General features: G+C 45.2%; 1 protein-coding gene and 1 pseudogene across 2 annotated transcripts; one reads left to right on the top strand and one right to left on the bottom strand.

Moving 5' to 3' along the window:
* Window positions 1-7,367: 7,367 nt before the first annotated feature.
* On the top strand, window positions 7,368-9,150 carry LOC310776322 (uncharacterized protein; the record flags this gene model as incomplete). Its single annotated transcript, XM_083636523.1, has 4 exons — window positions 7,368-8,024; window positions 8,222-8,301; window positions 8,635-8,865; window positions 8,970-9,150. 4 exons carry the CDS (start codon window positions 7,368-7,370, stop codon window positions 9,148-9,150), a joined length of 1,149 nt encoding a protein of 382 aa, XP_083492649.1.
* A 113-nt stretch (window positions 9,151-9,263) lies between these two features.
* On the bottom strand, window positions 9,264-46,492 carry LOC310776321 (nucleolar complex protein 4 homolog; annotated as a pseudogene). The gene is made up of 10 exons: window positions 46,435-46,492; window positions 45,951-46,006; window positions 45,635-45,716; window positions 31,137-31,201; window positions 29,462-29,570; window positions 28,309-28,463; window positions 25,956-26,038; window positions 25,502-25,615; window positions 10,630-10,770; window positions 9,264-9,278 (listed from the first exon to the last, which is right to left on the bottom strand). The product of its transcript is annotated as a nucleolar complex protein 4 homolog (transcript).
* Window positions 46,493-64,863: the final 18,371 nt, after the last annotated feature.

The raw sequence follows: 64,863 nt of genomic DNA, 5'->3' as shown, positions 1-64,863 counted from the left end.
GAATTCACTGCAGCGGTAACCGGAGTGCCACAGAAAGTTAACACTTTGGCCTTAGTATGCCCTGACCCAGTGAACAATGACAAAGTTGCTGTGCTGGTGGGGACAAACACTCAACTGGTGAGAAAATTAGTTGAGACCTGCAAAGAACAGGCAGGAGAACGATTCTTGGGAAGTTTGACCATACACCCCATCTTCCGAGAAGCGTATGAGACAATCACCCAGTTTGACACAGCTGAAGATGTAGACAAGCACGGGACCGTGTGGTTTACCCAACCAAAACCAATCACCTTGCAACCCGGACAAGTGGTTAAAGTCACTGGCCGCCCAAAGTTTCCTGGTGATTTCACAGACAAACTAGCACTGATAGATCAGTCAACTGACACTTTTACCCCTGACGAGTTGAGAGTGAGGCCTGAAATTCATCCAGCTTCAGTCGTTTCTAGCAGGCGTGTTACTGTCACTGTGACAAACCTGTCATCCAGAGAAGTCTGCTTGAAACGTGGAACTCCCCTAGCCCACATTTTTCCAGTAGCCCCTGTTTCTCTGCCGAGAGCACCGCGTGCTGCTGAAGCTGTAACCAATCTGACCCCTTCATCTTTTGACTTTGGAAGCTCGCCCATGCCAGAAGAAGCAAAAAGGCGTCTCAGTGAGAAAATGATGGAAAGGAAAGAGGTTTTCTCTCAACATGAATGGGATGTAGGCTGTTCTAAAAGCACCAGCCACGAAATAAGACTGAAAGATGCAAGGCCCTTCCGAGAAAGGTCACGTCGCTTGCCGCCTGCTGACTTTGAGGATGTGCGCCAGCACTTACAAGAACTACAACACCATGGCATCATCTCTGAATCGCGTAGTCCCTACGCATCGCCAATAGTAGTCGTACGCAAGAAATCAGGGAAGGTACGAATGTGCGTGGACTACCGAACCCTTAACCTTCGAACAGTACCAGACCAGTACACTGTCCCAAGAATAGAAGACGCTCTTCACTCCATGTCTGGTAGTAAATGGTTCACCGTCCTTGACCTGAGGAGCGGGTACTACCAAATACCCATGAGCGAAACAGACAAGGAGAAGACCGCTTTTATTTGTCCATTGGGCTTTTATCAATTTGAGCGCATGCCCCAAGGGATTTCAGGTGCACCAGCCACCTTCCAGAGAGTCATGGAGAAAACCGTTGGCGACATGAACTTTCTGGAGGTGCTAGTGTACCTGGATGACCTTATTGTGTTTGGACGCACACTTGAAGAACATGAAGAGCGGCTCCTCAAAGTGCTTGACCGGCTTCAAGAGGAAGGTCTGAAGTTATCACTTGACAAGTGTCAGTTTGGAAGGACTTCTGTCACCTACGTTGGACATGTGGTGTCGCAGGATGGAATAGCGACAGACCCATCCAAGATAGAGGCTGTCGTCTCTTGGCCAAGACCCCAAAAAGTGACGGAGCTCAGATCCTTTCTAGGATTTTGTGGCTATTATCGCCGTTTTGTCAAAGACTTTTCAAAACTCTGCCGTCCCCTAAATGGACTCCTTCAAGGATATCCTCCATGCTCACGCTCCAAAGGGCGTCACGCGATACACTCACCTGACAAGACTTACTTCAAGCTTTCTGAAGCCTTTGGCTCTCGATGGAGTGACCAATGCGAACATGCTTTTCAAGAACTTAAGACAAGACTCACCAAAGCACCTGTCTTGGTGTTTGCAGACCCACAGAAACCTTACGTTCTGCACGTGGACGCAAGCCTGGACGGGCTAGGTGGTGTCTTATATCAAGAGCATGATGATGGCCTACGCCCAGTTGCGTTCATAAGCAGAAGCCTCTCACCGTCTGAGAAAAACTATCCAGCACACAAACTGGAGTTTTTAGCTCTCAAGTGGGCTGTTGTGGACAAGCTCCATGACTATCTTTATGGAGCTGCCGTCCAGGTCAGAACGGACAATAATCCACTGACATATGTGACCACGTCAGCTAAACTCGACGCCACTGGTCATCGCTGGCTCTCCGCACTGTCCACCTACAACTTCAGCCTTAAGTATAGACCAGGCCGGCATAACATTGACGCTGATTCATTGTCCCGACGTCCACATGACAGCATGACACCAGATGATGAATGGCAAGAAATTCCAGTTCCAGGAGTACGTGCTCTCTGTAAGACTCTTTCAAGCACACGAAAAGGACACTCTCATCCATGTGTGATTACACAAATAGGAGCTCATGTGTCTGCAGTTCCCAAAGCTTTCTGCCATACTTCTGCAGTAGTGGCTGATCAACTGCCCACATTCAGTCCAGGAGAGCTTCAGGCTGCTCAGAAAAATGACCCAGTCATAGGAGAAGCATGGTTAGCTGTAAATCAAAAAGCACCTGCAAGTCAAATACAGTCAAACCATCCCGATCTTACTCATCTAAAACGAGAGTGGGCAAAGCTGTCAATCGAGCAAGGTCTGCTATATCGAACAGTCAAACAGTCTGACCAGCGCTTACGGCGACAACTCGTACTCCCCAAGAAGTTCCAGAGTCTTGTTCTGAAGTCGTTGCATGACCATAATGGACATCTTGGACTTGACAAAACATATGCATTAGTCTGCGATAGATTTTTCTGGCCCCGCATGAAACTAGACGTAGAGACATATTGCAAGACATGTGAACGCTGCATCAAAAGAAAGACTCTGCCCCAAAGAGCAGCACCACTTTCCCACATTAAAAGTTCAGGCCCCATGGATCTAGTATGTATTGACTTTCTTTCTATTGAACCTGATTCCCGCAACGTGTGTAATGTATTAGTAGTGACTGACCATTTCACTCGATATGCACAAGCATTCCCAACCAAGGATCAGAGAGCCATAACAGTTGCAAGAACTCTATGGGAGAAATACTTTATTCACTATGGCCTTCCAACTCGTATACACTCCGACCAGGGTCGGGACTTTGAAAGTCAGCTGGTGAAAGAGATGTTAACAATGTTGGGTGTGAAGAAGTCAAGAACTACGCCATACCACCCACAAGGCGACCCTCAACCGGAAAGATTCAATAGGACTCTTTTGAATATGTTAGGAACTCTTGAGGCCAGTCAAAAGTCAAAATGGAGTCAGCACATTGCACATCTGGTCCACGCATACAACTGTACCCCTAACGAAGCTACGGGGTATTCACCATACTTTTTGATGTACGGCAGGGAAGCCAGACTTCCTATCGATGTGTGCTTTGGCGTGTCGGCTGATGGGACCTCAACATCTTCTCACTTAAAATACGTCTCCAAGATGAAACAAGAGCTTCAAGCAGCTTATCAGTTGGCCCAAGCCACTTCGGCTAAGATGAACCAAAGTAACAAAGAAAGATACGACCAAAGAGTGCGCTACCATGACATAAAGCCTGGAGATAGAGTCCTCCTTCGGAATCTGGGTCTAAAAGGGAAACAGAAACTCGCTGATCGGTGGAGTGCAAATCCATATGTGGTTGAGAGTCAAATGTCTGATCTGCCCGTCTATCGTCTAAAGTCTGCGGATGGCTCAGGATCCATCAAAGTCATGCACCGAAATCATCTCTTGCCCTTGGGACAAGAAGTCAGATTGAACACAGAGATCGAAACAACGCCTGCACCCTCTCAAAGAGCCCTGAGGCGCAGAAAAGCAAAACAGAAGAATCAAACCTCTGAGACTCACAAAGACGACTCCTCATCTGATGTGCTCCTGGGAGATCAAAACTCTTCAGACTCAGAATCAGAGTATGGACATTACACAGAAGACTTGATCGTAGACAATACTGAAAGAGACAATACTGAAGAAATCCATGAACAACAGGAACAAGACGAAATGCCCACAGAGATCAATCCCACTACAAATGCTACTGAAGTTGCAACAAGCTCAAAACCTTCAGAAGATTTACCTGCTGTGACAGAAGAAGTAGTGAATGAGAGAGGGGGGGCAGATCAGGAATGTCTTGTCGAAGAAACTAATGTTAACGAAAGTTACACTACAGATGAATCTAATATAGTGAATACCGAACCGGAAATAAGAAAATCCGAGAGAGAGAGAAAGCCAGCAGATCGTTTATATTATTCTAAGCTGGGACAGCCAAGTGCAAAATCTGTAGTAGTATGTCGTACACATGTTCACTCAGACACGTCACACGCTATACAGTTTCCCGAACACTATAATAGTTGTCACACATGGTGGTGTAACACTTTTGCTAAATGCGTGACATGTATGAATAAGGTATCATCATTTCCACCCACTATTATAGCAGTCATCACACTATAAGGCCAGTTGAAGGTGTCTGGTATTTGGTGATTTCATGTAGCCCAGCATGGGGGCACGCTGGATTTTGGTGGGGGGAGAATGTAGAGACCTCAGAAATATAGTTATATGAGAAACGTGATAACAGTGTGTTTTCAAATGGGAAATGTGATTGAGTGTTTTTATTTCAGTATGGGTGAATTTAAATGAGAAACTACATGTACCATGATGCTTTGTTTTCCTGTTTGCGCCAAGTTCTTATTGTTGTTGAGTGACATGTTGCTAAGCCAATCGGGGATCGCGCTGCTGTGCTCTAAGCCAATGAGAAATGACTCTGGGGTGGGGCTAGGAGGAATCCGGAAAAAGATACCAGTCTGTTCAGAGAGAGACACATGTAAAGACCTTGGAGAACTGAGCTGCGTGCAGTATAAAACAAAGTTTAACGTTTAGATATTTGTTGACTGAAATACGTCAAAAGTATTGGCACAAATATTACTTTGCAGTCGAGACTCGTGTGCGTGTCGCAATCCGAAACTCTTTTCTACAGTTTGAAGTGAAGTGAAGCAAGGCAAGCCGTTTTGTTGTTTTCTTACTAACAGTGATAAACTTGCAAGTCTCGTAACTTACTATCAAGACGGACGTTTCTGCTTGAACCCGCGTGAGGGACAGACAGCTTAAACAACGCCGGGCAATCGCTTTCACAGACGAAGGAGAAGAGGATTAACGTGGCTGGATCGTTAGCTTGCTGCTAATGAACATTTCCTTTGAGGACGGACTCAGCTGCTTGGATACGCTTCGCAACACGGACCGGTTGCTTTGCTCTCGTTCTTTCTGCTGCCTCATCTGTCTGCTCGTGGATTCCCTGGATCTTTCCAAACTGTGTCATGGTCGCGTGAGTAACTATGGTCGCGTGAGTAACTGGATACTATCGTTTTCTCAAACACTGGAACTGAAAAAGTAGCGTGGTTTCTAACCAGGATTCCTATGTGCACCAACGTATATGGGCCCCACCGTTTAGAAAATCCAAGCTTGGTTTAGTTGAACACTGGGTTAGGAGGGGGAACCTTTACTTGTCTTTTTGAGAAGCTATTTAGTTTGGGGTTACTGTGCTGTACTACTGTCAAAGTTAACTGAAGCCTGTGGTTGTTGTACATACACACACACACACACACACATTCGCTCTAACACATTCTAGCACATAAACACATCACATAGACACTGATACACATGCACACATAACTCAGGTTTTGTTTTTGTGTTTACTGTAGTTTCCTATAGAGGGCGCTATTACTCTATTGAGAGTGAAACTGTGAGTGATCTACCATACAATATTTTCTTTGGGTATTCTTGGCACTTTAAGATAAATTAACACAAAGTACATTTTGTAGCTTTTATTTTATTACTGGGGAAACTTGAATGTTTTGTTTATTTTGAGATTCTGGTAATTGTGAATTTTGTGTTTATCTAAAGGGTATACAAAAAAAAAACATTGTTTGCTGAAACGTAAAAGAAATATTGTGATAAAAGAAAATACTTTGAAGAAATCTAAAACGAACAAAAGAAAAACCAATACAACACAATCTAAATAAATTTAATATTTGTTATTCCTTTTTATCTTGTTGTCCTGAACGATTTATTATTAGAAGGTTTACACTTACATATTTATACTTACTGTTATTTCTGGGGAATACACATTTAGCTCATAGTGCATGAGTCTAGTAATTCCACAGTGGAGGCACCGCACTATTATTCATTTATTCAAGCCTGAACTGACTCTTACTGATAAATAGGAGAGCTAGCCAGCTCAACACCAACCGCTAGAAACTCAGGATCCTGTTATTGAAATTATATACTTAGCCCAGTATAACATCCAGCACATTCTAGATACTGCTGTGTATGTGACTCTGCTGGTCAGAGCCTATAGGGGGCAAGAGGAGGTTACACACATGAAGTGCTTTTTTTTTTACATTCAACAATACAGTTTACTCGGTGTGAGTGAGTGTGCAGACAGACAGACAGACAGACAGACAGACAGACAGACAGACACACCGACAGACAGACAGACAGACAGACAGACACACACACACACACACACACACACACGATCCCCCTTTTAGATTTCTAACCCCACATAGGATAAGCAATAACCACGCCCTGTGGCGCTGGGATTGGCCAGGAGCAACACTGGAGGGCACGCAGCCCAGCGATTTCATGAACCAACTGAATAGCTCTTGAGAAAGGACAGCGGGCTGCTGTGACTGCCGCTTCTGCCTTGTGCCTTGCTGTTGTGTGTTTATTTTGTTTTGTTCTGGTCCACCCGTCCTCGTCCATGTCTCCCTGTCATATCCTCTCTGCTATTTGATCGTTCCCGTTTTCCCCTCGGCTATTCAACACGTCCTCACCGCCCTCGCAAACTGATCGATCATTTCCTCATTCCTCCGATGATCAAACACATCTCTTGATTACTTTCTCCCGTTTTCTCCCGGCTGGCACAGAGGAAGGCGACTCCAGCTCGTGCAGCGCGCCGAGGCGCGTTTCAATGGCGTTTCTCCTGTATGCACAAGGAAGCGTTACCCGTTTTCTGCTTTTCCTCTTGCTCAATTTCAAAACAACAGCTGCGGTATGTGTTTGTTCACGTGTTGTCTTAGATGCTAGGGACCTGATACTATGTGAGAGGCTGGGGAAGTGTTTGAACTACGCCCTGCAGTAATAAAAACAAAAACACGTCAAACACGTCATTGGCGGGGAGGGCTATTTCTGATAACACGTCAAAGACGTCATTGGCGGTGAATGAGTTAAAGTGAGGGGGATAAGGGGGGAGAGAGATTGATTGTAAGTTTGTATTTAAACACACACTGCCTCTCTAACGCTCCTCTTCCTGGAATAAAGCAAAGCCAGATAACCCCTCCCTCAAACACAGCCAGTTCTATTCTATCCACATATTTCCTGTTCCTCCCCTTTCACAGATCTGCCAGTTTATACTGTAGATAGGTGTAAACATGCTGTGAAGTGCAAGAGCTGACCAGCACATTCACTGCAGATCAGCACATGAACATGAAGAAAACAACAGAGGTTTGGTTTGGAGCAGAGCCCAGCTTGTTTCAGTTCAGAGGAAGTGAAACTATCTGTCACTGAGAAGTGAAATGGCGCAGCAAGGAATTCAGCTGGACGGGGGAAAATGGTGCTGTTCGATCTGTCTGGATCTACTGAAGGATCCAGTGACTGTTCCCTTTGGGCACAGCTACTGCATGAGCTGTATTAAAGACTGCTGGGATGCAGAGGATCAGAAGAAAATCCACAGCTGCCCCCAGTGCAGACAGACCTTCACACCGAGGCCTGTCCTGGGGAAAAACACCATGTTAGCAGAGTTGGTGGAAGACCTGAGGAAGACCGGACTCCAAGCTGCTCCTCCTGATCGCTGCTATGCTGGACCTGGAGATGTGGGCTGTGATGTCTGCACTGGGAGAAAGCTGAAAGCCCTCAAGTCCTGTCTGGTGTGTCTGGCCTCTTACTGTGAGCAGCACCTCCAGCCTCACTATGAATCCTCTACCTTTAAGAAACACAAGCTGGTGGAAGCCACGGTGAAGCTTCAGGAGAACATCTGCTCTCGTCATGACGAGGTGATGAAGATGTTCTGCCGTACTGATCAGCAGTGTATCTGTCTTCTCTGCTCCATGGATGAACATAAAGGCCACGACACAGTCTCAGCTGCCGCAGAAAGGGCCGAGAGGCAGAAAGAGCTCGGGGTGAATCGGCAGAAAATCCAGCAGAGACTCCAGGGCAGAGAGAAAGACGTGAAGGTATTTAACAGAACCTGAAGGCTATGAATCTCTCTGCTGATAAAGCAGTGATGGACAGTGAGAAGATCTTCACTGAGCTGGTCCGTCTCATTGAGAAGAGAAGCTCTGAGGTGAAGCAGCAGATCAGATCCCAGCAGAAAGAGGAAGTGAGTCGGGCTGAAGAACTTCAGGAGAAGCTGAAGCAGGAGATCTCTGAGCTGAGGAGGAAAGACGTTGAGCTTGAGCAGCTCTCACACACAGAGGATCACATCCACTTCCTCCACAGTTACCCCTCGCTGTCACGTCTCAGTGAAGCTACAGACTCACCCAGGATCGATACCCGTCCTCTGCACTACTTTGAGGATGTGACTGCAGCTGTGTCAGAGGTCAGAGATAAACTACAGGACATTCTGACAGAGGAACGGCCTAAGATCTCACTGACAGTGACTGATGAGGATGTTTTACTGCCACAACCAGAGCCCAAGACCAGAGCTGACTTCTTACAATATTCACGTCAGATCACACTGGATCCAAACACAGCAGACACACAGCTGTTATTATCCTACACCCCCACACAGGCCCCCTCCCTCACCTCGCCCACCCCACTCCCCAACTCCCCACTCCGCCCCAGGCACATCCAGGACAGCCGCTTCCTCTCCATCCTCCACACCTTCAGCAGCCCCATCCACGACTCCCCCACCCAGGGGGACCGCCCCAGCCGCAGACCCAGCTCCGGCCCCCGCACCCGCAGCCCCCCCAGCCCTTACATCTGCAGCCTCATCCGCAGCACCCAGGCCGCAGCACCGACTGCCCCACCCACAACCCCACCCCCACCCCCACCCCATACCTCTGAGACCAGTAAGTGCCAGAGACCTGGATGCCAAAGAGCAGGCGGCCCCCCACCACGGAGGAGCCATTCCACCTGGCCAGCCTGGCTGGGACCCCAACCGCTCTCTGTCCACCCAGCCCCCAGTGGCCATGCCAGGCCTCCACACCCTGGAGGCCCCTCCCTCGGCCAACCCCCGCTCCCCCCTCGCCCCAGAGGATCCTCCCGCAGCCCCGAGGTACACTCATCCCCGACACCGTGGCCAAGGCCATCGCCAGGGAGGCAGCACAGAGGGTGGCAGCAGAAAGTGTCAAGGTATGACAGCAATGGAGATGGCTAAATGCTCAATCCATTAGATGGATGGGGAGATAACAGGAGAGAGTGAAAGCTATGACCAAGTATATCTGCACTACATTATCTCTTTGGACTAACTTCTAGTCATTGAAATCCTAGTGGAATCACACAATTTGACTGGTTTTACTGGGGGACTCCGCCTGCGACCCCTCTCAAGCTGACGTTCCACACTCCCATGCCTGCCATTACCCATGACCAATTTAAGATGATCTCAAATCAACTCGCCTGATGTGTGCAATATTGTTTCCATTGAGTATTGTTTTTATTTATGTTTTATTTTATTTTTCTCTCAAAATAAATGTTTCAATATTGGAAGGGGCAGGGGAAAAGGAGCAGGTGGGCCAGGCACCCATGCTCCCCGCCCCCGAACCTGCTAATCTGGGGCCGGTTGCACCAAGTGGTCTTACGACTGGTCTTAAGTTAAGCCGGTCGTAACTTTATGACCTAACAGCTACGCCGGTTGTACCAACGGGGCGTAAGCCTTTTTCTCACTAAGACCGGTCGTAAATATTACGCCTGGTCAGGAGGAGGCGTAATGTGCCTGTGCCTGTAAGAGATCTCCGTGGTAGTCTATCAGCGGAGACCTGCTGTGATTGAGTCCTCACCGTCCTCAGCGTCGTAAAGTCGCCTTCGAAGCATGACGTTCGATTATAACGAACTAGTTGTGTGGCTTAGCCTTCCCAAATGTTGAGAATTTAATACATAGAATTGGGAACGTTACATTCAATTTCATTCAGACTGCCTGGCACTAATCGCTGCCATTTTCCCCCGGAGCTTCCACAGGAGGTGGGAGGAGGGAGGGTGTAGTGACGCATATACAGTAGTGGCCATAGACTGTATATTAGTGCGTAGTGGCACAGTGACGGCGCGAGGCACATTTTTGGGCCAATCAGGGGGCATTCCCCGGCAATTCACATGGACGCGCATTGCTACGACCAGCGTAGTTAAGACCAGACGTAAGCCCTGTTGGTGCAACAGGCGTAAATCCACTCTCAAGACTGGTCTTAACTAAGACCGACGTAGGAGTTACGACCAGGCATAGTTAAGACCAGTTGGTGCAACTGGCCTTGTTTTTACATGTATTTATATCTGTTGTTGTCTTCAATGCCACTCTATTGTAAGTATCACTTGTTGAGCAGAAAAAAGTAGTAAAAAATCAGCGAAAGACTAATTTCCCACCAGAGGATACCACAGTTAGTCTTCTTCTTATAATACTTATTATTCATAGTAGTATAGTATCATCATCATCATTAGTAGGAGTAGTGCTAGTAGTAGTAGGCCTATTCACCTTATGTTCCAACACAGAGGTCAGCCAGTTACTTCCTATTGTGTTGACACTTCCTGTGACAGTACAGTACTAATGAGCAGGTAAAACAGACAGGTCATAACACAACTGGGTCAAGTGGGCGGGGCTACATAAGGTGAATATGATGTAGCCTACAGTACCTTGGCCTTGGTGTGTAGGTGGTGGTGTGTGTTTCTGGCAGAGATCATGGCCAGCTGTCTCTGGATCCACAGTAGCTCCTTATGAGACTGCTTTAGCAGCTCCTCCATGTCAGCACTGGACTTGTGGCTGCGCATTATCACCTGCAAAACACACACACGACCATAGATTACACACAAGTTACACTGTGTTACACTGAACATGTCAATTCATAGATAGATACATACAACAACAATGACAAGACTAAATAGAAACAATCCAGAGGATCCAAAGAATATTAATTTATCATCACTAGAGTAGTGCTGCTAAACAGAGTAGAGTTTAGTATACACTATTTCATTGTCCGCCTCATGCAAAACACAATACTGCATTGAACTGAACCGAGCATAATTGAATGTAGCACGCAAGAAAAAAAAAAAAACATACATGTGACATACAAACACATAAACACATGGACATGTGCACAACAGGGCAGAAACAAACAAATAAACACAGACTATACTCAGCATGCAGTTACAACAACTGAACACCGATGAATCTAGTCAGCAGTGGCACTATGAGCACTTTACTGTACAATGTCTTACTTCTTCTGTCATCAAATCATCTGTTCACTCTCTTATACGAGGGATCAGCCGAGCAGCATTTTGGTAAACAAACCGCGTCAATGGGTGGAAACGACAATGGAACCCTATGGTGCCTGAGCTTTGGGAGGCTTGAGTGTCTGACTCTAGCTGGCTGACCCTGTTTACATTTTAAAAACTGCGACAGTTCACACAACTTTAACACGACATGCATATATACAGTACATCAAACTCTTGAGCTACTTCTGCTCTCACTCAGAATGCCAAAATATAAGCGATGTGATGTACAGTTTTTGAGATATTAACATTTGTTTGTCACAACTCATACTAGTTAACTTCCGCGGGGTTCAGCATTTCTGGGTGGTTGTGACGTCACGCTGATTCGTCCTCTACTTTCAATTCTGTAAACAGTACATAACCTATATCAGGGGCACTCAATTAAAATTCAAAGAGATCCAGTTAGAGAAAATTTCCTCAAGCAAAGGTCCGGAACATTGTAACGTAGCTTGCGCTATGATTCAGTGCCATTGAACTCAATGATTGAAGTAGCCTAATGGTACGTCTGTATGTAGTCAACAACTGACTGTTAAATCGAAATAAACATCAACAATGCTTATTTACATCACGTGTGATGATTTACAGCGCATGCATTGGTCTGTGAGCTTCCTGGCAGATAAACCAGTAGCACCGTAAATACTATAAAGCATGTGCCGGTTCAAATAGAAACGCTCCGTGAAAATGTAAGTTATCAATGATTTGTAGGTTATAGGGCTCGGTCCGGATAGGACGGCGTCTCGGTCCAGATGCGGACCGGAGTCTGGACTTTGAGGATCGCCGCCCTATATCTTTACAGCAAAATCACAAAGCCACATAGTTTAATTTCACTGTGCCTCCTCTAATGCTTAGTCTGCGTGTTTGTAGATGATTGAGAGAGAGAGAGAGAGAGAGAGAGGGGGAGAGAGGGAGAGAGAGAGAGGGGGGGGGGAGAGAGGGAGAGAGAGAGAGAGAGAGAGAGAGGAAGAGGGAGAGAGAGGGAGAGAGGGAGAGGGGGAGAGAGAGAGAGAGAGAGAGAGAGGGAGAGGGAGAGGGGGGGGGAGAGAGAGGGAGAGAGAGAGAGAGAGAGAGAGAGAGAGAGGGAGAGAGACAGAGAGGGGGGGAGAGAGGGAGAGAGAGAGAGAGAGAGAGAGAGAGAGGGAGAGACAGAGAGGGGGGGAGAGAGGGAGAGAGAGAGAGGGAGAGAGGGAGAGAGAGAGAGACAGAGAGGGGGGGGGGAGAGAGGGAGAGAGAGAGGGAGAGGGAGAGAGAGAGAGAGAGAGAGAGAGAGAGAGAGAGAGACTACTCTCCACTCACTCACTCTTACATAATGGGGATTAGATTAGGGCAACACAGCAATATGACAGGAGGGGCAGAACAATCAGCTTTGATCAGTCAGTGCAAAATCGCCATCTATGTTCTCCTGTACTTTTACTCACACACACACACACACACACACACACACACACACACACACACACACACACACACACACACACACACACACACACAGGTGGCTTATCCCTATACAGCATGGGGTGCTTTAACGCTTTAAGGGTTAAAAAGGTGAATGCTGCGTGTATTTTTCAGCAGTATTAGATGAGATCATGATGACAGTGCATCATAGTGAACGCTGAGATAACTGAACACATTGTCATCAGTTATCTTTTCTACTGCTGAACTGATGCCACTTCACCTCCACCAGAATATTTTTGCAATAAACAATCGTGGAACTAAATCACTTGGACTTTTTCCTTCTTCTATGTAGATAGTTAATCAAATGCATTTAACCTGTGTATCAGATGAGTTGTAAACAAATACTGTACACAGTACTTTCTAATGGCCCGTCAGTTGATTTGCATCAGAATATTTCATCATTTCGCTTTTTGCATGCTGTCACCTGTCAAAAATGAACAGTGTAGTCATTGGTCAAATGAGAGAGAGACAATTGCAAAGAGACAGATAAAACTGTTTTTCAGACTTGTTTCCTCTGGCAGAAATAGAACATTCTGTAATGAAACAGCTCTCTCTCTCTCTCTCTTGCCCTGTCTCTCCCTTTCACCCTGCTCAAAACAGTCTCTTCTCACTGACTCACCTTGGACAGCTTCTACTTCCTTGCAGGGGACTTGTGGAGGAGGAAGACAAGACCTGACAACAACAACAACAACACAGAGAGTTCAGGACGTCCCGTGGACTGATGCAGAAACGTCCCAATCCGCCCAAAGCCCTCTGTGATCCTCCTCCAGTGCTGCCAAAGTGTCCCGCGCACGGATTTATCAAAGTGAGGGGGGAGAGCCGTGCCTACGTCATCATCATCATCATCCAGGGCAGAATGGGCTTTCTGATTTTGCTATCTGCTATATGCTAATTTACCCAACTAAAAGAAGCTGTTTATTCCTGTAGCTTTCTACTGCGACCCCCTGATAGTCAACACGCCATGGCTCTTCCTTACTGTCAGCTTGATTATGTAAATAGTATTACTCGACAATTGTCCAGGAAACACAGAATAGGCTTGGTTTAAACGGATCATTGTAGATGCCACAAACACACGGAGTTGGCTATTGGCAATCCGGGAACCCATTGGTTAAACAAAAACAAAAAAACGAAATACTCTCCAACAAGCCGAAAGTCTGTCGCGAGAGATTAAGCTATTGGCTTTTATATGACATTTTCGAGGGCTTCTATTTTGAAATGCCACATCAGAATGCCATGAACGTTTTTGAGAACCACTGTGAGTGAGGTGGTCCTCTGCCATTATGAAGTGAAATTATTCTGTGAAAGAGGAGGGTTTCCTTTTAATATGAATCTGATATTAGGGCAGGAACACAGCGTTTGGCTTTATATGACATTTTGGAGGGCTTTTACTTTGAAATGCCACATCAGAATGTCATGAAACTTTCTGAGAGCCACTGTGATGTGGTCCTCTGTCATTCTGAAGTGTAATTATTGTGTGAAAGAGGGTTTCCTTTTTATATCAATCTGGATGGCTGTCTTTGCATTGCATTATCACATACATTTTGTGTGTGTGCATATGATCAGTTTTACAAAAATTAATTAGCATTTCAGTCTGGAATATGGAATATCTTTCAATAATCTATGATTTAGCTGCTAAATTGTCAAATACCGCCGTCTGCTCACTACCCAGGCACTTATGTATGTACTTAACCTAACTAACTATCCGGTGTGCACAACATTGCCAGACTAAACTACGGCTGACACCCTAAAAACCTACAATCCGCTACAGAAAGATTTATACGGTTTGTTTATTAACTGGCCCCTGGCCTCCTATCATTTCACGAAAGTGGCCCCCGGCAAAGCAAGTTGAGTATCCCTGCAAATAATAGACTCTTTTCATGGGGGCCATTTTGGGCCGAAATGGCAGGGTAAACACAGGTGGAAGCAAAACGGTAATGAGGGTTTCAAACTTCCATGATTGGAAGTTGGAAACCCTCATACTGTTTATCTCTCTCCGCTTTTCATCTTTCTCAACAATGAAATACTTTGTGTGCTCCTTACAGACTGTCTCTGTTTGATGATGTCAGAGCTGATTGGCGGGAAGACACACATCTGGCAGAGGGCAAGAATGTTTTTGACTTCAGAAGAGGTGAGAAAAAAGATCACTGATGTTGCAACACACTCTCTCTCTTTCTCTGTCCTGATTCTTTCTTTATATCTTTCTCTATGGAAACAGAGAGACAGCAACAGACCGAAGGTCACCGCTGTCATCAGTGTGGAGAAAAAACATTGAAAACATCAGAGTTTATACAGGAGAGAAACTTACTCCTGTCAGCTGTGGGCACTCTTCCAGTTGGTCTTGTCACCTAACAAGACGTCATCAACGCACTGGAGAGAAACCCTACCACTGTGACCAGGAGCAGTTTCAGTCAGTCTTGTCACCTAAAAATACACCAACACATTGACAATGAATACCAACCATACTATTGTGACCAATGTGGGAGCAGCAATACACTAACGCATCCAAACTGGAAAGCCTTACTGGTGTGACTGCTGTAAGAGAATATTCATTCAGTCAAATAATCTGGAAAAAACACCACTCCATCTAACCTGCTGGAGAGCAGCTCAACTGTCTGCAGGCAGGTCAAGCTTCTCTGTCTTAACAAACATGTAATAAATCAAAGTTCAGTGACAGCAAAGTCTGACTGTCCAGAATTACAGTATCTTTAATTCTCAGCTATAAATATAAACCTTGGCATTGGATTGCTAGAATGTAAACAACAATGTAAAAATGTCATTACAAAGTTTGGATGGATCGAGAGCTTGTGACACAGGGATGGTCAAGTGTCTTATTTGTGATTACTACAGCAGAATAACATGGAGCTAATACCACCATCTGACCAAGCATACGGATGGTCATATTTTGTATTAAGATAACATGAATTAAACCTGAACAGTGACATCAACAGGAAAGTATATATTAAATGCTGGTTCATATCCATTTTAGCTCTAAAATCATCATACCTGTTTTAGAGCCAAAATGAATTAACGTTAGTAAGTGAAGGGTCAAACCAGCCAAAATCAATATAAAGCATATGAAAATATTAATGATACAATTCAATAGTAGCCAAGTAAAGATATACAGTATGTAGCCAGAAAGTATGCCATTGCAACAACGGGGGGGGGGGGGGGGGGTAGTATAAAAAAACAGTAATTTTACACAACTAGGCCAATGCTCTAGGCCAGCGGTTCTCAAATGGGGGTCCGCGGACCCCCAGACTAGTAAAACCACTAGTCGACACTGTGCTTAGTAGTGGACTAGTCGTTTTAGCAAAAAATAAAAAATAAATTAATAAATTAATAAATAAATTAATCTTTAACTCATTGAGTGCCAAGGACGTCGATCGACGTCAAAGTAAATAGTGACGTAGAGTGCCAAGGACGTCGATCGACGTCAAATGCGTTTTTTGACGGTGGGACGTGGATCAAAGCCTCAGGCATCTCCTGTACAAATATGGGAGCTATTGAAGGTGTATAACCTATTTTACGGACAGTGCTCTCCAGATTAGAGCAGGTCCGGAAAACAGCAGGAAAAAGCTGTGATCAAAGAGAAACCGATGCATGCTGCAGCCAGAGCCATATAGATTGCTCTGTCGGGAGCTGACGTTGGCTGCGGACAGCAGTCAATCCGCTCCCACAACTGAGCCCCTCTGTCTCTGTCTGTCTGTCTGTATAGTTTCTCCACACGATTAGCAGCCAGAAAAGCAGCACCCGACGCCAAACCATTCTCAGCAGTCCGGTTTGGCTCTTCCGTGTCGCGCTGGGAGCCGGCGCACAAAAAACGGAGCACTCCGAAAATAGAGTGGGTGCGTGTTAGGCTGTGTGTTAGTGTGGGGAGGAGTTTGCAGCTGAAGGGGGGAGAGGGGGGTGGGGCACGCAGGGCATCACACAACTACACCACGTCACTACATCAGAAAATATTATCTTCAGTCAGTGAATGTGCTTGAAATGCTTCATTTCACAAAAGGCGGAATATCTCAGCTAATAATTTGAAACGCCTGTATTTGCTCAAAACGACCTATCTTCTCCGGCTCATAACTAAAGAACGGAAAATGGTATCAATAAACTTTTTTTTGCTGATGATACAATAGAGCCAGCTCATTCTTTGTGCGTGTTCGGTGTTTACATATTAATATCACACAATATTCTGTGGGCCTCGAGAAATCACTGAAAACGCTCTGAAAACTCTGGCACTGGGAGCGTCCGTTCTCCAAAAGTGGCTGGCACTCAATGAGTTAAGAAAGAACATGAGGTATTTACACGACATACATGGACTATCGTATCCCATATCCCATATCCCCCACAAAGAACATCAAAACACAACAAAACAAAACAAGAAAACTGCATAAGATACACAATAATCCAAGAACAAACAAGACTATTGGACAAACAACCAAACAAAAACAATACATTCAAAGTAAATACATAGATCTTGCCCTGTTGGCAGCTAGGAAATGCATAGCTTTAAATTGGAAAGCATCCAATCCCCCAGCTGTAGTTCACTGGTGGAATGAACTCTCAAGCTACCTTACGTTGGATAACATTTACTACAAGAGCAAAGGCAGATTCTTAGACATCCCCAAAATATGGCAACCACATACAGAGTTTGACTTTAAGAACTTTTTACCCCAGTGTCATTAGGCTTATCAGGATAGGAGGTGAATGTAACAAATTTACCACGAGAGGGAAGGGGGTTGTGGGCACATTTACCACTGGTACAGGGTTGTGGCACGAGGCGAAGCCGAGTGCTATAAACCCTGTACAAGTGGTAAATGTGCCCACAACCCCCGACCCTCGAGTGGTAAATTTGTTTTCTACAACAGCTACCAATAATATAAAAAATACACAATTGTAACATCCAATTCATTTATTTATAATCATTACTGGTTTCAGAATACATTTATCCTTCCGCCACAGAATATAGTTCCATACACAAGATCAATGATTGCACTAAACATTTAGTTGCCTTTGAGCCAAAAAACAACTAACCTATTCCTTAACGGGATTCACAGTTATTGATACATTGCCTGTAAAAGTACAGTTATTTAAACAGTTATCTAAAGCAGCCCGTTTTGGTGGTGGTGTGTTGATATCTGGTGACGGCAGAGGGCGTTTGTTTGTTTGACAGTCCCAGGTTCGGGGTCCGGGCGCTAGTCCGACCTCCCGCTATTCCGACCTCCCGCTAGTCCGAACTCGTGACAACTCAAGCTCAGCCAGTTCTCTCTCCCCAATTTCACCATGTCGTTCTTTGTTCACTTCACCTTCATCTTCATCTAACCACTGCTCAAAACTCAATCCACCCAGTAAATCAAACGTTACTACGAAATCGGACATTTCCTTGTGTTAGAGATCGGCCATTTCCTTGTTGAAGATTTGCAGACTGACAGGCTAACAGTGGGCGGAGTCAGCACAGGGAACGGAGTCAGCATCAGGGAGCGGAGTGATACTGCGGTTGGAGCCGAACTGTGGGTTGTTGGCGTATTCACCACTGTTGCTAGCCAATCAGAATCCAGTATTCACTCATGCTGTTGTAGCATTGTTTTTGCTTGGTTGTTTGTCCAATAGTCTTGTTTGTTCTTGGATTATTGTGTATCTTATGCAGTTTTCTTGTTTTGTTTTGTTGTGTTTTGATGTTCTTTGTAGGGGATATGGGATATGGGATATGATAGTCCATGTATGTCGTGTAAATACCTCATATTCTTTCTTAAAGATAAAAAAAAAAAAAAAAAAAAAATTATAAAAAAAAAAAGAAAAACGGTTAGTCGACTAGTCGACTACCTTTAGGGACGACTAGTCGACTAGTAAAATTCACTAGTCGTGAATGCCCTAGAATGCATAGGAGAAACTAACTATTGCTGCTGCATAGACAGTAGGGCCCAACCAAAGAGATTTTTTGCTCCAATACTGATTTTAATATTTGGAATCTTAAATCTCTGATAACTGATATTATACTATCTGAATTTAGCTTTATGTGGGTCTTACAGAGTAATTTATATAAATTACCTCAGAACAAATGTATCTAGGATCCCTGCTCGGGGCAAATGCAAAAGGTAAACTGGTCCTCAACAAGTTTTCTAAGACACTATGAAGACATATTTAGCTCGTGGCTCTACTCCAGACAGAAGTGTTGTCCCAGCACACCTCCCTTCAGTAACTGTGTGCAGTTTCAAACTCCAGCGGAACACCTTTGGTCTGAGTCTGCTTCAGGTCTCTCTCCATCAGCTGGGGATAAGGACATGAACCAAAATCAGATTAATTAGTTTTGATGAGTATTATGGCTAGCAAAAAAATAAAAAAATATATCAATTTTTACTTGCATGTATTGGACAACAATTTGTAATGTTAAACTACACTATGCAACACACTACATAATCGAACAAAGAAACCATTTAGTGTCGGGTCGGGAGTTGGGACGGGGGAATAGTGGGGCTACCCTGAAAGAGCTGAAGGACTGATCAAGAGAAACATGCCTGCACACCTGGCCTGAAAAGGCTGTGAATGGAGGAAATAATCCCACAAGGGTAACATTCATTTAAGGAGTGTTGACTCAAACCTGGAAGGGTTAAACTGAGACTTGTACACCAGTGATGCCTCATTTATGTTCTGTTGTAAATCGGTGCCAAAAAAAACTATAAGGGAGATAGTGTCCATCCTGCCCTCAGACACCGAACTTTATCAGATATACATCAACAACAAAAAATAGAAGCCACAACCCACAACACAAAAACAATTAGTAAAGGTGACAATAAATAGGCAGCATTTTGAGGCATTATCAATCAATTTTATATTCATATTAGAGCCGGACCAATATATCGGTCCACCGATATTATCGGCCGATATTGGCCGATAACCGATATATCGGTATGGGCCGATCTGTTGGCCAATCTGTTTTTATTTGGTATTTTTTAAGTTATAGACAGCATGTTGTGTATATTTGATCTTTTTTCTGAACTCAAGTTATATTTTATATTTGCGTTTCTGTATTTCTAGTTATTTATAATTATTAAATTCCCAATGCAGTTTACCGTTTCATTGCATTGATGTCATTTTGGACAATAAAGTTGATTGATAAGTTGTAAAATATCCTGCCGACATTACATACCTCAAGTCATGTCAAGTCATATCTTGGTCCAGTGTTTGATATTTGAGGGATCATTGCAAAAACAATTGTGTAATATAATGTGTAAATATAATAAGAATATCGGCTGATATATCGATATCGGAGGTTTTTTACTCCCTAATATCGGTATCGGCATCTGCCTCAGAAATCCAGTATCGGTCGGGCTCTAATTTATATATCGCCAAATCATAACAAGAGTTAAGACGCTTTACAGACAGTGATGGAAAAGTGTCTTTCTCAGGGTTAGAGGTTTGTTAATGGGACAAAGTGGGTGTCAAAACGGGCAATGAAAAACAGAAGTACAAAAAAATTCTCTTGTGTAGTCGCAGACTGAAGTTCAATCACGGAAGACCAAATAAGGCATTAATAGAGCACCCCATGCTGTCATAACCCTCAGCCCAAATGACGTCACTAAATGACGTCACCATCTCCGACGTCACCTTCTCTATGACGTCACCTTTGCAGCGTGACGTCAGTTGCCCAAATGACGTCAGTTATGACATCATAAATGCCCTTCTCCCAGTACTATATAAGGCCCCCATCACCACAGCTTAAATCACACTCGTGCAGTCATCACTCACCTTGTGTCAGCATCACGCATCCATCCAGCATCTCCAGGCAAGAAGCTTCATGCAGTCCATCACCATGTACGAGTCCGAAGACGAGCAGCAAATGTCCAGCTCCACCGTGGACGCCTTCCTCCAGAGCACATTCAACGCCCCGGCCAGCCCCGGGCAAATCCCCGATCCCCAGGCTTCATCTCCGGGCGTCTCAGGCGTCTCACTGGACGCTCCCCGCACCAGGGGCCGCGGCCGCAAAAGGAAACCCAACGTCCCGGAGGTCCTCGTCTCGCCCGGATCACAGTCCGCGCAGCACTCCGAAGGCCGTGGCCGTGGCAAAAGAGCCCAGAAGTCCACCTCCAAGAAAGGCCCAGCGAAGCGCACCAAGACCGCCGGCTCCTCGGCGGACGCGCCAAGGCGTCCAGCCCCTCCAGGCCCCCATGATCCCCTGATCGCAACGATGTCTTCAATGGTCGGGGCCCTCGCCGACATCGATGCCCGGCTGAGGCTGATCACGAGCCCCACGCTCCCCACGGCAGCAGCCCAAGCGCACCAGGTTTCAGGCTCGTATCCCCCTTCTCAGCCCGCTTTTCTTCCGGCGATATCAGCCCAGCCAGCCGCGCTCCAAAATCCAGGTGCGTGCGCCGAGTTCCCTCCCCTCCCCGCACTCATCCCCCCTATGAATACCCTCGCCTCGGCCATCCACTCCCCCGGTAACGGGAGGCCGTATATCCCACTCTCAGCAAACATATCGCCCAGGCTTCGAGCCATGATCCTTCAAGGCAGGGATATCAATCTAGTCAGCATTATCCTGCCGTCTGCTGAGTGCAGCAAAAAGTTAACGGGCGGCCAAGATATATCGGCCGTCCTAAAATCTTCCGACCCCCGTCTCGCCAAAGATCTATCACCAACCGAATTCCTCGTTGCGTTCGGGGTTTTCCGCGACACCATATGCTCAGTGTACCCCGGCCGTCGCGTCGAGTTAGACGAGTACTTGGCTCTGATAGGAGACCTCCACCTCAGGTACGGGAAAAACATATTTTACCAGTACCACAAAGCGTTCTCTACAAAAGCGGCGCTGTACATAACTCGTTCCAACATCCGTCTAGACTGGTCCATGTTGGATACCGAGCTACTGGTACTGGTCACGGGTGGTCACCAGGCGATCACCTGTTTTTCCTGCGGCGAAACAGGTCACACAGCGCCGCTATGCGCTGCGGCCGCCTTCCAGGCTTCCGGGAGCAACACACCGCTTCCGGCCGGTCCACCCCCCCTCCTCCAGCTGGAAACCTTCCAGCCATCTCAATCTGACCGCCAGGGGCGCAAGGTAGTTATGCATAACAACATGGCTATCTGCAATAATTTTAATGAGGGAGTTTGCACATACCCTAACTGCATTTTTCTGCACGTCTGCAGCGCCTGCAGGGAAGCGCACCCCCGCTCCGTCTGCCCCCGCAGGATCCGCCCCCCAAGGCAGTTCCCCAAAAAAGAAAGGTTGGGCTAACAATCATAAAATCCCTCCCATCCACCCCCATCGACATCCCAGCCCTGGGCCTCGAATTAGCCTGCCACCCCGATCGCGTATTTACAGATCATCTCTTAACCGGCCTCTCCCAGGGGTTCAAAATAGGAGTAATTTCTCCCCCCACAATTTCCCACGTCTCTAAAAATCTGCAAACGGCTCAAAAAGAGCCCAAAGTAGTTTCTCAACTCCTTAGCAGGGAATTATCAAAAGGATTCATAATCGGCCCATTTGATTCTCCCCCCTTCCCGGTGTTCCGAACAAGTCCAGTAGGCGTCGCCACTCGCAAATATTCCGGCAAAAAGCGCCTAATTATAGACCTGTCAGCGCCCCATCATGGCCCCACTCCAAGCATAAACAGCCTCATTCCTCCCGAACCTTATTCCCTCCACTATGCAAAAATAGACCACGCCATTCGTCTAATCAAACTGGCAGGCAAAGGTGCGTGGCTTTCTAAAGCCGATATCTCAGACGCCTTCAAAGTCATTCCTATCCATCCCTCCCAATGGCATCTATTCGGAATAAAATGGGATTCAAAATTCTATTTTTCCGTAAGGCTCACGTTTGGGTGCAGAAGCAGCCCCGCCATCTTTAATTCACTAGCAGAAGCTCTATGCTGGATATTGCTAAACAATATCCGTCTCCCCGCAGTGCTACACCTGCTAGATGATTTTCTGCTCATCGACCCTCCGTCCGTCCCCTCAATCTCCCTAGTTAAACTCAAAGAGACGTTTCACAGGCTGGGCGTCCCTCTAGCTGAGGAAAAAACCTCCGGGCCCTCATCATCTCTTGAATTCCTGGGCATTCATCTCGACACCAAGCTTATGCAAGCTTCCCTCCCCCTCGAGAAATTGTCTCGCATCCGCAAAATAGCTCAGTCCTATTCAGCAGCCAGCCACATTTCAAAACGAGACCTCCTGTCTCTGCTCGGCCACCTGAATTTCGCTATGCACATTATTCCCCAAGGGAGGTCATTCATTTCCAGGCTGCTCGATTTAGCATCGTCAGTCCCCAGCCTCCTCGACTCCGTTACCCTCAACGAGGGATGCCGATCCGATCTCAAATTCTGGGCTCACCTCTTAGAAAATTGGAACGGAATCTCATTCTTCTATGATGAAATCGTCTCGTCTGCCGACGACCTAAAACTGTTCACAGATGCAGCCCCATCCGTGGGTTTCGGGGGGGTCTACCAAGGCCACTGGTTCGCTGGCACTTGGCCGCAGCAGTTTGCCGGCTTGGATCAGTCCTCCGCTCTATACGAAATATACCCGATAGTGGCTGCCTGTCACATATGGGGGCGCTTCTGGGCACGTAAAAGGATAGCAGTCAAATGCGATAATGCTGCAGTAGTCGCCATCATCAATAAAGGGCGATCATCTTCCCCGGCCATTATGCCTTTTGTTAGGCGCCTAACCTGGCTTTCCGTCACCCATAATTTTATCATGGTCGCCAGGCACATCCCCGGGCATATTAACATAATCGCTGATCACCTCTCCCGTTTCAATTTCCAGGCGTTCCGCAGACTCTACCCCGAAGCAGACTCGACTCCGACACCTCACCCCTCCTTTTCCGCCCTCACGCTCTCATAGAGAGCAATCCCCACCTCACCCCTTTTCTCCACTCGGCCCAGTCCTACATTAGGCAAGGACTGGCCAGTTCCACCATCAAAGCTTACGACGCGGCTTGGCGAATGTTTGCCATGTTCTGCCTCTCCGTCAACCAGCCCGTTCACCCCGTTCTAATTCCCACAGTATGCGCCTTCATTTCTTTCTGCGTAGATGTCCGCCACCTCCGCCCTCCTTACATCCGCAGCCTAGTGGCAGGCATCCAATTTTACGCCAGGGGCCTCGACCCGGCTTTTCCCAGTCTATTTACAAATCCAGTTGTTAAACTACTATTAAAAGGCATTTCAAAAGCTTTTCCGTCGGCCCCCGACTCCCGGCGTCCCATTACTCTCCCCATATTACGGCACATGTTAACCAGCCTCAGACAAGGCATTCACTCCACCTTCTTAGACAGCCTCTTAGAGTGCGTATTTTCCCTGGCCTTTTATGGGTTCCTCAGAATCAGCGAGTTTACATCCCCCGCCACGTTTCAACCCTCACGCGACATAACTCTCTCCGATTTAAAATTCCACCCCGACCACTATAGCATCTCCCTGAAACATACCAAAGTAGGCGGAGCTTGCCCTATAATCATTGCTCGCATCCAATCTCCCTTCTGCCCCTTCTCGGCCATGATTCGATACCTTAAAGTCAGGCCCCCAACTAGTCCCTCGGCCCCCCTTTTCCTCATCTCTCCCCATCATCACATGACGAGATCCTGGTTCATCCTCCACTTCAAGACCACACTCCAGAAATGCAACATCCCTGCGGAGAACTATTCCAGCCACTCCTTCAGGATCGGAGCAGCCACATCAGCAGCCACGCAGGGGGTGTCCTCCGCCTCCCTTCAACAACTGGGGCGCTGGTCCTCAACCGCCTATGCATCCTACATTCGACCAGAGCAAGACGCCATACTATCAGCCCAGAGATCCCTTCTTCCATGACTAAAGAGGCAGCAAGCACTTCGTTGGTGGTGATCAAACTCTCCTTTTCTCATCGATGTGCCCATGCCCGGGCTATCCACATCCACTCCCTTGCATCCCCGCTTTGCCTTAAAAAACCCCGGTCAGCCCCTCATCTCCCGACATGCATAAATTTTCCCCCTGTCAGCCCACGACCTGACTAAAAGCATACCCCAGGCGAGCTCCATGACCCCCGTTTTCACTCTCCCAGTTCCTGAAATAACTTTAAATTCCTTTGGGGGATGATGACCCCCGTTTTCACTCTCCCTGTTCCTGAAATAACTTTAAATTCCTTTGGGGGGATGTCCTATCTCTTACAGCACCGACGCCCTCTCTCATAAGCAAGAGGAGCGTCACATCATGGAGTCATACGCCATACTATTCTGATTCAATAAAGTTCGTTAAAATTATATTAAGAGTCTCTCATGATTGAAGTGTAGTCGCAGACTGAAGTTCAATCACGGAAGACCAAATAAGGCATTAATAGAGCACCCCATGCTGTCATAACCCTCAGCCCAAATGACGTCACTAAATGACGTCACCATCTCCGACGTCACCTTCTCTATGACGTCACCTTTGCAGCGTGACGTCAGTTGCCCAAATGACGTCAGTTATGACATCATAAATGCCCTTCTCCCAGTACTATATAAGGCCCCCATCACCACAGCTTAAATCACACTCGTGCAGTCATCACTCACCTTGTGTCAGCATCACGCATCCATCCAGCATCTCCAGGCAAGAAGCTTCATCCCACCACCTCCCCCAGATCACCACCAATGTTATGACTCCCGTTGGAAACAGATCCCCTCAGGGGGGATGTCCTATCTCTTACAGCACCGACGCCCTCTCTCATAAGCAAGAGGAGCGTCACATCATGGAGTCATACGCCATACTATTCTGATTCAATAAAGTTCGTTAAAATTATATTAAGAGTCTCTCATGATTGAAATACATTTTGACAGTGCCACACGCATCACCTCATAACTTGTTATCTCAAGTAATTCGCTGATGTCCTCCTCGCGCTCTGAAAGGGGTGAGTTGATCAACATGGCAACTTTGGCCACGTCTGGGTGGTAATGCTTCTGCAGGGTCTGGAAGAGAAGAAGAGAAAAACAAAATGGCAAATTGAAATCTAAGTTAGGCGTACATTGCCAGTACTCATAGTATTATGTGATATTCACTTTCCATACAACATGAGAAAGACACTGGGTACATCCTCGCTCATAGCTCCTCAGATATCTCTCCTCACTCCTCGGAGCAGCGATAAGACCTTCGGGACGCGGTCTTCAAAATAGCGGAGCAGAACAACTTCCGGTTCACGCGAGGAGATATCCGAGGGATGGACCCATTGATTGGCTCAAGAAAGTCATAGCTCACACGCAGTCAAAATTGTTCATGATTATGTGTATCGCAAGCATCAAATAGACTCACCTTAATTTCCCACAGGCTGCTCTCTAAGGCACGACACTGAGCAGGATCCTCTTCATCCATTAGATAGGGGTCTCCAACAGGTTCTGTCAGAAATACAAAATATGTTATCTATATAACCTGGCCAATTTTTTTTATTTATGAAATCACCATTTATTATAAGGGAAAGGATAGGTGTGAGAGGGATATGGTGAGAAGCTCAGTCATCCGTGAGGGACTCGGGAGTAGAGCCGCTGCTCCTTTGTGTAGAAAGGAGCAAGTTGAGATGGTTCGGGCGTCTGGTAAGGAGGCCACCTGGTCACCTCCCTAGGGAGATGTTCCAGGCACGTCCAGCTGGGAGGAGACCACGGGGCAGACCGAGGGCTAGGTGGAGAAATTATATCTCCACGCTCCACAAAATGTTTGCACTGCAGATATTATATTCTATTCTATATATATATGTTATTATTATATATATGCGGTTCCGGGTCGGGCGTGGGTCTCATGTCTGCGGGGCGGGGTGGGTTGCGGTACCGAGTGGTCATGTGCGGGTTACCGGGGCCGGGTCTTGAAAATCAGACACGCACAGGACTCTGACGGACGGATAACAGGTGCACTGGTTTTGATAATGGGGCAGATTATACAGGTTAAGACTAACAATTTTGCTATGGCAAATCAAAACAGGCCATATTGACAAATTGCTGATATGTGTTAGCGAGGCTGTTGCAGAAATACCAGATTATCATCCTAAATAGAAGTGATGGGTCATGTTCTCTCTCCCCTGTGCACGGTTAGGTAACTCTGCTCTCTTTGCATCTATTTAGAGAACATTTCTGTGTGGAGTTTGCATGTTCTCCCCGTACCCCCCAGGGGGTTCCTCCGTACATAACCCCCCACTAAAAACATGCAGAAGATCGTCATCCGACCAGTGACGACAACATCTGAAGTTGGTCCAATGATGGTCCAATGATGGTCCAATGATGGTCCCCGGGTGCTGGAAAGAAAAAGCGACCACTGCTCCTGGCCTGCCCCCCAGAGGAAAGGACAAGCCTGGATGGGTCAAATGCAGAGGACATATTTCACCGGCCACCATCAGCATGAGTGTGTGTTGTGGCCACATGCATGTGTTGTAGTGTGTTCGTGTGACAATAAAGACGGGCTTCCGTTCCATCTGAAATAATCACCAAATCTCCGATTCATAATTTCTCAGCACATCGGTCAGCTAAACTTACAAACAACAAACAGCTTGTAACAGCTTATTATATAGACATTATGCTGCCACTAGAGGGGGCAGTGTCGCCACAAACATAATGTTAGCCGAGATCAGGGGGTTTGGACTTTGGAGCCATTCCATTAAAGCTGGGAATGTAAAAAAGTTCAAAGGTCATGAACTCTGACGGTGACGTCACCAGTGCTCGTATTTTCTCTGCCAAACTTGGAGGAGCCTCAGCAGCCCTGACCTAAAAAATTCAAGATGGCTGCTCCGCGCATCAACAGTAATTAAAATCGTAGCAGCCTAGATACTGTTTATTATCACATCTGTCTTTTTTGTGTCTCATTAAATCAGCTGTACACACTACAGCACTGTCTAACTTCTACCTGTGTGCACATGTTGCTGCAGTGTTTTGTATGTGCAAAATACCGCAAAATGCGTTGTTATGAACTGTTATTGCTAACAATTGCTAGTCTGGCTAGAGCTAACCCTGGCTGGTTTCCCCGACTGTTTAAAGGGAATGTCGACAACTTGTCTGTGACGTCATTCAACCGGCGTCGCATTCCCATTTCCCAGTCTTAATGGAACGGACCATTCCAAATGGTGGTCCGTGGCGGCATTGCAGGTGGTCCCTGACCATGCATTCAATAATGTAGTTCCCATGTAATCTCAACCCCTTTCCTCACACCAGTGGTTCTCAGGTTGCTTCTTAGTCAGAATGGTGGTGCCTAGGTCACAATCAGATGAAAACCCCTGGCCCAGATGATTACCTCCGCCAAAGAGGTTATCTGGTGACGTTTGTTTGTTTATCAGCAGGATTACAGAACAACTACTGGCATGATTTCCCTGAAACTTCGTGGGCACGGGCCAAGGAAGAACCCTTTACATTTTGGAGCCGATCCGCATCTGACGCATGAACAAGCCTCACAAATAATAATATCAATAGCAATAATAGCACCAACTATAGGCCTCGGCAGAAGTCTGCGCTCTCCCAAGTGCCCTCCTCGTTAAAAATGAATTATTGGGCATCCAGAAACCCTGACATTTTCAACTTGCAACCTGGTGAAATCCTCTCGTTCTGACAGATTCTAGAGATGAATTGAGTCCCACAGTGACACTCACCACCTTCTGTGCTGGGCCTGTGAATAAGACACTGACACTCACCACCTTCTGTGCTGGGCCTGTGAATAAGGACTCTGGAGGACGGGTGGCGAAGGATCAGGTTGTAGATGAAGGGCAGTACCAGCAGGAGGGGTGCAGGGGGCGCTGTGAGAGCCAGGCGCTTGGCAAATGCAGCCACTAGGTATGCTGGCAGGTGACTGGAGGCACATAAACACACACACACGCACGCACACACGCACACACACACACACACACACACAGCTACTGAGACAGCGATAGGATCATTTTTATGGTCATTACCACATCCACAACTAATGGCAAGTGAATACTGACAGCAGGCTTTTCACCAGCTCAAGATGTCCCAAACATTGTCAGTTTGAATCCCTAGTTCAACTGGTCAAATCTGGATGGGGAAAGGGAGTAGGGCTGCACAATTCATCCTATTTTCAGCGTCATCGCAATATAAACATGCGCAATAAACACATCGCAAAGACTGCCTGAAACGCAATGAATAACAAAAGTGGTTTTATTTACATGCGTCATGCATTCCCACTCAGCATCTGATCAGTTTGTCTTGTGTTGTAAATCCAGCGTACACCTTTCCCTTGCAACAGTGCGCTCCGCCCCTCTGCCAAAGCCCAAACACGCTGTGTGTAGTTTCAGCTAGAGTCAGTGTGTATTTCCTGTCTTTATTCAGTGGCCATAGGTTATGTTTGGGGTCTATGTTAGCATTATTAAAGCAGAAAGACATAGGAACTGTATAGCTAATATGCATACTTTAATATTTGTTTATTTATCGCAAGTCGTATCATCATCGCTATATTGAATAATGTTAAATGGTAAATGGACTGCATTTATATAGCGCTTTTATCGAAAGCGCTTTACAATGTGCCTACATTCACCCATTCACACACTGAAGGTGGCCAGCTGCCACGCAGGGTGCTGGCACAGCCATCGGGAGCAATTTGGGGTTCAGTGTCTTCCCAAAGGACACTTCGACATGCAGACTGGAGGAGCCGGGGATCGAACCACCGACCTTCTGATTAGTGGACGACCCGCTATACCTCCTGAGCCACAGCTGCCCCTCATGCGATGTGTTATCGCACATCGCAGATTTTTCTCATATTGTGCAGGCCTAAAAGGGAGTGAGTGAGTCAAAGTCTAAAAGATATTAGTAAAGGATAAAAGATCTTACCTGGAGCTAAGGAAGAGGTTGGCTAGGTGGAAAAAGCGTGCTCTGTACTTCACATGGAAAACAGAAGGCTCCAGCAGATTGTACAACTTTGTGTAGAAATCTGGGTAATCTCCACACACACACACACACACACACACACACACACACACACACACACACACACACACACACACACGGGAAGTGGTGAACACAAACACACAATAATCATTGCTACTGGAAAATATTTGTCATTCATCTGTTGTGCAACAATCCAGGAAAGAACGTTGGCAAGTTTAGATTAAATTTGATCAAATCTCACATAGAAATGAATGAAGGTGACCATTAAAAGCATTTACTTTCTATCAAAGTTATGATATCCATAATGTTCAGGTTGTTGGAGAGGCCTGCAACAATCAGATCTCATACAGCTTTGTTTTCACAATCAACACATCTGCAACTGACCTTTAGGCTATCTAAATAATGTTGATATACTGTGCGTATAGTAATTAAGTAAGTATAATTAATTATTCAGTGTAATGTGCTCAAATGCCCCCAACCCCCCCCCCCCCCAACTAAAAATAAAAACATGACATAACATGGCAGAGCCTCTCAAATGTGTATTATCTTTTTCCCTTGTCCATCAATCTCCTCCAACTCAACAAGCCTGACTGTTTTCTAGGGGTGGGGGAAAAAATCGATACACCACAGTATCGCGATATTTTGCCTGACGATATCGTATCGATATTTGGACGCCAAGTATCGATATTGGAAAAAAAAAAAAAAAAAAAAAAAAATTTTTTGCAGGCCATGCCAGGCCACCGGGCTACTATAAACTTTAGTTCCAAGGCCAGCAGTAAACAAACGGTAGCATATTTTCATTTTGTTTTAACAGTAACAGTTTTGTCATAACAGTCATTTACAAATTCCCCAGTTACTGAATGGGCTGCACAAAATGTTTTGTGTAAGTGAAGTGAAGTTGCAAAAACTACATAAGTACAGTAGTCCACACACACATCCAGTTAAGGTGGACTGTAAGTAGACTGTAACAAACAGTTCAGTTTGTCAGGTGCATGCAACTATGACATGACTTTATGAAAGTTGTTGGTCTGTCTATGTTGCTGCAATAAAATGGTTGAAGTCAGATGTACAGACTGAAAAATTGTTCTTATATAAACCAGATGTTGACAAAGTTTTCCTTTGGGGACATCATTTGCAGTTGAAAAAGTAAGAAATCGCAATATATCGAAATATCGCAATATTCAATATATCGCAATATCGATATATCGCAATATCGAAAATATCGCAGTATCGCAATACTATCGTATCGTGACTCAAGTATCGTTTCAGTATCGTATCGTGGGCATCTGGTGATTCCCACCCCTACTGTTTTCCTTGTCTTGCTTCCAGACTCAAACATCTGACACAATCTGAGGTCGAGCCGACAGAGTTGCATGCTGCTGCATTTGAGAAAAACTGTTGTTGGGTCTAAGAAGTTACATTATTCCATTTTGTATGTAAGTAATGTGTCAGAGTGGGACATTTTTGAGGTCTCACTATTCTGCTCTTGATAGTTTAGTTTCAATTAGTGGTGAAAATGACAGAAAAGCTATCTAGCCGACTTCATCTTAAACATTGTCCAAATAATTGTAAACTTCACAACATTCTCAAACTCAATGTCTCTCTCAACATGAGATACTCACAGGCTGTGCTGATGGATGAGGACAAACAGGCCGTTGAGGGCCAGAAGGCTGATGGCTCCGCCTGGACATCAAGAGACAGAAAACACACATGTGGCAAAATGGGGAAACACATGGGGTGTCACGATACGATAAACGATATTGGGTTCACGATAACGACACGATATTTTAACAATATTTTTTTCCGATCGATTTGTAAGTTGAGGGGGCATCCTCCATGCTAATTTGAGTAATTTCACCATTTTCATCCCTCCGTGTCTGTAACGTCCCTCCTCTGTTCAAACAAAGCAATGAAAAGGAGAGCGAGCATGCAATCAGATTAGAGATGTAACGGTATGAAAATTTCACATCACGATTATCGTGACCAAAATTATCACGGTTATCAGATTATCGCGGTATTCGTAAAAGATTGCTGAAAATGTTCAAAAAGTACTGAGAGACTCACTGAAATCATTTTACAACGTTTTATTAGGGCTGTGCGATTAATCGATTTTGAATCGTAATCGAATTAATTAGTTAGGACGATGTTAAAAAAATGAAAATCGTAAAATCGATTTTCACTTCAACTAGGGTAATTACGTTACGCGGGCGGCTCTCTCTCATGTACGCATGCTGCTACTTGTCCATTATCCCCGCTGTAATGTCTCTCTAGAGGCTGTGATACTGGCTACTAAAGACAGCAGCTCAATGGACTTATTTCAACACCAAACACCAAAAAGCACAGAGTGAGCACTGAGCGCAGCTTGTTGCACTGCGGGCTGTAGCCTACAAGATAACGATAGCCACAACACACTCACGCTCGCACACGAACACAGACGTTATAACCGGACATGAAACGTTGCCTTTACAGTTCACATAATAACAAAACAACACGTGAGGCCCAGGGGCGTATCTACGGGTGGGCCTGGGTAGGCACAGGCCCACCCACTTCTTGCCCTGGCCCACCCAAAAAAATTGACTTATTATTGACTTAATAGGTAACACCTCAGGACAATGGCTGGTGTGTGAGTGCCTCTGTGATTGTGAGAGAAATAAACTTAAAATAGGAGTGGGCTATAAATGGGTCATTTTTTGTTTTGCTTAGGTCTCAGTTTTTTTGTATTCCATTTGCCCTATCTCAACATGAAATGACAAAATCTTTGGCTTCAGGTCCAAGAAAAAAGTGTGCAGGGCACAAATCCAAGATGACCACCGTTTTCCCTGAAAAATCACATTTCTAGCCATAACTTTGTAATTTTGGGGTCTTTTTACTTGGTTTTGGTGTCTAACCCTATGTTTTGGGGGTCAAGCAATCTATTTATGCATCTAGAAGTAGTCACAAACCATCATATATTGAGTTGACAAAAATGACAAAGTTATGGCTAAAAATGTGATTTTTCAGGGAAAACGGTGGTGATCTAGGATTTGTGCCCTGCACACTTTTTTCTTGAACCCCAGGCCAAAAATTTTGTCATTTCATGTTGAGATAGGTCAAATGGAATAAAAAAAAACTGAGACCTAATAAAAATGACCAAAAAAGTGTTTTTGACCTCTGTATAGCCCACTCCTACTTAAAAGCAGTAAAGTGTTAGATCCCAAAACAATATCTGCTTTCACACACAGTTGAGGGCCGGATTGAGATGGTCCAGGGGCCGCAAATAAATAAATGATGAAATGATACATTCCCTAAACTGATAACAATCAGATCACTTTCAAGATTTTGTGCCTATAGGTCCCCCGTCTGAAAAGATGTTTACTTTAGATGTATGAAAAGTCAAAAAAGTGGCGACAAGATAGCTCAGCAGGCCAATATAAACAGTAAATAGAAAAAAGGAGCTTCTTGATGCTTATAGAAGGATTTAATAAAGAAGTAATGTACAGTTATATTTATTCAGTTAATACAAAGTACATCTTCAAGATAGGACAAGGGTAGGTTCGAGGTTTCTTCAAGAAGCAACAGCAACAAAATAATAGCAAGGAGATAGAACAGAACAGCTTACAGAACAGTCTGTTTTATTCCTTCCGTGATTGGACCCGCCCTCTAACGTGACAAGCTCCTGTGGCGCCCTGTGATTGGTCAAGTCCGTCCCTGTGATTGGTCAAGTCCGCGATGACGTTACAAGCTCGTTTCCAGTCTGCCCCGGAAGCCTACATTTTCTTATTTTATTTTATTTCTTTATCTTCCCTGAAGCCTCTGGTTTTCATAGAGAACTTCTCCCAAATTAAGTCCCACTCTAATAGGTATGTAACGTTTTATTCTCTCTATTTTATAATTATTTTCCTTTGGTTTAAAAGTACACTGTTGTGCTACTTAGAAAGGTGCTAGCGAACGTGTTGGTCCAGCTTCAATGGTGTGGATGTTTCTCATTTTGATTTCAAACAGTGTTATTTGTGTGTTAAGCTATAGCTTTTGTGTTAGCTGCTAATGCTAACAAAGGCATGGAGCTCCCACTCCGTGGATCAATATACAGCATGTGCCGATATGGCCATTTTGCGTTATTATTTATTATTCCAATAATGACATTTTAGCCGATAAATATTTTATTTGCTTTGGAAGCGTGCTCGTGACATCACAAGCAGCTGCGCGAAACATGGCCGCTCCAGTGTGTGGCTGTTCGGTTTCAGTTGATAACAAAACAACGCTATTGCAATTTGCAATACATGTCCCGCAAGGTTTCTGAGATGAGGGGGAAGTCTGAGCTGGCGTTACGTTAAACCAAACATGGGGGGGAAGCAGCAGATTTGTTTACCGTTAACATACAGTCAATGACATTAACGTTAGCTGTTGTGGTGGCTAATGTTAGCTAGCTGGTTGTGGCCTAGCTTGTAGTTCAGCAGGCAGCGGTCCTCAAGCTTGTTGTGACCAAACATCCCCACATTTAAAGCACTTCATACTCCCAGAGCTGGCGTAAACTATAGAGAACCTCATGCTTTACCCGAAATGAAATGTCCAGGGTTTCTGTCTTAACTCCAAAAGCAACCCGCTAACGTAACATTACATGTAAGCTAACGTAGCTAGCTAGCTGCTGGGCAGTCATTATCTAGTTATAATGTATAGAGACCAATAATAAAGAAAACAAATGCGCACATTTACATAAAAAAACACCAGTCAACATCACATTGCGTCTTTTTTTTTTATCTAGAGGGAGCATTCTTCAGTAAAAAGTGAAACGACACAGATACTGTATGATGGCTTATAGTGAGGCTTTCCATGCCTGCCCCATTCACAGAACTGGCCCCAATGCAAAATTCAGACGGCCCATTTAGTTGCCAGTAACATGCCAATAAGAGTCTAAATTACCATGTCTCTTTTGGTTTATCTGCAGACTAAGCGCTATGGCTTTTGGTTCTATAAAAGCCTTTATTTTTTGTATTGACTATTGAGGGATACACTTGACTAAAACAATCATATTATATCAGAAGTTTTGTTTGTTTTGTGTTCACAATAGTGATGTCAGTTAGAATTGGTTAGGTCAGAGCTATGGAATATTAAATCATCCATCTTTGCTCACTATACACAATACAGCTTGGCAGCAGCTGGAGATAGGCATTATGGCAGGGTGTACAATTTCCCCATTAGCTTTTACCATGGCAATGGAGATCATTATTAGGGCTTCAAAATGGGTAGTGGGTGGAGAAAGGCTGCAGGGAGGGCTGCGGCTCCCTCCAATTAGGGCATACATGGATGACATGACGACTATGACGTCAACCGCTCCATGTACTAGCAGATTGTTGGATAAGTTAAATAGTAATCTGCAGTGGGCTAGAATGAAAGTGAAGCCAAGTAAGGGCAGGAGTATTTCAATCATTAAAGGGAGGGTAGTAGGTAAGAAGTTTGTTATAAATGATGAGGTGGTGCCTACAGTGTTAGAGAAACCAGTCAAGAGTTTGGGTAGATGGTATGATGCAAGTCTCAGTGATAACGGACAGTTTGAGGAGGTGAGGCAGGAAATGATTCAAGGTATTTCAAGTATAGACAAGTCAGGGCTCCCAGGAAAGTTAAAGTTGTGGTGTTTGCAGTTTGGATTGTTGCCTCGGTTGATGTGGCCACTGACAGTGTATGAGGTTCCCCTTTCAAAGGTAGAAAAGCTAGAAAGGATGATTAACTCATTCATTAGAAAATGGCTCGGAGTCCCACGCTGCCTAAGCAGTGTAGCCTTATATGGGAAAGGCATATTGGAATTGCCATTATCTAGCCTGACAGAGGAGTTCAAGTGTGCTAAGGTTAGACTGGAAATGACTCTGACTCAGTCAAAGGATCCAGTGGTTATGAGTGTAGCGCCCACAGTTAAAACAGGGAGGAAGTGGAACCCAAAGGAGGCAGTACAGCAAGCACAGTCAGCTCTTAGACACAGGGATATCATAGGTCAGGTGCAGCATGGGCGTGGAGGCTTAGGGTTGTGCATAGGGAAACCTGTGTGGAACAAGGCATCAGTAATGAGGAAGATGGTAGTTGAAGAAGTACATAGGCAAGAGGAGGCAGTAAGATGTACTAAGGCAGTGTCGCAGGCAAAGCAAGGACAGTGGGTGAACTGGGAGAGTGTAGAGAAGAGAAAGTTGAAGTGGAGAGAGTTGTGGAGCATGGAGGCCAGCAGAATTAGATTTATTCTAGGGGCTACTTATGATGTGCTGCCATCTCCCCAGAACTTAAATCAGTGGTTGGGCGAGGATGGTGCCTGCCCGTTGTGTTCTAGTGTATGTACATTGAGGCATATACTGTCAGGGTGTAAGGTCAGTCTCTCCCAGGGGCGATACACCTGGCGTCACAACCAGGTGTTGAAATGTTTGGCAGCTGCAGTTGAGGAAAAGCGGCTAGAAGTAAATTCTCTAGTTGCTAGCAAAGAGACTAGACAGATCAAATTTGTACGTGAGGGAGAAAAGATTAGACCAATTAAGGTCAGGCACAAGTTAGGGCAGCTAAGTGTAGGTGGAGCCTGGGAAATGAGGGTTGACTTGAATGAACAGCTAGTCATCCCAGCATATATAGTTAGCACCCGGCTACGTCCGGACTTGTTACTGTGGTCTGAGGTAGAGAAGAGAGTTTATTTTATCGAACTCACAGTCCCGTGGGAAGATCGAGTTGAGGAGGCTTATGAGCGCAAGAAAGCTAGGTATGCTGAAATGGCAGCAGAGGCAGAGCAGCGAGGTTGGAGGGCTCGAGTGCGGCCTGTAGAGGTGGGCTGCCGTGGTTTTGTGGCAAAGTCCGTTATTGCCTTACTAACTGAGTTGGGCATTCGGGGACGGAGCCTGAAACTTGCGGTTAGCAACATGTCTCAGGCAGCAGAACGAGCAAGTGAATGGCTGTGGATAAGGAGGAAACATGCTAGCTGGGGAGCTCGCTAAGGTCAGATTGATTGTTTGTTGTTGGTCATGATTAACGGTCCGCATCAACAGGGCTGAATCATTGACGGTGGTGGTGTAGTTAGGGATTGTTTGTTGTTGGTCATGATTAACGGTCCGCATCAACAGGGCTGAATCATTGACAGTGGTGGTGTAGTTAGGGATTGTTTGTTGTTGGTCATGATTAACGGTCCGCATCAACAGGGCTGAATCATTGACAGTGGTGGTGTAGTCAGGAATGTCATACCGAACCGACCTGGATAGCTATGCTTAGATAGTGAGGATATGCAGTTGTGCGGTGGTAGCATGGAGGGGGGTGTTTCCAGGACGCTGGATTACACCGTTAAGCCTTCTTGAGGTGTCGTGGGCCTAACTTAACGAAACGTCGGTGAAGGAAGGTGCCCACTTGAAAACCCCAATGACATGCTTCATACTGCTGTTGGCTAGGGTAGGTAACTGGTGAATTGTGTCTTGTGTCTTGTTTATTAGTTTGTTAGCCTGTTAGCTTGTTTTATTCTGGATTGGGCTTCTAAATGTGTTTTTCCTTGGATTTTGGCACAAGGGATAGTAACATCTTGTCCTGTGTATTAATTAATAACACTACATCTGCGCTTTCTTTTTTTTACCCCAGGTGTGCATAAAATACAGGTTAAGAACTTATTTTTTTAAATACAAAAATGTGAAATAATTATCGGTTTATCGTATTGGTTATCGGCCAGGAGAAGCATATATTTATCGGTTATCGTATCGGCTGTAAAAATCCATATCGTGCATTGCTAGTTCTAGGTCATGTGTTCTAATGTTTATGTGTGTTTTATGTACGTTTTCTGTTATTCTTTTTGTAGTATGGAGAGAGAGATGGAAGTCCCCAAAGTGAAGAGAAAAAGACCTCGGCAAATCTGTGGGCATTGTGACAACGAGCTTTCTCATAGTCAGTATCATGATCATAGAAGACGCTTTTTCAATAATGGAGTTTGGGAGATACAATCCAATTGTGCTGCCGCTAATGTGGTATCAGATGCTGCCATACAGCACCGGTCCACACATCCACCAGATTCAGTCCATGGTAAGATAAGAATAGTTAACCGCTTTTATAATATTCTTGTAGATCCACTTTGATTTCACACTTTCTATTCATGTGAATAATAATGTTCAGAGCAGAGGTGCCAAAATGATTTAATCTGTATGGACGGTTGTGGTCTAAAAATAAATGGTGTTCAGTTGTATGCATCACTAATGAGTTTTGCGTGGCTTTTTATGTCTTCTAGATGAAATGGCAGGTGACCAAAGCATTCATCTCTTTGGAGAGAGTGGAGGGACATTGAGTGGGACTGTTGGGTCAGAAAATGGTAAGCAGCGCAATGTGATAATTGAGTTACTGTAGGCTTCCTGTGCAGATCTGCAATGTCTGGGGACATATTACAAACAAATGTGATCATTCCTGGGGCCAAATTCATAAAAGTCTGTAAGCCCAAAAAGCTAAAAATATAATGTCACCCAGCCACATTCAGTTCAAGTGAATAGCTCCACAGTCATGTGATGATGTAATGCTCTTATTTACATTCTGCAAATCCAGCCATAGTGATTGAAAGTAGTTTTGTAACTCATTCACCTGTCTGTCTCCATATACAGTATAGGCTGTTATTCCATATTATTATGCTTCTCAAACCAATCTAACTGCATTTTAAATACTGCAAGCATGTAAATACGCTACACTATAGCAAGATCAAAGTGAAAAGAATGTTCTAAACGCATGGTTTCAGGGCCTCAAACCATGTTGCTATCTTCCCTAGGCAGGCGCAAGGCGTGTTTTTTTTCGTTTAACGCCAGTTTTTGCGCCTAAGGCCACTGCAAAGATAGGGCCCACAATCTTCTAAATGCAACTGGGATACATCGTCAGTGATGTAACCTGGTGTCGTTGGGTGTTTCGGGTCTCACAACATCATACACACTCGCCCAGGTGACCCAGCCGAGGCTTGTAATAATAATAATCATTAAAGAAAAAGTCTTAAATTCAACTTGTTCAAACTTGTAGATATCCACACCAATATCTGTTCAGCATGGGTACGATTTCAAACCACTCTCTTCATAACAAACTATGTTCTTCATAACAAAAGTGTGCTATACATTGGGCTGTATAAAAGTAAATAAATCTGTTCTGTTCTCTATTTCATTTGTGTTCACAGATTGAGCCATCCACACAATGTGGCGGTGACCTCATATTTGATGCGAGCCCTGGCTGCGAGTGCAGACTTCTACACTTTGGACCACGATGTCCTTCTGAGTAAGTAACTTGGGTTCAGTGGTCTAATTTGTGTCAGTTTAGGGAACCACTGCTCTAGTGTGTGTGTCTATACATATCAGTAGCCTATATTTTATATACTTATATGGAAATGTAGAGAGACAAAGACATGGCGCAGTTCTGAAAGACAATTTTGTATTTGTAACATATTAATTTAATATTTTTTTTCAGCTGCCTGTAAGACCTGGTTTGAGAGTGTTAGGAGACGATTCCGGTACACCCAACCTGGGCTCGAGGAGAAGGGGAACGCTGCAAAGATTGCATCGCGGAGTCGAGCCAGAAGATTGAGGGTAAGATCCAAAATACCTATTAGCAACAAAAAAATACATTTGAAATACCTTGTTATGAGCCGTTACATGTAGGAACTATTTACTTTAGACCGAACTACACCCACTAGCTGCTAGCTAATTGCTACATGGCAGCTAGCTAGCAGCTGTGGGAGTAGTTTAGTTAAAAGAAAATAGTTCCTACATGAAGCTGCTCATAACAGGTCTGTAGATTATCTTGAGTATCCGGGCCATTATTTCTGGAAAGAGGCATTGCTGTTGAGTTTTTATAATGTTTCTGCCATTTTGAGCACCACAAGCCAAGGGCCATCTAGTTACATTGTATTGGAGAGAAGGCAGACATCTCTAAAACTCAGGCAACTAACACAAAACAATGTAGATGATAAATAGCACTACAGGTAAGACGAAAAATATGTAATTTTAGGGTGAGCTGTTCCTTTAACTTGAAGGCATTTGTTTTGTTACTGCAACACGTAACAAACTACTTATTTGCAGTTTCTGACTGTGTGCGTTTCTGTTTACAGCTCTACACACTGAGGACAAAGGTGCTGACGGACTTGGAAAAGGATATGTGGAGGGGCGTCTGTCACAACTTTATGTCCGATGAAGAGGATGGCAATGCAGATGGTGTAAATGTGTGGATTGTGCGGCGTCAGTATTTTCGCAGTCAGGAGCTGGGTAACTTGTGTGCTGTGCTACAGGAGAGACTGGACGCAGCCTCCCACATGACACCCCGCCCACCGCGTCTGCAGGGACCATCTTCAGAAAGACGCCAACCCCAAAAAATCAAACCAGATGCCAAAAGACATTTAAAACAGTAAACCGTTCACGAGCATCGGCACTGGACATTGGCGCTGGCCAAAAAGCACTGTGTGGTGTGATGTGTGTGTGTGTGTGTTTTTGAGTGTTTGCATGTAACACTCATCTTAAGCATTTATTTTGAATTTGGGCAAGGACCCCTGTGTGCAGTGTTTTTTTTTCTAATTTTCTGTGTGGTGTTCTCATCTTGAGCATTTATTGAATTGTGGTGTGTGGTGTTTTTATATTAAAGCATACGCTTTTCTACCTATTTCTCGAATTATGTATTTTTCCTCTCTCCCAATACATTGATCTCAATATTGCAACAACCAACATTACTGTCTTTCAGAGGCTATGGCAGGCTCATTTTTAAAGCAAGCTTGAATACATGACAATAGAAGACCTATTTTAGATTTAGAATGTAAATGGTCTATGAAATAAATAAATTAATGTAATTTCACATAACTTGAACACATCCATCCAGAGTCATTTGGGTCCTTCATAGGAAATAATTTGAGCACCTCTGCCTTATAGGGTAACAACAATAACATGAAAGTATTTCCAGTAAGTGCAGTTTTTTATGTAGGCTTATGTACACACAATTTATTATTATGAAAATCATTTTATTAATAATAAGGGGGGGGGGAGGGGGGTTCACTGTTCTATATAGCCATTGGCTCATGGCTGATCTATCTGACCAATCGGTTGATTGTGTTTGTAGTTTTCATCCAATGAATGGCTTCCCATGGCCAGGGGCTGTCCCAATGGATGTCGCCCCTGGTCATTCATTGGATGAAAACTACACAAACGGCTACAAATACAATCAACCGATTGGTTCTACAGCCTGGCTGTCTCCAATGATAATTGGAGTCATCACATTGAAATGCACCTCTGAATGCCCCCCTCAGAGATGTTAAGTGCCCTCTGCCATGGGCCCATTCATATGAATGGCCCATGCAGGGTGTGAATGGCTGGTATGGTTCCTGGTTTTTAGTTGACTGGAAAAGAGGGGGGAAAGTACAACCAAAGTGTCCGCAAATTGAGCACTTTGTGGTAATTTACTTGCCTGGAAAGCAGGTTTTTCATGCAGTGATATGGATCAGTGGTTCTAATTTCTGTATAAAGTAACAGTATACACACAAGTATAAGCATTCATGTATGCAACATTTGGCACCTATATGTAACCTTTTAAGGTTGAGATAATTGTATTATCATTATATGGTCCAAATATTTCAGTAAAGCACTTGAAACACTTGAAATATTCTTGCTTGGGTGGTATCATTCTACTTGAAATGATGGTCAAATGCATTATTTTTAGTAAAATAACACGTCAAATTTTTCGGCCGGGCATCTGCACCCCTTCCTATCCAGGCCCACCCAATTTGATCCAGGCCCACCTATAATTCAATTTCTGCATACGCCCCTGGTGAGGCCACCGAGTACTGATAGATTGGCTGTATTCATGGCTGTAACGTAGCAGCCTCAGCTGACTCACCTGTCCCTGTGTGCAGGGGCGTATGCAGAAATTGAATTATAGGTGGGCCTGGATCAAATTGGGTGGGCCTGGATAGGAAGGGGTGCAGATGCCCGGCCGAAAAATTTGACGTGTTATTTTACTAAAAATAATGCATTTGACCATCATTTCAAGTAGAATGATACCACCCAAGCAAGAATATTTCAAGTGTTTCAAGTGCTTTACTGAAATATTTGGACCATATAATGATAATACAATTATCTCAACCTTAAAAGGTTACATATAGGTGCCAAATGTTGCATACATGAATGCTTATACTTGTGTGTATACTGTTACTTTATACAGAAATTAGAACCACTGATCCATATACTGCTGTGAGTTTAAAAAATAACAACACTGAGGCTGCTTCAAGTTTGAACAAGACGCCCTCTGGTTTATTTATCCACAGAGAGAACAAAATTCCTAGATGTCATGAAGTTGTCATGCATTAGACTCTGGAGATGATGTGCCCTGCGTTTTTACAAAAGTAACAAAACCATTGGCTAGCAATGCAGCAGCAAGTTTGCCTCTAAAAAACAAAAAAAACAACATTTTTTTTTTTTTTTTGGGTGGACCAGGGCAAGAAGTGGGTGGGCGTGTGCCTACCCAGGCCCACCCGTAGATACGCCCCTGCCTGTGTGTCTGAATTTCCCTCTAACTGCTATCGCAGTTCCACGCATTCCTGTTGTGACTTTGTGTTATTCTAGTACAGATATAACTCCGAGCACGGGTGGTCGCTTAGACACTGCTAATATAATTATGTCACGGAGGAACACGCAAATCCACCAGTGTCAAGTTAGCAAGCAACAGCCAGGAAGTTAAGCATAGCAGCGGCAAGCTAAGTTGGGGTGTTCTGCCTTCAGAGTAAAAGCGTAAATTGTCAATTAGGGAAAAAAAGGGGGAAAAAGAGCTCTGTAGGGCAACAAATGTTTAGAGAAGTATAATAGTATAATAAATCGAAATCGAAATCGAAAATCGAGTTTTGAGAGAAAAAATCGTCAATTTTAGTTTTAGGCAAAATGGCACAGCCCTACGTTTTATATTGAAAACTCAGACCCAAAAAGGATTGATACACTCACTGAAATAATTTATTCGAGGCTGCGCGTTTGCATCTGGGAGACTGTTGCCAACTTTGGTTGATGATGGACAGTATTTATTTACCATGTTTTTCAAAGCACTGTAATCATGGTAACACGGTTTTAATGATAATGACAATTTGAAACGGTACGGTTATCGTAAGGAATTTTATCACGGTTATCATTCAAACCGGTTATCGTTACATCCCTAAATCAGATGCAGATCAGTGCCACCATGTTCAGCTTCTTTTTCTCGCGATTTGAAATTGAATCTCAACGCAACGATACATATTGTCACGTTTTGATATCGCGATATATCGTGGGACGATATATTGTGACATTCCTAGGAAAGACAGATGTGTCAAAATGGGGTTGTACCATGAGTTTTCTAAAACATGCTATCCCAGGCAGAGACCATAACACAACCTCATCACTGTGCTCAACCCAGGGTCGGCAGCATTACATTCTTCTTCGCTATCTGCTAGGGATAGTGTTGCTAAGTGACTTTTTCACCTTAATAGAACAGCTTTTGAGTCATTGAAGATGGTACAGTGACGTGTAAGTTGTAACAGGGAGAAGGTTGCCTCTATTGGTCACACTGACACCGCCCTCCAAAGGCCTCTCCTGGGACTAAGCATGTTTGTACTGGCGTCCCAGAGGCAGGATGTGCGGCATACCGTGCATGCGCTGTACAGCGGAAGCACTGTCTTCAGGAAAACAAGGAAGTAACTCGGTGCGGTTTTGCTACGAAAATGACGTTTCACGTAACTATGGATTATTATTTCATCACCTGGTGAGTACCCGATGTCACAACATGTACATAGAGCTTTCTGGCGCTGTGTTTTGTTGACTTTGAACGGCGATATCGATACCGATACTATTGCACCCAGAGGGCGCAGTTTCTCCAATAGCAAAACTTGTAAAAGCTGCAGAATAGAGCTTTAAGCCAGGGCAAGGCATTAAATTTCACTTAACACGTTCACTGCCGTGGACGAGATATCTCGTCAAGCAGAAACCAACGGTTGACTGCCGTGGACGAGATATCTCGTCAAATTTTTTTTTTTTTTTTTTTGGCGGTGGGATGTGGATCAAACCCTTTTACATCTCCTATAAAAATATGGGAGGTATTGAATGTGTATAATCTATTTTACCGACCCACTAAGTGGCGACAGTGCTCTCCAGACTAGACGAAGCCAAGCAAAAACAGCAGCGTGAGGAAGCCATTCTCATGAAAATGGATTGGCGAAAACGCTTTCGCTTTCGCGCTGGGAGCTGGTGGTGGGGGATTGCAAATTTGCATAATAGATTATGGGTGCAACACACTTTGAAACACCGGCAGAAAGCCCAGAATCGCACGCAGCTTCATTCCAGCTGAGCTCACAACCGAAAAACAAGCCCCATCCAGACTCGCCCAAAGAGCGGCCGCCAGCAGCCAGGCAGCACAGACAGGCAGGAGAGACTCGCTTGTGACAAACGCTGCAAAGCCACCAGAGACACACCCACGGAGGGAGGAGTTTGGAGGAGAGGGGGGTGAGGGTGCTGTTATGGAGGAAATTACTGTTCAAAGAACTATTGTTTAGATGTCTGATGTCTCACTGATGCCAAAAATAAATAGTTAAAGTGACTGTTCTATCGAATTTCACAAAAATGCATTTTTCTCAGCTTTTCTTCTCAGACGCTGAAACCATGCTGTATTCAACTGCTAATGCCTACATAACCAGGGCCGCTGGAAGTCATTTTAAGCAGGGGGTGCTGGGAGGAAGGGACTCCTTTGGACGTTTTTTTTTTACATTTTTTTGCCATATTTAGAGGAATATCTCATTTTAAATTAACATTAGGATACTGTTGTGATGTAATTATTCAGTATTTTCTCCTTTTCTCACTCATTCAGAGCAAAGAGGGAGATATATAGCATGATGATAATGCTCTATATCTCCCTATTTGCTCTGAATACACCAGTTAACATGACACAGACTTAACATGATAGAAATATTAACAGCAAACTTAATGACTAGACTAGTTATTCTGATCTGAATGGCATATATCAATAAACATTGACTCCTCTCTTTGCTGTATAGTGGGAGGTGCATTTTTGAGTAGGCTATTAAAATAGCATGTCAAGTTCACATTTCTTTATTGCCAGATTAAACAATTCGTATTGGTTGTTGGTTGGTTCAACACAACATGTCTTCTTCTTCTCTAGCCTACAAGCATGTAACTTCCTTGATTGTTATTGTTGATAATTCTATTTAAATAGGCTACATTTTCATTTCCCGAAACATTCTAAAACAAGAAAGGAACATAGTGCACTACAAAATATTTTTAATTACATTTGTAAAAACAATTTTTTTTTTTTTTTTTTTTTTTTTTTTTTTTGTGGAAAAAATCTAGGGGGTGCTGCAGCACCTGCAGCACCCCTACTTCCCACGGCGCTGTACATAACTACTAACTCTACAAACTAACTCTTTTAGACAGAGAAAGCACACATTCTATTAGTTATTTTGAGATATTTTGTGTTCAGAAATTCCTAGCAGAAAATAATCCTCGGCTCTTGAACGATGAGCCAGAATCCTCAAAAAAACCCTTGGCAGAAGCTACCTACAGTAAAAAAAAAACTGTTGGCAGTGAATGTGTTAAAAAGGTGCGTAGAGTAAATCATATTCAGGCAGATGAATGCATTCTGTACAGCAACACTAGAGCAATTATACATGCACCAAACCCAATATGGAGAATACACTTCTGTCTATACACCTTCTTTTGACACAGCCAGGAACAAAACACCCCCCAAAAATGCTTTAACTAACACTGTGTTAATACATAATCATGAATTAATTTAACCTGAAATGTTTAGTGTTAGGGGTTTAGTGTTCATCATAGCCTCAACGCGAGATTCATCAGTCATTCTTCCTTCAGAGTCTCGGATGCGCGATCCCTACAGCCACTGCAACGCCTGCTAAGTGGCTGCACGGGATATACACGCTATCAATCACAATAAAACTGTAAATAAAAGATAATAAAGGCCCTTTTTCACATGCCAGTGCCAAAGTTTTTAGGTGCTCCACAGCGCCGGAAGTATCGGTTCGGTGCTCAGTGGTTGGGAGGGTGTAGTGCAGTTTACAATTTTGAGCATCGGCTCCGCCATGTGAAAAAGTGCTCGGTATTGGAAAGTACGCACTATTTGGGAGTGCCAGGGCACCCACACCATGGATAACAACATTGACGTCAGACGCTCCGGAGGTCTTGGAGTCACCTTGCTCACGGCTGATTATCTCCTTCTCTGAGGTCTATATGGGGGTCAGAGCAGAGGGGCCACTGCTTTTAGGCTGACCGTCATAGTACAGTAGTGATTTTTCCACATTATTTTCTAAAGTGACTGATCTGCACAGTTCTGGGATTCATGTGTGCACTGTGACATAATTGTCAACCATTTTATTACTTGCAATTATGAAAAAATGACACTCAATATGATTAATATTTGCAGCTAGCAGCTACATCTCTTGTGGAGTATCTTTACTTACAATCTCATCCAGCTCCAGGCCGAACTCAAAACACAGCTCATCAAACTGCTCATCGGCTAGAAAAAAGGGAGAAAGTCTTAATTAAAACAAGTCATTATTGTACCTACCTACAAGTACCCACTACAGTTTCTATCCAAGTTTAAATGACAGGAGCCAGGAAATAATGCAATGTTATGTCAACAAAAGTTGTAACGTTACATTATGTAATGAACAATTCAAACCAAAACAGCGCAAAATTCATTAGGGCTAAATGAATATCCAATATTTAGTCAGTAAGGTGACTGCCATTAAATATATGACTGTGTTTATTCAAGGTTCAAGACAGCAGTGGCCACTGGCCAAGCTCGATAACGTTACCGCTCCATTCATGAGCATGTTGCTAACATGATGCTAACGAGCTCAGAGAGTTCTCAGTTTATTTTTGCGCTCGCTACTGAAACAGAAAGGATGTCCATGAATTGAACATGTAGTCAGAATGACTCACTGTATGTTCTGCCCAAAGCCTGGAAGAGAAGATCCCTTTTGACACCGACAGTCGGCATGTTGGCTGCTAATGTCTTCAGCAGCAGTCAGTCTCATGAGCCTCATAGCCTGTAGACCATGGATGTATTAAAAGAACTGGATAGGGGACGTGCCACGCCCACCCATGCATTCGGACGGACCTTGCTCATTGGCGCATGAAGCCATCATGGGGGCTTTTTCTTCCTGGTTTTACTTCCTGACAATGCAGCCCAAGGCGAAGTGCGCATGTGTGCCATGACGTGTTCCATGACGTCTCCCACCCCTCCCACCCATGGATTGTATTACAAGAAGAAAATACCCCCGTATACGGCTCTTAATGGCTTCTGAAGAAAAAAATGCCCCATAAAAAATTTGTTGATAATTAAAAGAGTCGTTTTATACTTTGAGTGACACCCGGAAAAAATTCCCCTGGGTTTAACAGCTGCCGGAGTCCCCATGCAAGTGGATGGGAATTTTCCTTTCTGGGCTGCATGGCGTCATGTGACTTGCAATACAGAGCTTCGCCAGCATGTTCAAATGGCTTCACAGCCCAGCGCTATTCCTGGGGGCTTGCTGTAGACAAGCAAAGGCCCCCTACGAGCCGGCTGTAGCTGTCTAGAGCAGTGCCTGACTGAAAACCACCCCTGTGAAATGACACCGGCTGTAGCTGTCTAGAGCAGTGCCTGACTGAAAACCACCCCTGTGAAATGACACCGGCTGTAGCTGTCTAGAGCAGTGCCTGACTGAAAACCACCCCTGTGAAATGACACCCACAAAGAATATGTCAAACCATAACATCCGAAATTAAAAACAGTAAAACAAACGACATCCTACATGTATTCAATATTTATTCCAAACAATCTTACACATAATACGAGAATAATACAACATAAATACTACTTTCAAATCTCTTCACACACAAATGGCATTTTATTTTTGTACTTTTAAACTTGTTAAACAAACTAAAAACAGCTTGAATCCCTTGTTTCAGATGCATCATACACATCTTACACATATGAGAAAAACCAAACCTACAAAAAATAGCCTATGCATAAATGGCTAGTGAACAGTGTTCAGTATAATAATAATAATAATTTTTTTTTTATTATTTGATAACTTGAACCTCAGTTGTAATCTTCAGAGGCACTTTAATAATCAGGCTGACAGACAGATGAGAATGTAATATAAATGGTTTCAGGGGTTCAACAAACTATTTCAAGTAACTATTCAATGGATGAATTAATGAATTAATTAAACAGAAATATATACAGTATATCTCTCCTCATAAGGTAGGCTATTTCATGCCATGACCCATTATCTACCATGGACCAATCAACTGTTCTACCTTCATACAACACACACACACACACACACACACACACACACACACACACACACACACACACACACACACACACACACACACACACACACACACAAAACACACACACACACACAAAACACACACACACACACACACACACACACACACACACACACACACACACACACACACACAACGGCAGTATAGTAGGCTACATCCCCATACTTACATTAAACAAAACAATTGTTTCACATACATGTAGGAAAAAAGCAACAACAATGCTAAGTGTTGCTAATGTATGCTTTGGCCATGTAAGATGCACCATTATTGCACTATTGAGAGAGAGAGAGAGAGAGAGAGAGAGAGCGCCTTCTGCGTGGAGGTGCGCTGCGCGGCGCATGCGCACAAGTTCCGCGTATAGCTCAATGGTACCTACCGCTGTGTTCCCACGCACGCGGGCGTGCGCGATTTCGCGGACGAGATGTGATTTGATGGGCCAATCATAAATATTGGCATCATTCAAATCGTAGAGCGTAGAGTATATAAGCCTCTGGTGGATCGAACCCTGCGCACTCGACGACTTCATCTTTTGCAGTGAGACCGTTTGAGTACTTTGTCTTTAACATGGAGCATCACCTTCTCCCTTCAATTGAACAGGAGCAGTACTCGATTTTCCTACCATCATGATGACAATGCAGGTAAATAAATTGCACTGCAATTTGGGGGTGGTTAAAACAATTCTTGTTTTCAAGTTAACGACACAAAAACGGGATTTGAGATGAGCAGTGGCTGATGTGTTTATGCTAACGGTCAATTGACCTCAATGGGATAAAAGTTAGCTCACGAACAGTGGCAATTGTGTTGCTGCTAGCTAGCCAGTTCCCAAAACATTGTCGGTGTTCGTGTTGTAACTTGCAGTTACAATTTATGTCAGTCAGGTAACGTTATAGCGTTAGCATGCTAACCATAACCTTGCCGGTGCGGTGGGGCACAACACTGGTCAGCTCTAGTTAGTTAACGTTAGCTTTACCGTGTAAGTATTGTAGCGAATCAGCAGTACACATACAGGGGTGAGCATTGGTAGTGTCTCAACTACAGATAGGAACTGATGTGTGGGAGTGTTGTATTGGGGAACACTATGCTGTGGGGATACTTCCGGGGAGGACTGAGCATGCGCGTCAGTCTCCACACACTGCTAGAAGGGAAGGCTGCTAGCTATGAGCGTGACAACCGCTGAGAGTTGTAATATAACTAACTGAGAATAAAGAACCTTGTACCATCAAGAAGCCTCTGCCTCATGAGTTACCAGGAACGTTACACTGGCGTCAGAAGTTTAAACGGTGAATATTGCCTCCAGATTCGGCGAAATGGTTAACAAGTTCCTGAAGAAAGAGCGCAAACGACTCAATCGAGAGGCGGGAAAGGCAAGAGCCGGGGCAGACTACCAGCCGTCCGAGGAGGAAGATGTCTGGGTAGACGCAGCCGCTACCACAGAGAGCCAAGAGGGAAAAACAGCAGAAAGCCTGGGGTTGGTGAAAATAAAATCCGAACCAGACAGAGCTATCACCGTAGCCACGGAAGCTATCCCGCGGCTCAAGGGAGCTAGCAGGCAAGCTAGCGAGGCGGGAGAAGGAGCGGAAGAACCGGGACCGGTGAGAGTGAAGATCGAGCGGGTTGACATTGCCGCTGTAGCCATGGAGGCTGTGCCACAGCCCAGCGGAGCTAGCCTGCGGCCCGAGGACAAAGACGGGACACGGGTCGAGGCGACAAAGGACGGCGAGCGGCGAGGAAGAAAGGAAATCACCCCGCCAAAATTCAACGGTAAAGGCGAGTGGGAGGCATACTGCAAGCAGTTTGAAGAGGCTGCAGATTGGAATGGCTGGACGAGAAGGGAGAGAGCCAGCTACCTCGTGATGGCCCTCGAGGGCGAGGCTACGGCGTGCGTGTCGGCAATAGCTGATACAAAGGACTTGGATGTGGTGATGGGGGTCCTGCGGAGACGTTTCGGCCGATGTGAGGAGCAGGCCATCGTAGCCGCGGAACTGTGTAACAGACGCAGACGACAGGGTGAGTCGCTGCGTGCACTGGCAACGGACATTGAGACTCTCAGCCGGCGCGCATACAGCCAGCTACCGACGGAGACGCTGGATGGGTTAGCCCTAAGCTACTTTGTCCAGGCCATCGAGCCACGGAGTCTAAGCCAGAAGGTAACGCTGGGACACCCGAAAACATTGGGAGCAGCGCTGGGGTTGGCACTGGAGATAGAGACAGTAGAAGGCTGGGACAAGAGCAGCGGCATAATGGAGGCCGCCCCAGTGGTGAGAATGGCAGTGGAGAGCCAGCTACAAGAAGAGCCAGCGTGGAAGACGGCCTTGGCAGAGCAAAGCAACACGGTGAAAGAGCAAGGCGACAGGGTGAAAGAACTGTCCGAGTCAGTACAACAGCTGACAGAACAACTGCTCCGCAGAGCGACCCTGCAGCCCAACCCCGCTCGGCAGCCCACCCAGCGGAACAACAGCTGGGCCAGAGGGAACATGATCTGCTGGGGATGTGGATGCCCCGGGCATCGGGAAGCAGACTGCTGCCGGAGAGCATGGAACCAGGGAAACGGCACAGGGCCCGTCCAGATGGGGCGAGATGGGTCTACGATGCCACAGTCCCCGTAGCCACGTCATCGCAGGAAGGAGCCCACCGACAGCAACGGGGAGGTGGGGCTCCGCCGGGCCCTGAAGTAGACGACATCGCCGGAGCTGTCAACATGCAGAGCGGGCCGCGCGCGATGAACGGCTGCCATGTTCCAGTCTACTTACAGGGGAGATACTGCGCCGCCCTGGTGGACACGGGGTGTACGGCAACACTGGTGAACGTCAACATGATGCCCGAGGGGACGCGCCTGGAGCAGCCAGCAGCACAACTGCTAAGAACAGTATCCGGTGAGTTGATGCCAATGAGGGGGAGGGGACACGTAATGATAACAGTGGGGGGACAGACAGTGGACTTTCCGGTGTGGGTGGTAGAAATGACGGGACCCTGCATCCTGGGGGAAGACTACTTGACGCTAAACAAATGCACAGTAGACCTAGGAAAAAGCACATTGACATTTGCAGGGGGGCCAGTAGTCCAGATGGGCCACCCTGCCACCGTTCCAGAGGAGAGAGCTAATGTAAATAACATCACTGTATATCGCGTCACCGTAGTGCATGAGCCCCACCCAGCAGACCAAGCCCCTCCACAAAGCCCCGCCCCTAGCCCACCTCCAAACACTTGCCCTCAGCCAGCGCAACAGGCAGAGGGGGAGAGAGAGAGGTTAGAGATGCTCAGGGGATTGCACCAATGCCAGAGCGAAGGGCTAGAGACCCAGCAGAGCGATGAACTGTGGAGGGTACTAGAGGAATATAAAGACATTTTCGCCATGTCAGATGATGAGCTAGGCTGTACCCACCTGGTGGAACACGAAATAGACACTGAGGGGGCGCGACCCGTCAGGTCATATCCCCGTCGGGTCCCAGCAGCGAGGAGAGAGATAGCGAACGAAGCTGTAGAGAACATGCTGCGGGCGGGGATCATTGAGCCATCAGACAGCCCGTGGGCGTCAGGGGTAGTGCTAGTGAGAAAGAAAAATAGCCTCAAAATGCGATTTTGTGTAGACTATAGGGGGCTGAACAAAGTGACGAAAAAAGACGCATACCCGATGCCCATCATCGAGGAACTGTTAGACGCCAAGGGAGAGTCATCCTGGTTCTCATCCCTAGACCTCCGTAGCGGGTACTGGCAGGTGCCCCTCCGCGACGATGCCAAACAAAAGACCGCCTTCCGCACAGAGAAGGGGCTGTGGCAGTTTCGACTACTCAGTTTCGGGCTGTGCAACGCACCAGCAACGTTCGAGAGGTTAATGGAGAAGCTGCTGGGAGACATTCCCCGATCCGAATGCGTCGTGTATTTAGATGACATCTTGACACACGGGGGCACGTTCCAGGCAGCAGTGGGGGCGTTACGAAAAGTCCTGCAGAAGATAGCAGAGGCGGGTCTAAAGTTACACCCAGACAAGTGCCACTTCCTGAAGAGGAGGGTGGAGTTCTTGGGCATGGCATCGGCGCGGGGGGCATTCGCACCCTGGAAGAGAAGACTCAGGCGGTCATGGAGTGGCCCACCCCCAGAAACAAAGGCGAACTCGAGAGCTTCGTAGGGCTAGCCGCATACTACAGGAAATTCGTAAACGGGTTTTCTAAAATAGCGGAACCACTGTTCAGGCTAAAAGAGAAGAACGCAGACTTCCACTGGACGACAGAATGCCACCTAGCCTTCAAAGCCCTCAAGAAAGCGCTGACCGAGTCTCCGGTGCTTAGAGCACCAGACCCCGCCCTGCCGTTCCTACTAGACACTGATGCCAGCAACGGGGGTATGGGGGCCGTGCTGTCCCAGGCGGGGCCGGACGGGGAGCGGGTGGTGGCGTACTACAGCAAGACTTTCGATAAAGCAGAACGTAACTACTGCGTCACCCGCCGGGAGCTCCTCGCCGTAGTAGAAGCACTACGACACTTTAGATATTACCTCCTGGGACAGCCGCGGTTCACCATACGGACCGACCACTCGGCGCTGCAGTGGCTATGGTCCTTCCGAGAGCCGGAGGGGCAAGTGTGCCGCTGGTTAGAGAAAATGGCAGACTACAACTTCACGATAGAACACAGGGCAGGGGCGCGCCACGTCAACGCAGACGCCCTGTCACGACGACCCTGTGCAGAGAGAGGGTGTACGTACTGCGAAAAGAGAGAAGGAAGAGAGAGAGAGCTCCAAGAGGAAGCTAGGATCTGCCCTAACCACACGGGGGATGGACCAGTGTGCAAGACGCTGCGGGTGGCAGAGGCAGCGGATTGGAGGGGCCACCAAGAAAACGACAGGGAGCTGTCACCAGTACTGCAATGGGTAGAAGAGGGCCAGAAGCCGCCCTGGGAAGAGGTGGCAGGGGCCACCGACACAACCAAAGGGCTGTGGGCAGGGTTCGACACCCTGAGATTGAGTAGCGGAGTGCTGATGAAGTCCTGGAAGGAGCCAGCGACAGGAGAGCATAAGTGGCGGAGTGTAGTGCCGACGACGCTGAGGGAGGAGGTGTGCAGGAGCTGCCATGGAACTGTAGGGGCTGGGCACTTTGGGGTAAACAAAACCCTCCGTCGCATCAGACAAGGCTTTTATTGGGGGATGATGGGGAGAGACGTACAGGACTTCTGTCGACGCTGCGACCTCTGCGCAGCGTACAAAGGCCCGTTAGACCAGTCTCGCGCCCCGCTCCAACAGCTAGCAGCAGGAGCCCCCATGGAGAGGGTAGCGGTAGACGTGATGGGACCTTTCCCCCGCTCAGACAGTGGAAATAAGTACGTCCTGGTCGCCATGGACTATTTCACAAAATGGCCAGAGGCGTACGCACTACCCGACCAGGAGGCGGGGACGGTGGTCGACGCACTAGTAACCGGCATGTTCAGTAGATTCGGAGCACCAGAGACCCTACACAGTGACCAAGGGAGAAACTTTGAGTCATGAGTGTTCGCCACCATGTGCGAGAAACTGAACATTAAAAAGACACGGACCACAGCATTGCACCCCCAGAGCGATGGCCTTGTAGAAAGATTCAATCGAATGCTGAAAAAGCAGTTGGCCATCCTCACGGAGGAACACCAGAAGGACTGGGACACGCACCTGCCTCTCATCCTCATGGCCTACAGATCTGCCACACAAGAGTCCACCTCCTGCACACCAGCTCTGCTCATGTTAGGTCGAGAACTGCGGACACCAGCAGAAATGGCATTCGGCAAGCCACCAGATGCACTGGACGCTCCCCCAGGGCGAGAGTACGCCAGGAGGCTACAAGATCGCTTAGAGTCCACTCACCACTTCGCTCGGGACCAGCTAGAGAAAGCAGGCATGAAACAAAAAAGAAATTATGATGTGAGGGCAAAGGGAAACCATTTCCAGGGGGGGGAGTTGGTCTGGGTATACACACCCCGGAGAAAAAAAGGGCGTAGCCCTAAACTGGACTGTCACTGGACAGGCCCATGCAGGGTCATGGAGAGAATGGGGGAGGTGGTGTACCGAGTGCAGATGCCACTTGGTGGCAAGAAGGTACTCCACCGAGACAGGTTGGCCCCATACCGGGGGGGGTGCACCTTTCCCCCAGATCTCGGCCGCCCGGCGGTTTCACCTAGACCGGCTGAAAGAAGGACTCTGTTTCCACAGAGAGGGGCGTCCGGCCATGACCGGGCGGGCCCCACTCAGGGACGTGAAAGCCCAGAGACACTGCAGGTGGGATCAGCCCCGCAGGCAGATTCACAGAGACTAACACGGCCACGGAGAGAGCCAAGGGCTCCAGGACGATTCAACAACTTTGAGTTGTATTAAAAAAAAAAGAAAAAAAAAAAAAAGAGAGGAGATGGTGGTTGGAGATGTTGAAATGTTGAAATGTTGTAACAGAAAGTAAAGGATGTGCATGACATGAGATATTGTGGGGGAGGAGATGTGGGAAAGTCTGAGAGTGCAACATGAAATGTGGTTGGAAAGAAAAAAAAACAAAGAAGCTGTTAAAAAAAGATGTTTTGGTACAAGGGGGTGTGTGATGTGTTATACCTTATTGTTGGGCGGGGAGTATGTAGCGAATCAGCAGTACACATACAGGGGTGAGCATTGGTAGTGTCTCAACTACAGATAGGAACTGATGTGTGGGAGTGTTGTATTGGGGAACACTATGCTGTGGGGATACTTCCGGGGAGGACTGAGCATGCGCGTCAGTCTCCACACACTGCTAGAAGGGAAGGCTGCTAGCTATGAGCGTGACAACCGCTGAGAGTTGTAATATAACTAACTGAGAATAAAGAACCTTGTACCATCAAGAAGCCTCTGCCTCATGAGTTACCAGGAACGTTACAGTATAAACATTTGTCGTTATCACCGACGATGGAATGTGATCATGGTCGGTCGCACATAAATCGCTGGACTCTAAACCAATGTTGCAGACAGAGTAGGAGGGATGATCCGTGTGCGGCTGCTTCTGGGATGCGGGTCGGTCGGGGTCTTAATCGGCCTCGGCTGGGTCTACTGCCGGGCGAGGCGAGGGTGTATGATGTTGAACGGACCCGAAACACCTTACGACCCCAGTTAACACATTCACTGCCAGCCGTTTTTTTTTTACTGTAGGTAGGTTCTGCCAGAGGGTTTTTTTGAGGATTCTGGCTCATCTTTCAAGAGCCGATGATTAGTTTCTGTTAGGATTTTGTGAACACACAATATCTCAAAAGAACTAATAGAATGTGTGCTTTCTCTGTCTAAAAGAGTTAGTTTGTAGAGTTAGTAGTTATGTAAGCATTAGCAGTTGAATACAGCATGGTTTCAGCGTCTGAAAATTTATTCTGAGATAAACGGCTTTTTGTGAAATTCGATAGAACAGTCACTTTAACCATTCATTTTTGGCATCAGTAAGACGTCAGACATCTAAACAATAGTTTTGAACAGTCATTTCCTCCATAACAGCAGGAAACACCCCTCTCCTTCAAACTCCTCCCTCCGTGTGTGTTCTTCTTGGCTGCAGCGGCCGTGTCACAAGCTCGTTTCTGTTGCTGCTGTAACCTCGCGTCACCAGGCTCACTGCTTTGCTGCTGCTGTGCCTGTCTGCTGGCGGCCGCTGGCCAAGTCTGGATGGACTCGCTCGTTTCTTGGAGTTTCGGTTGAGAGCTTTGATGAAGCTTTTGCGATTCTGGTCATATTTATGCTGCGTGTTTCAAAGTGTGTTCCACCCGTAATCTATTATGCAAATTTGCAATCCCGCACCGCCAGCAATCAGCGCGAAAACGAAAGCGTTTTCGCCAATCCATTTTCATGAGAATGGCTTCCTCACACTGCTTTTTGCTTGCCTTCCTCTAGTCAGGAGAGCACTGTCGCCACTTAGTGGGTCGGTGGAATGGGTTGTAAACGTTCGGTGGCTCCAATAATTATATAAGAGATGTAAAAGGGTTAGATGCACATCCCACGGTCAAAAAAAAAAAATCATTTTTTTGACGTATTAATACGTCATTGGCAGTCAACCGTTGGATTTTTTTTTACGGATTAATACGTAATTGGCAGTGAACGTGTTAAGATCACTGATGTCGCGTCCCAGTGCATGCTGCTGAAGTATGTAGGCTATATTTGTAACATAGTTGCTAAGGTCTGCAGCACAGAGGAGCAAGTCAGATTTCACTTTCACGTGACAAGAGTTAACTCGAGAGTGTAACTAGAGAGCAATGGTACTGTAACAGTTATCATAAAGGCAGTATACCGGACATGTTTTGGAAATCTCTGGTGAGCCTTTGCTTGTTCCACAACGCTGTATTGCCTGCTAGAAGTGCTAACCAGCTGATTACTTAGCTAGCAGCTGTTAAGCTAACATCAGATGATGTTATCATGATCTGCTTTTTATTTCTCCTCACACAAAAACACTTAACGTTATGCAGAGAGTTGACCAACAAGACACTGGCGGAGAATTTGTCAGGATTGCAGATTTAATCCCAATGCTAACAGGGAACCTGATAAAGTTAATCAGGCAATCTGTAAAGCAGTTTGTTGCACAATCAACATGTTGGAGCTAACCGGTGTGAAAATTCACTCACCATGGCATACATAACACCAACTCCAACTATGAAATATATTATGTTTTGCTAGGCATTTGATCACAACAGGACTATTGATACAATGTAATGATTGATTGATTGATTTATTTATTAAGGTGTCATGCACATTGCTGTGCCCAGCCCACATGGGCTTACAGGACACAGAGAATACAGCAGTAAGAACAATGTATAAAACAATACAATAAAAACATCACAGCAACAGTACATTCAAAACAACATAAGACGCGAAGCAACACATTGCTCAGACCCACAGAAACAGATCGGACATCACTCTCCAAACAAAATGTTTTGTCTTTGCTCCCATGCCTGGCAGATAAAGTTTGCAGTGACAAATATACCTTTTTTTAAACATAACTCGAGTTTCTCGTAGTCGTCCAACTAAAAAAAAGCATAAATTGAAGACATTTTAGTAAAAAGTACGACCCTTGCCTCATCATAAGCAGTACAGTAGAACAAGAAATGAGTCTCATTTTCAATCTCCTGTAGTTCACATACTAGACAAAGTCTATCTTCTTCAGGGGTAGCTTTGAGTCTACCAGTTTCTAGTGCTAAGGGAAGAGTTCCCGAGCGTAACTGTGCACACAGAGATCTTTTTCGTCTGTTTAAGTCAAATTTCACATAGGGTTCCACACAGTAACTGTCTTTTATGAGGCGATAGGTTCTTAGTTTTGGTTTATGCCATAGGTCGGCAGACCATTTGTCTTTGTACAGCATAAACATGTTATTCATAGTTAGTCATACGTGTGTCACAGATTAATCAAGGTGCTTGTTACTGCAAACTTGACAAGACAATTTTTGCAGAATTGTAACTCAATTATAATGGGTTGTTTTATGAATCGCCAGCATAGAAACACTTAATTAATCTGAGCGATGTGGTACCTCATTCCACGTATTGTTTTTGTGATCCCTCCATTGCTCTGTGTTTCTCTCTATTCAGGCGAATAAAACCCCTCTACGTCAACTGGACCCCAGTCGTCTACCAGGGATGAACTGCGGCCCTGACTTCACACCCTCCTACGCCAATCTGGGCAGACCTGGAGGAGTCAGAGGACCAGTAAGTGGCCCTCAGCAAATGTTAAGTGGATAGAAGCCTGCACTTGAAGGTTGTAGTTAGGGCTGGGTATCGCCACTGACTTCCCGATACGATACGATTCCGATACACAAGGTCCCAAGTCGATACGATTTCCGTTACGATACGATACGATTCGATATCGATATTTTAGTTACAATACCAGTTTTGCTTTGATAATGGAAGATATTCTCAAAGAACTAATGCTCTAAATTGTACAAGGAACCCTCTAACCTGGTGCATTATTAAAAAATATTAATATTTACATTAAGAATTGACCATAAAGCAAGCAGTTACATCATGTAATTCTTTTTTATTTAAACATGACCAATATAGTTAAAATAAAAAGGTTAAAATAGTCATTCAACATCTTATCTTTCTTTACAGTCTTCTGTGAGAAGCCAAACAAATTTAGATTTCCAGTTTCCACTATATAACAGAATCATTGAACAGCAGCATGTTGTAAACAGTGTTTCATAAAGTATAAATGCTTTGTAAATAAAATGTAATAAAATTAAATACAGCTTATGAACATTTCCAGTTCACAAACATTATAGTGCAAACAGATTTGAAGTCTGCACATCTGGCTCATGGTGCATGCACAATGCACATGTAGCCTACAGTATTTATGTTTTTGTATAAATAAACGTCAACTTGAAACTATGTTTTAACTACATTTGCACAATGCACATTCTCAACCTGGTTTGAACACTTATTACCAGTGTGTGGCAGGCAGTGACCCTTGCTCAGTGTGTAATAATAATAATAACAAAATGTAAATAAAAAAATATTCTGAGTCGTCTTCCTGCTGCACAGGCACAGCAGCAGCAGCTCCATCACCATCCGCTTGTTGCTGTTGAAAGATAAAATAAATATTCATGATCAGGATAATAAATAACCCATCATATACAAATACTGTAGTGTACAGGAACACTCAGTTATTTCTATAACTTACATTAGATGCCTCCACTTGCTCCAGACGAGCAGCTTCAGTCAAGACAGTGGTCAGCCTGGAGAAGGTAGCAAGAGAAAAGTTAAAAACACGCACATCCAGGTCGAATCCGGCAGGTGCAGAGCTGGAGAGAGGCTGGAACAGTGAATCAATAAAACAGCTTGCACACTGCAAGGGCTCCAGTGAAAAATATTTATTATTTATTATTTATTTATATTTATATAAGAACGGTGCAATACATATTTTTCACTGGAGCCCTTGCAGTGTGCGAGCTGTTTTATTTATTCACTGTTCCAGCCTGGAGCAGGTGTCATCACGGGCCCGATCGGACAAGAAGGGCAGAGAAGTAATTGTCAGGTACGAATCCGTAGCTCTGGATGTCCAGCTGTCGCAAGTTATAGCGACTCTCTCTTTTGACTTCAGTGAAGTTGATACGTTCTTTTTCACCTCTTCGTACAGCTTTGGGATTGCCACTTCACTCAGTTGTTTGCGTGACGGTACGTAGCGTGGTTCAAGTGACTTAACGAGGCTTCGGAAGCCAACATTTTCTACAACGCTGTACGGCCGCAGATCTTTGCAAATAAAACTTGCCAGAGCCGATGTTATTTTCTGTGCACGTGGAGAAGTGGATGGAAGCTTGCACGTAAATGCTTTCTCCAGCGAGGCTTGTTGCTGCTTTGAGATGTGGCGCGGCACCTTGAGTAGAGCAGCCTCCCCCATGTTTGTTTTTTGAGTCTGAAGCATGGTCTGAAAAGCACAACGAGACCTCGCGAGATCTGGCTGCGATCACGTTGCGCTAAGAACTAAACCACGCGAGACTAACGGGTAAAAAAAAAATACAAAATAAAATAACGGGGTAAAATGCATTTTAAAAGATCGATACTGGGATTTATGTAGTGATACTTGTTCCTTCACATGAATATCGATATATCGATTTTTTTTAACCCAGCCCTAGTTGTAGTTGGGTAATTAAATGTTTTTGGCTGAAATGTCTCATCGTCTCACCCCTTCTTCCATCTCCTTGTCCTTCTCACCAGCCTCACCAGAGGAAGATCATCACCACCAGCATGTCGCTCAACGACGACGTGCAGCTCAACAAGGCCGGCCCAGAGGAGAAGAAGAAGCAATATGACAGGGTGTTCCTCCTGGGCTGCCAGTTCATCTTTGCCAGCATGAGCAAGCCTGAGGGTCTGCCAGCCATCAGGGATGTTGTACTCGACAAGGTATAGACACGTTACAGCCATTCAGACACAAGACATGCCCTTTTATGAATGAAGAAAGAAAAGGCATACAGGATTACATTACTTGACCACCGACACCATAATTTTTCTTGACTTAAAGGGTGACTTTGCCGATGTTCAACCAGTGTTGTATCATGACAAAATCAGTTGTGTAATATGCAAAAAAAGACCAACTCCAACTATGAAATATATTGCACGTTATGTTTTGCTAGGCTTTTGATTTTTTGTGATCCCTCCATTGCTCTGTGTTTCTCTCTATTCAGGCGAATGAGACCCCTCTACGTCAACTGGACCTGTTGGAAAGGTTTTGTCTGTACCTCGTTCAACCTAATTAAAACAGCCCACTCCAATCAGAAGGTGTGACATATGTTAATACCTTTCCAGTGTGTCCAATTATTCCAGATATATGAAAAACCAATACAACAAGCAATTCTGATATTTAGAACATTATTTTATATAGAGAATATTGCATAGTGGTACAAAGGCAGGTCAAGTTATATATTACCCCATTCAGAGATCTCCGAGGTGAATTTTCAGTGGTCCTTCCTAACAGCAAATATGTAGCAGGTCAAAAAAGACCCTTGAAAACCGACCTATTCTAATATTTTGCGTGGGCTTTTAAAGTACATTTCCTTGGGGGCGTCTGTCTTCCAGTGTGGGCTGGTCTCTCCCCGTAGGTTTCCTCCTCCATCTGGGGACATCCTTCACTGCTTGGGCTGTCATTGGTGGTCATATGATCTCTCCTTCTGTCACTCCTACTTGGCAGGCGTGTTTTTCTCCTCCTCCTCTTGGTCCGCATCATGTGACCTGGCTTCCCACTGGAGGTCACAGCACTAGCCCTCACTTGAAATAGTTATCTATTAACTTCCTATCTACCAAAGCAACTGTCAATTTATTTACTTTAAATTCCTATTTTCAACTCCTATAATTTGGTCAGCTAATTTAGCTATTTACCTATTTAGAAATCCTATAGCACTTTATTTATAATTACTTTAGACTATATAAACTAATTCTACATCCTGGATAAGATCAAATTCAGCTAATCATGGGTTAATCCCAGTCTGAACTGGATTTAAACATCATACAGCCCAAACCACTACCTCTTAGTCTAAAACCACTCTATTGAGTGTAAAAAGAGTAAGATGGTAGCTTTCTTAAGTTAAATTCAACAAATCAGAGAAAAACTCACCCTGTTTAAACCGGATGAGAAAACTCTTATCTATTACCACTTATCAACTAATTTGACTATACCTTTATTTTCCATTCTATAGTTGCAGTAGTAATAATAGGCTGATATTTATCTAGATACTATATACTGTAGCTCCCTTATTGTATAGCAAGTAATGCAAATTGAAGTTTATTCAACACACCAAAATACAACATCTGACCCCATTCCATTACTGTTCTAGACACACTCTATCATAAGATAACCAATATATATTCTACTGAGCATCTAATATTCCCAAAGACCAACGCCGGGCCGTCTGAGATTCGAACCCGGAACCTCTCCTCTCCTCTGCGCTGTGTTCTGTGTCAGATCCTGTCCTCTCTCCTGGGGGAAAAAGGTTAGCACATCGAATGTATAGTCTAAACTTTATTTCATATCAGATGTCAGAACCCACTCAGTCAATCAGTAGGATATATATTGAATATTAAGCAACAACAGTCAAGCATGAGAGAAAACCATCCTTTCCACATAGCTTCTGCCTGCTGGGGCATCTGGTGGAATGTTTCCCCACTTCTGTGGATGCTCTTGTAACCATTTATCTTAGAGAGACGCCATAAACCCTGTGTTGTTTTCCAGACCTTATCCCAAAGTGACTGAGCAGAGACCATATATCCATTAAAGGTCAACAGACCATCCAGTCTAAAATGAGTCTTACTGATAACAAGAACCATTTAACCATCTGTTCAACTCATTAACTGACATCCTGGTGCAGTTGAATCATTCACCTCTCCATGGTCAGCACGTCTCCTAGCAGAGAGGGAGAAGGTTATCTAAACACACTCACAGCAGCTCCTCAGGGACCTAGAACAGAACATTTAAAACATAATTAAAGATATATTTGAATTAACAAATGATAAGTCCATCTCTGTAATTGTATATTTTCATATCAGCATTCAAGGCCGCCCTGCTGAAGTATCCGCCTCTTGTTGAGTCCAATCTGGGCCTATGGGGAAATGTTTGATCAAAAAACCAGAGATTGGGGAGAGAAATCCTATCAGACCCCAGTCGTCTACCAGGGATGAACTGCGGCCCTGACTTCACACCCTCCTACGCCAATCTTGGCAGACCTAACATGGGGGGAGGAGGCAGAGGACCAGTAAGTGACCCTCAGCAAATGTTAAGTGGATAGAAGCCTGCACTTGAAGGTTGTAGTTGGGTAATTAAATGTTTTTGGCTGAAATCTCTCATCGTCTCACTCCTTCTTCCATCTCCTTGTCCTTCCCTTCCCATCCCTCCTTCTAGCCTCGAGGCATGGGCATGATCGGCGTCGGCGGGCCACGCCATTCCCAACAGGGCCAGAGGAAAGAGCCTCACCCGAGGAAGATCATCACCCTTATGTCGCTTAACGACGACGTGCAGCTCAACAAGGCCAAGAATGCCTGGAAGCCCTCGGCCAAAAAGCCTGCCCGCACTCGCGGAGCAGAAGAGCCCGAGGAGAGCGATCCAGAGCTTGCCAAGACCCAGGACCTGTTCAAGCGTGTGCGCAGCATCCTCAACAAGCTGACCCCGCAGATGTTCCAACAGCTGATGAAGCAGGTGCAAGAGCTGACCATCGACACAGAGGAGAGGTTGAAAGGAGTCATAGACCTCATCTTCGAGAAGGCCATCTCCGAGCCAAACTTCTCGGTGGTCTATGCAAACATGTGCTGCTGCCTTATGACGGTAGGTGCCTATATGCATGCGCCTGCCTGCCATGCTCCAGTCTTTAAAGGAACACTCCGCCCATTTTCAACCAGTTTTGTATCATTAGAACATCAGTAGTATATCAGAAAACTGTAGTCATGTGACCTGCAGGCAAGATGGCTGCGTAGCACGCTCACTCTCGCTCTACTCTCCTTTCTTTTACTGAACTATCCTGTTCATAGACACTGTTCTCCAACTAAAATAACTCCATCTTGTTGCCGAACATTTCATTGTTCAATGCCTGCAACAACGACACGAAACCGAAAGAAGCAACAACGAGAACAACAAGAAGAAGATATGCCAGCGGACGAAGTCGGCGTGGCCACACCAGGTGCAGCTGCAGATAACAAGCTAGCTGCTTTCATTGAACAAGCCTTGAAAGACCAACGCTCATTTATCGAGGCACAGTTCACAACTTTTGTTGGAAGACTGGACCAGATTCAGTCAGACATTTCAGTATGTACGGCAGATATCAAGAAATTGAACCATGAGTGCTCCAAACTCCATAACCAAATCACGAAAGTTGAATCTACAGCCATGGGTAAATATAATGAATTGGAAGCTGCTTTGGCTCAACAAGAAGACCGGTCACGCCGAGATAATATCCGTATCATCGGCATTCCTGAACGTTCCGAGAACACAAATATGCTACAATATATTAACTCATCTATCCCCAAGTGGTTCCCTGCACTTGCCTGTGAAAAGTTTGAGATCATGCGAGCTCACCGCATCGGCCTGTCCCGCGAGGGCGCCAGAGGACCTCGCACAATTATCTGCAAGATGCTTCGCTCCACTGATCGTGATCGCATCCTCAAGGCTGCCAGGGACAAGGACCCCCCTTTGAAGATCAACGACAGGAATATTCGCTTCACAGCTGACTACAGCAACTACACCGTCACTCGACGCCGAGCCTTCTCCGACGTTATGGATGCTGCCAGGAAACAGGGCTTCCAAGCCTTCTTGATCTACCCAGCAAGGTTGAAGCTGTCCGGCGGCGCTCAACACCACCTGTTTGAGGATGCCATGGAGGCCAAGGACTTTCTGAACACTGATGGAATCGACGGAACACGCCCCGATGGTTGAGCAGCTCCCTACAGCTGCTGTTGTTATCATCCTTGATGTTTGACGACTTTCATTATTCTTTTTCTTTTCCCCTTCCTTTTGTCTCTCTCATCATGCCCGGGACGCTCTCTATAGGCCTACAGTGGTGAGAACAGTAGCCTAATTTTATATCCTTATGTTATTATGGGATAGCTCAAACTACATATAACCTCATTCTAATTTAATGTCCATATTATTATTATTAAAAAAGTAAAAATGTCGTAGGACATATATATTTTGTTTTTCCTATCTAAGAGGTTATCTTTTTACCTGCAGGGGAATGAGCGGTGAGTGACTGTGCATAGCCCGCTTCCCCAGTGTCAGGTGGACTACGTGTTATGGGTGGGGACATTGCTTTAAGTCAATGTAATGGTTTTTTTTTGGGTGGGCGACTTTTGTGTTTTTATTTTGTTTGTTTGCTGGGGTTGTGGCGACCCATATTTGGGGAGGAATAGATCTCTTTCTAAAAATATTACCTGTCTAAATTCACTATTGATTTCATGCAGTTTATGCTGGACTGTTATTTCATGTTACACCCAATCTAGCTCTATGATATGACGGCTATTAAAATTGCGGGTTGGAACACTAATGGGCTCAATGATCAAACTAAACGCACGATGTGTTTAGACTACCTGCGGATACATAATATCGATGGGGCCTTTATTCAGGAGTCGCACCTGAGAGACTCAGATGTTAAACGTTTTGCCAATAGACATTACCACACTGCTGCCTCCTCTTCGTTTGAATCTAGAACACGCGGCTCGCTGGTTGTGCTGAAACGTAATATTTCCCTCTCTATTTTAGAAACTTTTGGCAGCACAGACGGTCGAATCTCTTACCTTAAAACTGTTATTGCGGGGCGCAAAATCTGTTTTATATCAATTTATGCACCAAATTATTTTTAACCAGATTTCTATAAGAAAGTCACAGAACTTTTATCGGATATGCAAAATTTTGCTCTTATTATAGGCGCCGATATGAACGCTACTTTGAACCCAATGCTCGATCGTTCTCATGGGGACCAGCATTCTCATAATTTCGCAACAGCTGCTTTCCAAGGTCTCATATCAGATTTCAGTCTGACTGACTTATTTTGTGCAATTAACCCTTCTTCAAGACATTACAGTTTTTACTCTAATAGGCATAAAACATATTCTAGAATA

Source organism: Poromitra crassiceps (assembly GCF_964638095.1).
Source record: "Poromitra crassiceps genome assembly, chromosome: 5".
NCBI lineage: Eukaryota > Metazoa > Chordata > Actinopteri > Beryciformes > Melamphaidae > Poromitra > Poromitra crassiceps.
Note: the sequence above shows the minus strand (reverse complement) of the source record. Positions and strands in the feature narration are given on the sequence as shown.